The sequence below is a fragment of the Panulirus ornatus genome, chromosome 1 (genome assembly GCF_036320965.1).
Source record: "Panulirus ornatus isolate Po-2019 chromosome 1, ASM3632096v1, whole genome shotgun sequence".
NCBI classification, from domain to species: domain Eukaryota; kingdom Metazoa; phylum Arthropoda; class Malacostraca; order Decapoda; family Palinuridae; genus Panulirus; species Panulirus ornatus.
Window position 1 is genome coordinate 8500783 of NC_092224.1, and position 72089 is coordinate 8572871.

At 41.5% G+C, this 72089-nt stretch overlaps 1 protein-coding gene across 1 annotated transcript; it reads left to right on the forward strand.

Moving 5' to 3' along the window:
• The first annotated feature begins 11050 nt into the window (after positions 1-11050).
• LOC139753068 (protein odr-4 homolog) lies at positions 11051-42913 on the forward strand. Its single transcript, XM_071669569.1, has 4 exons — positions 11051-11209; positions 16219-16398; positions 35943-36145; positions 36559-42913. The coding sequence occupies exons 1-4, from the start codon at positions 11051-11053 to the stop codon at positions 36755-36757; spliced, it is 741 nt and encodes a 246-aa protein (XP_071525670.1). The 3' UTR covers positions 36758-42913.
• Positions 42914-72089: the final 29176 nt, after the last annotated feature.

The window sequence follows — 72089 nt, forward strand, 5'->3', positions numbered from 1 at the left end:
GAGGGGAAAAAGTTCTGGGAACACTGAAGAATGTGGGGAAAGAGAGATCATTATCTGGGAGAGCAAAAATGGCTATATTTAAAGGTATAGTAGTCCCAACATTGTTTTGTAGATGCCAGGCATTGTCTCGATAAGACTGTGCAGAGAAGGGTGGGTATGTTGGAAATGCAGTATTTAAGGATCATGTGTGGTGTGAGGTAGTTTGATTGAATAAGCAATGAAAGGGTAAGAGTGAGGTTTGGTAATATAAAGGATGGTAGAGAGAGAGCTGAAGAGGGTATGGTGAAATGGTTTGGACATAGGGAATGAGTAAAGAAAGGTTGACAGAGAGGATGTATTTGTCAGAAGTAGAGGGAAGAAGGAGAACAGGGAGACCAAATTAGAGATGGAAGGATGGAGTGAAAAAAAAATTAAGCAGTTGGTGCCTGAACTTGCTGGAGGGTGAAAGGTTTGCATGGGATAGAGTGAGTTGGAACAATGTAGCATGCAGGGATCAACTTGTCACTGGACTGAACCAGGGCACATGAAGCATCCATGGTAATGCAGTGAACCCCATAGCTCCCTATCTACATCCAAGCCCTGCAGACCTTCCATGGTTTACCCCAGACACTCACATACCTTGCTTCAGTCCATTAACAGCACATTGACCCTGGTATACCACATCATTCCAGTTCACTCTATTCCTTGCATGCCTCTCACCCTCCTGTATGTTCAGGCCCTTATCATTCAAAAGCTTTTCACTCCATCCTTCCACCTCCAATTTGGTCTCCTGCTTCTCCTTGTTCCCTCCACCTCTCACACATATATCCTGTTTGTCAACCTTTCCTCACTCATTCTCCATATGTCCAAACCATTTCAACACACCCTCTTCTGCTATCTCAGCCACACTTTTTATTTCCACAAATCTCTCTTACCCTTTCATTACATACTTGATCAAACCAACTCACACAACATATTGTCCTCAAACATTTCATTTCCCCACCATCCTCCGTACAACCCTATCTATAGCCCATGCCTTGCACCCATATGATGTTTTTGGAACTACTATTCCTTTAAACATACCCATTTTTGCTCCAAGATAATGTTCTCTACTTCCACACATTCTTCATCGCTACCAAAGCCTTCTCCCCCTGTTGCACCCTGTGACACTTCCATTTCCATGGATCCATTCTCTGCTAAGTCGGCTTCCCAGATATCTAAAACACTTTACTTCCTCGAATTTTTCTCCAATCAAACTTACATCCCAACTAACTTGTATCTCAACCTTAGTGAACCTAATAACCTTGCTCTTATTCACATTTACTCAAAACTTTCTCCTTGACTTTCCCAAACTCAGCCAACGACTTCTCCAGTTTCTCACTCGAATCAGCCACCAGTGCTGTATCATTGGCGACGCCGTTACTCACCAACGTGAGACAAAGGATATTCTATTACATAGTTTTAGAAAAATCCTGGGAGCCTTGAAGAATGTGTGGAAGTCGAGAACATTATCTCGGAAAGCAAAAATGGGTATGTTTGAAGGAATAGTGGTTCAACAATGTTGTAAGGTTGTGAGGCATGGGCTATGGATAGAGTTGTGCACAGGAGGGTGGATGTGCTGGAAATGTTTGAGGACAATATGTGGTTTGATCAAGTAAGTAATGTAAGGGTAAGAGAGATGTGTGGAAATAAAAAGAGTGTGGTTGAGAGAGCAGAAGAGGGTGTTTTGAAATGGTTTGGGCACATGGAGAGAACGAGTGAGGAAAGATTGACCAAGAGGACATATGTGTCGGAGGTAGAGGGAATGAGGAGAAGTGGGAGACCAAATTGGAGGTGGAAAGATGGAGTGAAAAAGATTTTGAGTGATCAGGGCCTGAACATGTAGGAGGGTGAAAGGCGGGCAAGGAATAGAGTGGATTGGATCAATGTGGTATACCGGGGTCGACGTGCTGTCAGTGGATTGAATCAGGGCATGTGAAGCGTCTGCGGTAAACCATGGAAAGTTGTGTGGGGCCTGGATGTGGAAAGGGAGCTGTGGTTTTGGGCATTATTACATGACAGCGAGAGACTGAGTGTGAACGAATGGGGCCTTTGTTGTCTTTTCCTAGCGCTACCTCGCACACATGAGGAGGGAGGGGGTTGTTATTCCATGTGTGGCGAGGTGGCGATGGGAACAAATAAAGGCGGACAGTATGAATTATGTACATGTGTATATATGTATATGTCTGTGTGTGTATATATATGTGTACATTGAGATGTATAGGTATGTATATTTGAGTGTGTGGACGTGTATGTATATACATGTGTATGTGGGTGGGTTGGGCCATTTCTTTTGTCTGTTTCCTTGCACTACCTCGCAAATGCAGGAGACAGCGATAAAGCAAAATAAATAGAATAGATAAATAGTTTTAGAAGTCATTTCCCTTTTAAGGGGTGATCATAGCCTAGCACTAGGGCTCCAGCATGCTACGCATGGGTCCTCTGTATATATTATTTATTTATTTATTATATTTTTTCTCATACATTCTTCAAAGCAAACACCTGATCCACACATCCTCTACCACTTCTGAAACCACACTGCTCTTCCCCAATCTGATGCTCTGTACATGACTTCACCCTCTCAATCAATACCCTCCCATATTATTTACCAGGAATACTCAACAAACTTATACCTCTGTAATTTGAGCACTCACTCTTATCCCCTTTGCCTTTACACAATGGCACTATGCAAGCATTCCGCCAATCCTCAGGCACCTCACCATGAATCATACATACATTAAATAACCTTACCAACCAGAAAAGCAGATGGATTTGTATGTAGCATTTATGGATCTGGAGAAGGCATATGATAGAGTTGATAGAGATGCTCTGTGGAAGGTATTAAAAATATATTGTGTGAGAGGCAATTTGTTAGAAGCAGTGAAAAGTTTTTATCGAGGATGTAAGGCATGTGTACGTGTAGGAAGAGAGGAAAGTGATTGGTTCTCAGTGAATGTAGGTTTGCGGCAGGGGTGTGTGATGTCTCCATGGTTGTTTAATTTATTTATGGATGGGGTTGTTAGGGAGGTGAATGCAAGAGTTTTGGAAAGAGGGGCAATTATGCAATCTGTTGTGGATGAGAGAGCTTGGGAAGTGAGTCAGTTGTTGTTCACTGATGATACAGTGCTTGTGGCTGATTCATGTGAGAAACTGCAGAAGCTGGTGACTGAGTTTAGTAAAGTGTGTGAAAGAAGAAAGGTAGGAGTAAATGTGAATAAGAGCAAGGTTATTAGGTACAGTAGGGTTGAGGTCAAGTCAGTTGGGAGGTAAGTTTGAATGGAGAAAAACTGGAGGAAGTAAAGTGTTTTAGATATCTGGCAGTGGATCTGGCAGCAGATGGAACCATGGAAGCGGAAGTGAATTGTAGGAAGGGGGAGGGGGCGAAAATTCTGGGAGCCCTGAAGAATGTTTGGAAGTTGAGAACATTATCTCGGAAAGCAAAAATGGGTATGTTTGAAGGAATAGTGGTTCCAACAATGTTGTATGGCTGCGAGGTGTGGGCTATGGATAGAGTTGTGTGTAGGAGGGTGGATGTGCTGGAAATGAGATGTTTGAGGACAATATGTGGTGTGAGGTGGTTTGATCAAGTAAGTAATGTAAGGGTAATAGATATGTGTGGAAATAAAAAGAGTGTGGTTGAGAGAGCAGAAGAGGGTGTTTTGAAATGGTTTGGTCACATGGGGAGAATGAGTGAGGAAAGATTGACCAAGAGGATATATGTGTCGGAGGTGGAGGGAACGAGGAGAAGAGGGAGACCAAATTGGAGGTGGAAAGATGGAGTGAAAAAGATTTTGAGTGATTGGGGCCTGAACATGGAGGAGGGTGAAAGGCATGCAAGGAATAGAGTGAATTGGAACAATATGGTATACCGGGGTCGACGTGCTGTCAATGGATTGAACCAGGGCATGTGAAGCGTCTGGGGTAAACCATGGAAAGTTGTGTGGGGCCTGGATGTGGAAAGGGAGCCGTGGTTTTGGTGCATTATTACATGACAGCTAGAGACTGAGTGTGAATGAATGGGGCCTTTGTTGTCTTTTCCTAGTGCTACCTCGCACACATGAGGGGGGAGGGGGTTGTTATTCCATGTGTGGCGAAGGTGGCGATGAGAATAAATAAAGGCAGAAAATATGAATTATGTACATGTGTATATATTTATATGTCTATGTGTGTATATATACGTGTACATTGAGATGTATAGGTATGTATATTTGTGTGTGTGACGTGTATGTATATACATGTGTATGTGGGTGGGTTGGGCCATTCTTTCGTCTGTTTCCTTGCACTACCTCGCTAACACGGGAGACAGTGACAAAGCAAAATGAATAAAAAATAGAATTATTTATTTTATTTATTCATTATACTTTGTCACTGTCTCCTGCTTTAGTGAGGTAATGCAAGGAAAGAGACAAAAGAGTGGCCCAACCCACCCACATACACATGTATATACATACACGCCCAGACACGCACTTACACATACCTATACATTTCATTGTATACATACATATGCATGAACAGACAAATACATTTATACAAATGTACACATTCATACTTGCTGCCCTCAGCCATTCCCGTCGCTACCGTGCCACACATGAAATGGCAACCCCTACCCCCCGCACACATGCGAGATAGCGCTAGGAAAAGACAACAAAGGCCACATTTGTTCACAGTCAGCCTCTAGCTGTCATGTGTAATGCACAGAAACCACAGCTCCCTTTCCACATCTAGGCCCCATAAAACTTTCAATGGTTTACCCCAGACACTTCTTATACCGTGGTTCAATCCATTGACAGGATTTCGACCCTGGTATACCACATCGTTCCAATTCACTCTATTCCTTGCATGCCTTTCACCCTCCTGCATGTTCAGGCCACGATCGCTCAATGTCTTTTTCACTCCATCCTTCCACCTCCAGGTTGGTCTCCCACTTCTCCTTGTTCCCTCCACCTCTAACACATATATCCTCTTTGTCAATCTTTCCTCTCTCATTCTCTCCATGTGACCAAACCATTTCAGTACACCCTCTTCTGCTCTCTCAACCACACTCTTTTTTATTACCACACATCTCTCTTACCCTTTCATTACTTACTCGATCAAACCACCTCATGCCACATATTGTCCTCAGATGTCTCATTTCCAACACATCCACCCTCCTCTGCACAAACATATCTATAACCCACACCTTGCAGCCATATAACATTGTTGGAAACACAGTTCCTTCAAACATACCCATTTTGCTTTCCGAGATAATGTTCTCGCCTTCCACATATTCTTCAATGCTCCCAGAAACTTCACCCCCTCCCCCACCCTGTGACTCACTTCCGCTTCCATGGCTCCATCCGCTGTAAATCCACTTCTAGATATCTAAAACACTTCACTTCCTCCAGATTTTCTCCATTCAAACTTACCTCCCAATTGACTTGTCCCTCAACCCTACTTAACCTAATAACCTTGCTCTTATTCACATTCACTCTCAGCTTTCTTCTTTCACACACTTTACCAAACTCAGTCACCAGCTTCTGCAGTTTCTCACCCGAATGCCACCAGTGCTGTATCATCAGTGAACAGCATCTGATTCACTTCGAAAGCCCTCTCATCTACAACAGACTGCATACTTGCCCCTCTCTCCAAACTCTTCCATTCACCTCCCTAACCCCCAATCCATAAGCAAATTAAACTACCATGGAGACATCACCCACCCCTGCTGCAAACTAGCATTTACTGAAAACCAATCACTTTCCTCTCTTCCTACTAGTACACATGCCTTACATCCCTGATAAAGACTTTTCACTGCTTCCAGCAACTTACGTCCCACACCATATACTCTTAATACCTTCCATAGAGCATCTCTGTCAACTCTATCACATGCCTTCTCCAGATTCATAAATGCTACATACAAATCTATTTGTTTTTCTAAGTATTTCTCACATACATTCTTCAAAGCACACACTTGATCCACTCATCCTATACTACTTCTGAAACCACACTGCTCTTCCCCAGTCTGATGCTCTGTACATGCCTTCACCCTCTCAATCAATACCCTCCCATATAATTTCCTAGGAGTACTCAACAAACTTATACCTCTGTGATTTGAACACTCTCCTTTATCCCCTTTGCCTTTGTACAATGGCACTATGCATGCATTCTGCCAATCCTCAGGTACTTCACCATGCGCCATACATACACTGAATATCCTCACCAACCAGTCAACAACACAGTCACCCCCTTTTTTTTAATAAATAACACTGCAATACCATCCAAACCTGCCACCTTCCTGGCTTTCATCTGCAAAGCTTTCACTACCTCTTCTCTGTTTACCAAACCATTCTCCTAACCCGCTCACTTCGCACACCATCTCGACCAAAACACTCTATATCTGCCACTCTATCATCTAACACCTTCAGCAAACTGTCAAAATACTCACTCCATCTTCTCACATCACCACTACTTGTCATCACTCCCCATTAGCCCCCTTCACCGATGTTCCCATTTGTTCTCTTTTCTTACGCACTTTATTTACCTCCTTCCAAAACATATTTTTATTCTCCCTAAGATTAGATGATACTCTCTCACCCCAACTCTCATTTGCCCTCTTTTTCATCTCTTGCACCTTTCTCTTGACTTCCTGCTGCTTTCTTTTTTACATCTCCCAGTCATTTGCACTATTTCCCTGCAAAGATCATCCAAATGCCTCTCTCTTCTCTTTCACTAATAATCTTTCTGCTTCATTCCACCACTCACTTCCCTTTCTAATCTGCCCACCTCCCACGTTTCTCATGCCACAAGCATCTTTTGCGCAAGCCATCACTGCTTCTCTAAATACATCACATTCCTCCCCCAGTCCCCTTATGTCACTTGCTCTCACCTTTTTCCATTCTGCATTCAGTCTCTCCTGGTACTTCCTCACACAAGTCTCCTTCCCAAGTTCACTTACTCTCAACACTCTCTTCACCCCAACATTCTTCTTTTCTGAACACCTCTACAAATCTTCACCTTTGCCTCCACAAGATAATGATCAGACATCCCTCCAGTTGTCCCTTTCAGCACATTAACATCCAAAAGTCTCTCTCTTCTGCTCTCTCAATCACAGTCTTTTACCACCACACATCTCTCTTACTCTTTCATTACTTACTCGATCAAACCACCTCACACCACATATTGTCCTCAAACATCTCATTTCCAGCACATCCACCCTCCTCCGCACAATTCTGTCTATAGCCCACGTCCCACAACCATATATCATTGTTGGAACCACTATTCCTTCAAACACACCCATTTTTGCTTTCCAAGATAACGTTCTCAACTTCCACACATTCTTCAATGCTCCCAGAACTTTCGCCTCCTCCCCCACCCTATGATTTACTTCTGCTTCCATGGTTCCATCCACTGCCAAATCCACTCCCAGATATCTAAAACACTTCACTTCCTCCCGTTTTTCTCCATTCACACTTACCTCCCAATTGACTTGTCCCTCAACCCTACTGTACCTAATAACCTTGCTCTTATTCACATTTACTCTCATCTTTCTTCTTTCGCACACTTTACCAAACTCAGTCACCAGCTTCCACAGTTTCTCATCCGAATCAGCCACCAGCTCTGTATCATCAGCGAACAACTGGCTCACTTCCCAAGCTCTCTCATCCACAACAGACTGCATACTTGCCCCTCTTTCCAAAACTCTTGCATTCACGTTCCAAACAACCCCATCCATAAACAAATTAAACAATCAGGGAGACATCACACACCCCTGCCGCAAACCAACATTCACTGAGAACCAATCACTTTCCTCTCTTTCTACGCATACACACATGCCTTACATCCTCGATGAAAACTTTTCACTGCTTCTAACAACTTGCCTCCCACACCATATATTCTTAATACCTTCCACAGAGCATCTCTATCAAGTCTATCATATGCCCTCTCCAGATCTATAAATGCTACATACAAATCCATTTGCTTTTCTAAGTATTTCTCACATACATTCTTCAAAGCAAACACTTGATCCACACATCCTCTACCACTTCTGAAACCACACTGCTCTTCCCCAATCTGATGCTCTGTACATGCCTTCACCCTCTCAATCAATACCCTCCCATATAATTTTCCAGGAATACTCAACAAGCGTATACCTCTGTAATTTGAGCACTCACTTTTATCCCCTTTGCCTTTGTACAATGGCACTATGCAAGCATTCCGCCAATCCCCAGGCAGCTCACCTTGAGTCATACATACATTAAATCGTCTTAACAACCGGTCAACAATACAGTCACCCCCTTTTTTAATAAATTTCACTGCAATACCATCCAAACCCACTGCCTTGCCGGTTTCATCTTCCATAAATCTTTTACTACCTCTTCTCTGTTTATCAAATCATTCTCCCTAACCCTCTCACTTTGCACACCACCTTGACCAAAACACCCTATATCTGCCACTCTATCATCAAACACATTCAACAAACCTTCAAAATACTCACTCCATCTCCTTCTCACATTACCGCTACTCGCTATCACCTCCCCATTTGCCCCCTTCACTGATGTTCCTATTTGTTCCCTTGTCTTACGCACTTTATTTACCTCCTTGCAAAACATCTTTTTATTCTCCCTAAAATTGAATGATACTTTCTCACCCCAACTCTCATTTGTCCTCTTTTTTTTTTTTACTTCTTGCCCCTTTCTCTTGACTTCCTGCCTCTCTTTTTTACATCTCCCAGTCATTTGCACTATTTCCCTGGAAAAGCCGTCCAAATGCCTCTCTCTTCTCTTTCACTGATAATTTTACTTCATCTCACTACTCACAACCCTTTTTAATCTGCCCACTTCCCACGCTTCTCATACCAAAGGCATCTTTTGCGCAAGCCATCACTGCTTCCCTAAATACATCCCATTCCTCCCCCAGTCCCCTTATGTCATTTGCTCTCACTTTTTTCCATTCTGCACTCAATCTCTGTTGGTACTTCCTCTCACAAGTCTCCTTTCCAAGCTCACTTACTCTCCCCTCTCTCTTCACCCCAACATTCTCTCATCTTTTCTGAAAACCTTTACATATCTTCACCTTCACCAGATAATGATCAGACATCCCTCCAGTTGCCCCTTTCAGCACATTAACATCCAAACATCTCTCTTTCACGCGCCTATCAATTAACACGTAATCCAATAATGCTCTCTGGCCATCTCTCCTACTTACATGTGTATACTTAAGTATATTTCTCTTTTTAAACCAGGTTTTCCCAATCACCAGTCCTTTTTCAGCGCACAAATCTACAAGCTCTTCACCATTTCCATTTACACCACTGAACACCCCATGTACACCAATTATACCCTCAACTGCCACATTACTCACCTTTGCATTCAAGTCACCCATCACTATAACCCGGTCTCGTGATCAAAGTGTTAACACACTCAATCAGCTGCTCCCAAAACACTTGCCTCTCATGATCTTTCTTCTTATGCCCAGGTGCATAGGCACCAATAATCACCCATCTCTCTCCATCCACTTTCAGTTTTACCCATATCAATCTAGAGTTTACTTTCTTACATTGTATCACATACTCCCACAACTCCACTCCTGTTTCAGGAGTAGTGCTACTCCTTCCTTTGGTCTTGTCCTCTCACCAACCCCTGACTTTACTCCCAAGACACTCCCAAACCACTCTTCCTCTTCACCCTTGAGCTTTATTTCGCTCAAAGCCAAAATATCGAGGTTCCTTTCCTCAAACATACTACCCATCTCTCCTTTTTTCTCATCTTGGTTACATCCACACACATTTATGCACCCCAGTCTGAGCCTTCGAGAAGGATGAGCACTCCCCGTATGACTCCTTCTGTTTCCCCGTTTAGAAAGTTAAGATACAATGAGGGGAGGGTTTTTAGCCCCCCTCCTGTCCCCTTTAGTTGCCTTCTACAACACGCAGGGAATGTGTGGGAAGTATTCTTTCTCCCCTATCCCAAGGGATAACATATCAGTGTATGCATACATATACATACACAGACTTATACATACATACACATGTACATATTCATACTTGCTACCTTCATCCATTCCTGTCGCCGACCCGCCACACCACTCCAGCGAGGTAGTGCCAGGAAAAGACAAAAAAGGCCACATTCATTCACACTCACACTCTAGCTGTCATGTGTAATGCACCAAAACCACAGCTCCCTTTCCACATCTAGGCCCCACAGACTTTCCCATGGTTTACCCTAGACGCTTCACATGCCCTGCTTCAATCCATTGACAGCACCTTGACCCTGGTACACGACATCGTTCCAGTTCACTCTATTCCTTGCACACCTTTCACCCTCCTGTATGTTCAGGCCCCGATTGCTCAAAATCTTTCTCACTCCATCCTCCATCCATCTTCCCTCTACCTCTAACATATATATCCTCTTTGTCAATCTTTCCTCACTCATTCTCTCCATTTGTCCAAACTATTTCAACACACCCTCTTCTGCTCTCTCAACCACTCTCTTTTTATTACCAAACATCTCTCTTACCCTTACATTACTTACTTGATCAAACCATCTCACACCGCATATTGTCCTCAAACATTTCATTTCCAACACATCCACCCTCCTCCACACAACCCAATATATATCCCATGCCTCACAACCATATAACATTATTGGAACCACTATTCCTTCAAACATACCTTATATACCTTATATTCTCATTACTAATCAACGTATTAACTCACTTAAGTACTTCTTGTACTGGGAATCATTTTTATACTTCTGAGGCTCTTGTAGCACTCGGGAAGCTGGCCAAGTCTACTGGTCATGACCACAGGCCATAAAGTGTTATGATGGTGTGTGCCAATGTGCAGAGTGTGGGCAATTGAATAGTAAGTGCTTAGTGTCCTCTTCATGGTAGTTGCATCAGGGGCATGAAGGGTCTTCTGATATGTTGAAATAGTGTTTGTAGAGATGGTTGGTGTCCAGAACATAAGTGGGAGAGTTTGATTTTGATTTGTCTAGGGAGTATGGTTTCTGATAGGTGTATGTTATTTCCCTTAAAGAGGATTCATAGGAAGGCAAGTATGGTGCCAGCAGATGTAGCAATTCCAGATTCAGTAGTGTACGTTAAAGTTGTTGCCATTAAAAAGCTTTATGGTGGATTTCAGTTCTGGACTGACAGGTCACCACCTGTTACCTACTGTCATGCTTCAGACAGCCACACTGTTGGCTTGTATGGATGGGTTTGGTTTAAGATTGAGTCAGGTGGTTGGCTGTTTAATGCTTGTTGGGTTATTTAGTATGTACACATGTATTTTTTAGTTTTATATTTGTTGGTGGTTGGTGATCTGTGAGTAGAGGTTACTGAAATGTGAGGCAGGGGGTAATCTTTTTTATTTCTCCTTGGGGATTGGTGGTTAGTTATAAAGTAGTTTACATTGGAGGGGTCTAGTGCTGTTGCATGGACTTGATTGCCAAGCATGTTTTGGTGGGACTGTATTGGGGGGTCTTTGCTTCATTGTGAAGATGTTTAGTGCTTGTGGTTGGCAGACAGCCAGTGATTGCTCTGAGTGCTCTACTTTGTATGGAAGACCAAGCAGGTGATTCATAGTTTAAAGTGGAGTGGATGAATTGTTTTTATAGATGTTAAAGGATTCATTTTCTTGTTCCAATCTGGTGCCATTTAGTGAGGGCATTTATTTTGTGTATTGCTTTTGTGTTGTTATGGGTATGGAAAATGAGTGCATTTTTGTGTCATGTGATGCCTAAAGTGATTGGTGTTTAGTGGAGTGGGAAAGGCTCTTCACTGAAAGTGACTGGAAGGGCATCTTTGGTTTAAAGAATGATTGAAAACATCTGTGGAGATACAGACATTCCTTTCTGGTTGCATAGGAAGAGGTTAAAGAGAGAGAAAAACCTGCTCCTTGTGAACTTTGTTGCAGAGTTCAAGTGTTTTAGAGATGAAGCCATTGTGGGTGACTGGCATGGTAGCCAGCTATGAGATAGGCCAACAACTTTTTGTCAGTATCATGAAGAGTATGTGAGAATGTGTTATGAGACATTGTCAAATGATTTTTTAATGTTTATTGCCATTAGTACTGTGCAGGAGGGTGGTTGTGTTTGGGTCTGAAGCCATGCTGTGTGTGAAAGTGGGATGTTTTGTTTGCTTCTGTTGTGGATCAGTTTTCACCGAGCATGGATTCTGAGATGGAAGTGATATAATGCAGGATATATGTGTAATAACAATAAATAGTAACAGTTTCATTCAGTGAATCTGGGTCATAAAGTTCAACCCCTTCCCACACTGCCTCCACCTGAAAGATTATGTTTTACCTTTGGATTATTTCCTTCATAAACTATTCCTTCATAAACCTTAATAAAAGTCTTTATTGAATTCGCATCCAAGCTCTCCCTCCCCACTTTTCCTCTGCCCTTTCCTTGCCACCTCTCACCAGAGGCTCTATGCATTAACTTTAGCTCTATGCTGTGAACATATAAGTAGTGTAGGTTTTTCTGTAACATGTATTTCTTTCATTCTATAATGGGAAATGGAAAATTTGAGTACTTTTTTCATCCATGTCTTGAGCAATTTAATTTTTAGTTATCCAATATTTAAGGGTTAAGGTAATTCAACAGAACTATTGAAACCTCATTGAATTTGTTACAGCAGGCAAAACTTACCTCATAATCAGGCGGTGTTGTGTGGATGAGTGTGGAGATATCCTTTCATGGAGCATAGCAGGCTGGCTGCTTTGTGGGAGCAACACAGCCATCATATTATTACAGTTTTGTGCATCACTTCTTCATACATGTATAGAACGAGCATGCTGTTATTTGAAGAATATCATGCTTATTTTTAACCTTGAGGTGTTCATAATAAGACATGTATGTATCTCAATAGGCATTTCCCCAAACCCCCATTTTCAAAGGCCTTGTACCTGTTCAACCACTGTGTGGTCACAGGAATGTGAACCATTGGTTGGTAAGGGAAATCTGTACTGATTCCTGTTGTGTTGCATCACACATTCAGTTATGCAGTGGAATCCATTTGTGTCTTTAGAATTTACAAGAAAGCTTGCAGATGGCAGCCATAACAAAAATTCAGTTTTCAAGTACAGATACATCACTGAATTTCTGGCAACTGATGGTTCAGCACCTCCTTTAGTACAGACAAAATTTTGTGAGGGAACTTGAAATTGCCGCTACCACCAGACTAGTTTACTGGGTGGTCACAGATGACGTTGATTGTAGGGTGCGCTTATTTACATTCTTTGCACTGCACTTGTCGGTGGTGATACCTCAATTCTGTGAGATTCTTAGCTTATTTTGCTTAAACTTAACCCTAGCTATGGCTTCTAAGACATATGAGAGTGTTCATCGTGGTGTCAAACGTAAACACCAGTCCATATCGATCCAAGATAAAGTAGAACTGTTAAAAGAAAATGGACCGTGGTGTTTCGGTGCGTAAGCTGTGTGACATCTACAGTATCAGTTCATCAACTGTTTATGATATAAAGAAGCAAAGGGTGAAAATATTGAAATTCTTTGCAGACAGCAATCCCAAGAAGCAAATGACGATTAGAAAAGCTGTGAAAGATGGTAAGAGAACAGAGAAGCGTCATGGAATGTCCATGAATAAAGTGTGTGGAGAAAGCAGTCTGCTAACCACAAAGGAGCTGCCTAGTATATGGACGAATTTGCGAAACTCGTAGCTGACGAGCACCTCAGTCCTGAGCATGTGTATAATGCAGATGAAACTGCATTATTCTGGTAATGCACACCTAGGAAAACACTAACAACAGAAAACGAAGAAGACCCCACAGGATTCAAACAATCTAAGGACAGACTTACCATCTTAGGGTGCTGAAACATTTAATATTTGTTTAATTTAGATTTCTAGCAGTCCAAGGTATGCTATAGACACATGGGAGATGTATAATTAGTGGGTTAGAGATGTGTTGATGAATTATTATTGCGGTTGGTCTGGCAAAATGGTTAATCCGGTAAGGCTTTGGAACCAAGAGTACCAGAAAATCGGTGGTGAACCTGTAATGTCAGAAATAAGATGCATTTTTCCTGCTGAGTTCATGTGATATTTTCCTAGATACTGTTGATATTTTACATGTGTCTCACAAATAGTTGCATTAGTTATCCTCCCATTTTCCGATGATGTAACTCTCACCACTGTCACTGTAGAATGAAATATACAGGTTGAATATCCCATATCTGAGATGCCTCAGAGCAGAAATGTTTAGGATTTTAGATTTATTGAATTTTGGAATAGTTGTATATGCATGATGAGATTTCTTAGGGTTGAGACTGAAGTCTAAACACAAAATCCATTTATGTTTTATATACACCTTATACATATAGCTTGAAGGTAATTTATGCAATGTTTTTAATAATTTTGCACATGAAACAAAGTTTGTGTAACACTGAACCATCAGAAAGCTAAGGTGTCAACCTCAGCCACCCATGTGTACAATCTGTGGTTGTTTGGCATCACCTTCATTCCTGACTTTGAATTTATATGCTGCTGATAAGCAGTCGTTTTCTTACACTGAGTCACTCATAAGTACTTAATAGTAAAAGATATAAAATACCATTGATACAGTGGAAAAACATTGTGTTTAGGTGTGGAACTTTCCACTTGTTTGGTCTCATTGCTAGTCAAAAAGTTTTGGATTTTTTAACATTCCAGATTTCAGATTTTCAGATTAGGGATGCTCAACCTGTACTCCAAATTATGCTTGCCAACTTATATTCAGTTTTCTGTTGCATTTTTGTGGTTCATTATGAAACTAGTCTTGATAGCCCATGGTTTAAGAGAAAAGTAGTGAGTTACAGTGAAGTATCTTTGCATAAGATCTGCTTCTTATAGCCTGTGAAAATTACTAGAGATATTGAGGGGAACACCCTTTGATAGCCAGAAATTCAAAAGCCTTACACAGTAGGAGATATTTCTGCTTGGGACTAAGTGACGCATTATTGTGAGCCTTTTTAGCCTGTACCAACATGACAGAAACCATAAGTCTGGGAAGTTAGCCTCCTTTGTTGGCCTATGAGATTCTTTGCCTGGTGAAGTTCATCAGGGAGATCTTTGGTTTTTACTGTGAGATGTATGTCTATGATATTTTATTGTATGTGTGAAGGATTTTTATGGTGTGCCTTGGGGTTGCTACCGTCAGACCAGAAGGACCCTAGTGTAAAAAAATTACTCATAAGTTAGTATTCTTGCTATAAATGGCCTTTCTATGAAGGTTTCTCCAACCCTCCTTATGCTTTCATGGCTTGTGGAACAAACTGAGTGGAGAAAAATATGTTTTGAAGCACAGATTGCACCTCTTTAATCTGGCAACCTTGGGACCTGGCTGTTACCGGACCACGGAAAGTGCCGCAAATCAGAAACTGACCCCTTTAAAGGCCCTCGGGTGAACAGTCTTACCAATTACCGTCAGCTCGGTTTTATGTGTTCTCGCAGCATTTCTGTAGCCAAGAATTTGTATCCTATCTTTGGAATCCTTACCCCCAGATGGAGACTCCTTATTATCTTGGGAAAGGGTTTTTCATGGCATACAACGCCAGTACATTGCAGATTCATCAGCATTATGTACTTGTTTTAGGGCTATAAGAAATTAACAGGACATAATTAGCTTGGCTGCAGTGTTGATGGATTTTGGCACCTTAACGCTGCCTTAGTGGCAGATTCAAAATGTGCTGGACCATGGGAGTTTCCATATAACAGAGTCCCAGATTAGAGAGATACAACCTTTATGAAAACCTCTTTCACTCAGGAGCATTGTCCTGCAAGCATTTTTGCAGTTGTGTTTCCGGCCCTTCTTTCTTGTCTCTTTTGAAAAACCTTTCTCCAACTGACAGTGACCACCAGTTGACATCTGTTATCTGATTAGAGGTCTCTCAACTAACAACCTTAGGAATGATAATATCTTATGTTTTGGGGTTGTTGATTGGTTATAGGTTAGGTTTAGGCATGCTATAAACTATTGAACAAATGATTTTTGAAGAATGAGAGGCATATACATCCAAGTGAAATAGAGGGTTAACCCCCAAAGGTCTCTGAGATAGCTCTCATGGCTTATGGTACTCTACACTCTTATATGTGTAGACAAACACTTCCAAATAGATAATGACATTTTCAGATAAGAAGATTGATAGTTTGTGAAGGATAACTTTATACCTCCTTATTGCAGTACTAATATATTCTGTGTTGAAAGCATAATTACTCTTCCAGAGTGCTAAAGAACGTGACTTCATCATCCACTTGGCCCCAACGCCAATTCCAGATGAAGGAGATTTGAGTTCTGAAGATGAAGAGGCTCTGCCAAGCACCAAATCAGAGCAGACAAAGCCAAAACATCCTGACTCCATCCCTAAGGTTGTAGATGCCACTATATCTCAACACACTAGGCAAGTGAGTAGATTACATTACATTTTTGTAGCTTTATGTGTTGGTTACAGATGCTGAAGATTTTGGTCTAATGCAGTTTTAAAATCTTACAATTTTACTCATTTATGGTTGATTCTTTTTTCATTAATGGAATTTATTACAAGTGTAGGGTTGATAGTTGTGTAAAACAGACTAGTTGAATACTTTTATTCCTCACTATTTGTTGGAGTTATTTTTTTTTTTTTTTTTTTTTTTTTTTTTTTTTATACTTTGTCGCTGTCTCCCGCATTTGCGAGGTAGCGCAAGGAAACAGACGAAAGAAATGGCCCAACCCCCCCCCATACACATGTACATACACATGTCCACACACGCAAATATACATACCTACACAGCTTTCCATGGTTTACCCCAGACGCTTCACATGCCTTGATTCAATCCACTGACAGCACGTCAACCCCTGTATACCACATCGCTCCAATTCACTCTATTCCTTGCCCTCCTTTCACCCTCCTGCATGTTCAGGCCCCGATCACACAAAATCTTTTTCACTCCATCTTTCCACCTCCAATTTGGTCTCCCTCTTCTCCTCGTTCCCTCCACCTCCGACACATATATCCTCTTGGTCAATCTTTCCTCACTCATTCTCTCCATGTGCCCAAACCATTTCAAAACACCCTCTTCTGCTATCTCAACCACGCTCTTTTTATTTCCACACATCTCTCTTACCCTTACGTTACTTACTCGATCAAACCACCTCACACCACACATTTTCCTCAAACATCTCATTTCCAGCACATCCATCCTCCTGCGCACATCTCTATCCATAGCCCACGCCTCGCAACCATACAACATTGTTGGAACCACTATTCCTTCAAACATACCCATTTTTGCTTTCCGAGATAATGTTCTCGACTTCCACACATTTTTCAAGGCTCCCAAAATTTTCGTCCCCTCCCCCACCCTATGATCCACTTCCGCTTCCATGGTTCCATCCGCTGACAGATCCACTCCCTGATATCTAAAACACTTCACTTCCTCCAGTTTTTCTCCATTCAAACTCACCTCCCAATTAACTTGACCCTCACCCCTACTGTACCTAATAACCTTGCTCTTATTCACATTTACTCTTAACTTTCTTCTTCCACACACTTTACCAAACTCAGTCACCAGCTTCTGCAGTTTCTCACATGAATCAGCCACCAGCGCTGTATCATCAGCGAACAACAACTGACTCACTTCCCAAGCTCTCTCATCCCCAACAGACTTCATACTTGCCCCTCTTTCCAGGACTCTTGCATTTACCTCCCTAACAACCCCATCCATAAACAAATTAAACAACCATGGAGACATCACACACCCCTGCCGCAAACCTACATTCACTGAGAACCAATCACTTTCCTCTCTTCCTACACGTACACATGCCTTACATCCTCGATAAAAACTTTTCACTGCTTCTAACAACTTGCCTCCCACACCATATATTCTTAATACCTTCCACAGAGCATCTCTATCAACTCTATCATATGCCTTCTCCAGATCCATAAATGCTACATACAAATCCATTTGCTTTTCTAAGTATTTCTCACATACATTCTTCAAAGCAAACACCTGATCCACACATCCTCTACCACTTCTGAAACCGCACTGCTCTTCCCCAATCTGATGCTCTGTACATGCCTTCACCCTCTCAATCAATACCCTCCCATATAATTTACCAGGAATACTCAACAAACTTATACCTCTTTAATTTGAGCACTCACTCTGTTGGAGTTATATTCTAGGAAAATGCCATGAATACCAAAGCTGCAATTACAGTATTAATACTAATGAATTACTGGAAAAATAGGTTTAGGTTCCTGGAATTTCAGGGACTCCCATAATAAATTTTGTTGATTTCTCAACAACTAAAATGTTTCTTTAAGTCTTATCTTTTACAGCACAGTAGTTTTATGATTATGTTACACAAGCACTTCAGAAATGTAGGCAATACACCAAGGATGTAGATTTTGCTGGCAGGAAGTGTGGTAGTATAGTAAACAGACATACAAGTAAACAAACATTTAATTCTGTGGGTGAAATTTGGGGTTGGTAGTAGTGTCAGGGCCAAGCATTAGAGGTTCACCATCATATCCTTTCACCCATCCTCACTCTCCAGGCACAAGGTACCTGACTGTGTGGGAGATGTTCATGGGAAATGTCATCAGTTGTACCACATTTTGGGTAAAATGTATTAATATACTGTAAAGATTGTAATTCTCTTTCAGTAAGAAAGACCAAAATGTAATGGAAAAATCTAAATAGTCATTTCTGGAAACCTCCATTGATTATGAATGAATTTTGATAACCATGTTTTCTACTGATGCTGAATACACCACATCTGTAGTTGATATGAAATGAGACAGTAATCTTTAGCACAAAAAGGTTGATGACTGTTTGAATAGTGTTGGAGGGTCCACTATCTTGTACCTTCCCTTGATCCCCAGACACAAGGCACCTCACTCCCTAGGAGGGTTCATGTGGGGCATCATCGACTGTATCACATTTTGAGCAGTATGTATTAATTTATTGTAAGACTTAATATTCTCATTCTTTACAAATGCAACAGAAAAGTAATTAGATATATAACAGTTTTTCCTGGAAACTCTCCATTGTATGTTGAATGAACTTGATGTTATGTTTTCTACCAATACTGAATACACCACATCTGTAGTTAACTAAAATGATACAGTAATCATCTGTACAAGGACTGGCCTGTCGCATGAGTGAAGTTGGAGGGGAAAGTAGTGGTGGTGCTGCTGGTGGCAGTGGTGGCACAAACAACTTTCTTCCTTGACTCGTTCATTTGATCTCTCTCCACCACTGTTCTTAACTGCTTTTAAGATAGGTTGTAACAGTGTATATGTCTTCCCTTCTTTATCTTATGTTCAGTATTTGCATAGTACATCCTGTATTGTTACTTTTCACCACATATGTTATAGAATTGACATTAGTAATGAAGATGCTAGGTATTACTGTAACATCTAACTTGTCACAGAAACCTTACGTTATGGATATAGCTAAGTCTGTTTCTAAGAAATTAGAAGGCCTGCAAATAACAACTGAATCACTTCCCAGGCCCTCTCATTCCTTCAGAGACTGCATAATTGCCTCTCTCCAAGAGTCTTGCATTTACCTCTCTCACTACCCATCCATAAACAAATTAAACAACCGTGGTGACGTCTCACACCCGTGCCACCGACCAACCTTCTTTTGAAACCGTTCACTCTCCTCTCTTCCTACTTTTATACACACCTAACACCCATGATAAAATCCTCACTGCTTCTAGCAGCTTACATCCCATCCATATATTCTTAAGGCTTTCCACAAAGCATCTATATCAATGGTATCATATGCCTTCTTTAGTCTCATAAATGCCACATACAGATCCATCTGTTTTTCTAGATATTTCTCTCGCATTCTTTAAAGCAAACACCTGATCTACATATCCTCTACCACATCTGAAACCACACTGCTCCTCCCCAAACTGATTCTCTGTACATGCCATCACCTCTCAGTTTATACCCTCCCATACAACTTACCAGGTATACTAAACAAAATTTATATCTCTGTAGTTTGAACTATCTGTCTGTCTATATCTCTTGATGCCCATTCCCTCTAGGAACTCCCGTCAGGGGGTGGCCACAGCAAATGATTCTCCATTTATCCCTGTTCTTACATGCCTCCCTCACCTATACCATTCCATGCATTCTTCCACTATTTTCTCCCTCAAGTATTCCTCCACCCTTTTTGCCCATGTCACAAGTGGTCTTCCACTCACACCAACCCCTTTAATTGTATTATCAAACACTCTCTTTGTAAACTCCTATTATTGCATTCTTCCCAGATGCCCAAACCTCCTTAAAGTGTTGTTTCACCCAGTCTACCACTCCACAATTCACTCCGTTTGCATTCCCTGCCATATCACATCTCTCATACACCCTTTATTTCTTTCTTCATTCCGTCTAGTCACACCACGTGCTCTTCTCAAATAGCTCTTTCCATAGCCTTGATTCGTGACCTCTGTCACTTTCAATATCCATGTTTTGGCTGCATAGGTCAGAGTGGGGAGGACTGTGCTGTCCGTAATACTTTCTTCACTTCAGTACTTACGCCTCTACCCTTCATTATTCTACTAAGGGACCCACTGACTCCTCTATCCTGTACTGCTGTTTCCCTCATCTCCCCATCCATATCACCACACTTACTCAAGACAGCTCCTAGATACTTAAATTCTTTTACTTCTTCTAGTCTTTTTTTCCCCCATGTCCAAAGCATAATTAGGTAAACTTTCTTCTCTCATTCTATATGATTTTACAAAGTCTATACCTTCACTCTCTTTTCTTTCAAACACGCATACAGCCCTCTGCAACTCCCCTTCACTTTAAGCAAACAACACAGTATCATCCACTAACAGGGTTGACAAAAGCCACCATATCTCACTGCCACACTCCATCTGTGCCCCCCATTTCCCTAGTCAAGCTTTCATCTCTCTTATCACTCCATGTGAGAAACTGCAGAAGCTGGTGACTGAGTTTGATAAAGTGTGTGAAAGAAGAAAGTTGAGAGTAAATGTGAATAAGAGCAAGGTTATTAGGTACAGTAGGGTTGAGAGTCAAGTCAATTGGGAGGTAAGTTTGAATGGAGAAAAACTGGAGGAAGTGAGGTGTTTTAGATATCTGGGAGTGGATTTTGCAACACATGGAACCATGGAAGCGAAAATGAATCATAGAGTGGGGGAGGGGGCGAAAATTCTGGGAGCCTTGAAAAATGTGTGGAAGTCGAGAACATTGTCTCGGAAAGCAAAAATGGGTATGTTTGAAGGAATAGTGGTTCCAACAATGCTGTATGGTTGCGAGGCATGGGCTATGGATAGAGTTGTGCAGAGGAGGGTGGATGTGCTGGAAATGAGATGTTTGAGGACAATATGTGGTGTGAGGTCCTGTCAATTAACACGTAATCCAGTAACGCTCTCTGGCCATCTCTCCTACTTACATAAGTATACTTATGTATATCTCGCTTTTTAAACCAGGTATTCCCAATCATCAGTCCTTTTTCAGCACATAAATCTACAAGCTCTTCACCATTTCCATTTACAACACTGAACACCCCATGTATACCAATTATTCCCTCAACTGCCACATTACTCACCTTTGCATTCAAATCACCCATCACTATAACCCGGTCTCGTGCATCAAAACCACTAACACACTCATTCAGCTGCTCCCAAAACACTTGCCTCTCTTGATCTTTCTTCTCATGCCCAGGTGCATATGCACCAATAATCACCCACCTCTCTCCATCAACTTTCAGTTTTACCCATATTAATCGAGAATTTACTTTCTTACACTCTATCACATACTCCCACAACTCCTGTTTATTGATACAATGGTTAAATTGATGAGAACTGCTATTGACGTTTGTGTAAATAAATTATACATTTCCTTTTTTTCCATAGCCAGAGGTTGAACCATTATGTGACATTCATTTTTTTCATTCATTTCAAGCTAGAAGTTTCAGTTTTCTAAATTGTTTCTTACATTTTTCATATGTATATATATGTATGTGTGTGTGTGTGTATATGTGCGTATGTATGTGTATGTGTGTGTATGTGTATATGTATATATATATGTATATTATCCCTGGGGATAGGGGTGAAAGAATACTTCCCACGTATTCCTCGCGTGTCGTAGAAAGCGACTAGAGGGGACGGGAGCGGGGGGCCAGAAATCCTCCCCTCCTTGTATTAACTTTCTAAAATGGGAAACAGAAGAAGGAGTCACGCAGGGAGTGCTCATCCTCCTCGAAGGCTCAGAGTGGGGTGCCTAAATGTGTGTGGATGTAACCAAGATGTGAAAAAAGGAGAGATAGGTAGTATGTTTGAGGAAAGGAACCTGGATGTTTTGGCTCTGAGTGAAACGAAGCTCAAGGGTAAAGGGGAAGAGTGGTTTGGGAATGTCTTGGGAGTAAAGTCAGGGGTTAGTGAGAGGACAAGAGCAAGGGAAGGAGTAGCAATATATATATATATATATATATATATATATATATATATATATATATATATATATATATATATATATATATATATATATATTATCCCTGGGGATAGGGGATTGAGAATACTTCCCACATATTCCCTGCGTCTCGTAGAAGGCGACTAAAAGGGGAGGGAGCGGGGGGCTGGAAATCCTCCCCTCTCGTTTTTTTTTTTAATTTTCCAAAAGAAGGAACAGAGGGGGCCAGGTGAGGATATTCCAAAAAAGGCCCAGTCCTCTGTTCTTAACGCTACCTCGCTAACGCGGGAAATGGCGAATAGTTTGAAAAAAAATATATATATATATATATATATATATATATATATATATATATATTTTTTTTTTTTTTTTTTTTTTTTCAAACTATTCGCCATTTCCCGCGTTAGCGAGGTAGCGTTAAGAACAGAGAACTGGGCCACTGAGGGAATATCCTCACCTGGCCCCCTTCTCTGTTCCTTCTTTTGGAAAATTAGAAAAAAAAAGAAAAGAAAAAAAAGAAAAAAAAAATTGAGAGGGGAGGATTTCCAGCCCCCCGCTCCCTCCCCTTTTAGTCGCCTTCTACGACACGCAGGGAATACGTGGGAAGTATTCTTTCTCCCCTATCCCCTATATATATATATATATATATATATATATATATGGTTGTTTAATTTGTTTATGGATGGGGTTGTTAGGGAGGTAAATGCAAGAGTTTTGGAAAGAGGGGCAAGTATGAAGTCTGTTGGGGATGAGAGAGCTTGGGAAGTGAGTCAGTTGTTGTTCGCTGATGATACAGCGCTGGTGGCTGATTCATGTGAAAAACTGCAGAAGCTGGTGACTGAGTTTGGTAAAGTGTGTGGAAGAAGAAAGTTAAGAGTAAATGTGAATAAGAGCAAGGTTATTAGGTACAGTAGGGTTGAGGGTCAAGTCAATTGGGAGGTGAGTTTGAATGGAGAAAAACTGGAGGAAGTGAAGTGTTTTAGATATCTGGGAGTGGATCTGGCAGCGGATGGAACCATGGAAGCGGAAGTGGATCATAGGGTGGGGGAGGGGGCGAAAATTCTGGGGGCCTTGAAGAATGTGTGGAAGTCGAGAACATTATCTCGGAAAGCAAAAATGGGTAAAGGAATAGTGGTTCCAACAATGTTGTATGGTTGCGAGGCGTGGGCTATGGATAGAGTTGTGCGCAGGAGGATGGATGTGCTGGAAATGAGATGTTTGAGGACAATGTGTGGTGTGAGGTGGTTTGATCGAGTGAGTAACGTAAGGGTAAGAGAGATGTGTGGAAATAAAAAGAGCGTGGTTGAGAGAGCAGAAGAGGGTGTTTTGAAGTGGTTTGGGCACATGGAGAGAATGAGTGAGGAAAGATTGACCAAGAGGATATATGTGTCAGAGGTGGAGGGAACGAGGAGAAGAGGGAGACCAAATTGGAGGTGGAAAGATGGAGTGAAAAAGATTTTGTGTGATCGGGGCCTGAACATGCAGGAGGGTGAAAGGAGGGCAAGGAATAGAGTGAATTGGAGCGATGTGGTATACCGGGGTTGACGTGCTGTCAGTGGATTGAATCAAGGCATGTGAAGCGTCTGGGGAAAACCATGGAAAGCTGTGTAGGTATGTATATTTGTGTGTGTGGACGTATGTATATACATGTGTATGGGGGGGGGTTGGGCCATTTCTTTCGTCTGTTTCCTTGCGCTACCTCGCAAACGCGGGAGACAGCGACAAAGTATAAAAAAAAAAAAAAAATATATATATATATATATATGCAAGAGTTTTGGAAAGAGGGGCAAGTATGCAGTCTGTTGTGGATGAGAGAGCTTGTGAAGTGAGTCAGTTGTTGTTCGATGACGATACAGCGCTAGTGGCTGATTCGGATGAGAAACTGCAGAAGCTGGTGACTGAGTTTTGTAAAGTGTATGAAAGAAGAAAGCTGAGAGTAAATATGAATAAGAGCAAGGTTATTAGGTACAAGTCAATTGGAAAGTGAGTTTGAGTGGAGAAAAACTGGAGGAAGTAAAATGTTTTAGATATCTGGGAGTGGATTTGGCAGCGGATGGAACCATGGAAGCGGAAGTGAATCATAGTGTGTGGGAGGGGGTGAAAGTTCTGGGAGCATTGAAAAATATGTGGAAGTCGAGAACCTTATCTTGAAAATCAAAAATGGGTATGTTTGAAGGAATAGTAGTTCCAACAATGTTATATGGTTGCGAGGCGTGGGTTATAGATAGAGTTGTGCGGAGGAGGGTGGATGTGCTGGAAATGAGATGCTTTAGGACGATATGTGGTGTGAGGTGGTTTGATCTAGTAAGCAGTGAAAGGGTAAGAGAGATGTGTGGTAATAAAAAGAGTATGGTTGAAAGAGCAGAAGAGGGTGTTTTGAAATGGTCTGATCAGATGGAGAGAATGAGCGAGGAAAGATTGACCAAGAGGATATATGTGTCGGAGGTGGAGGGAACGAGGAGAAGTGGGAGACCAAATTGGAGGTGGAAAGATGGAGTGAAAAAGATTTTGTGTGATCGGGGCCTGAACATGCAGGAGGGTGAAAGGCATGCGAGGAATAGAGTGAATAGGAACGATGTGGTACACCGGGGTCAAGGTGCTGTCAATGGATTGAACCAGGGCATGTGAAACATCTGGGTTAAACCATGTAAAGTTCTGTGGGGCTTGGATGTGGAAAGGAAGCTGTGGTTTTGGTGCATTATTACATGACAGCTAGAGACTGAGTGTGAACGAATGGGGCCTTTGTTGTCTTTTCCTATCGCTACCTCACGCACATGCGGGGGAAGGGGGTTGTCATTTCATGTGTAGCGAGGTGGTGACGGGAATGAATAAGGACAGACAGTATGTATTATGTGCATGTGTATATATGTGTATGTCTTTGTGTATATATATATATATATGTCTACATTGAGATGTATAGGTATGTATATGTGCGTGTGTGGACGTGTATGTATATACATGTGTATGTGGGTAGGTTGGGCCATTCTTTCGTCTGTTTCCTTGCGCTACCTCGCTAACATGTGAGACAGCGACAAAATGTAATAATAAAGAAATATATATATATATATATATATATATATATATATATATATAAGCCGACTCGACAAAACTTAGTTGATAATAGAACTACGATTCTGTGACTAATGATTCGTGGGACATTAAGGCGTCGCCTACGTCTACATGAGAGGATGTAGCAGGCTGCCGCAACGTCTTCAGCAACCCGGAATTATTCCCTGAAACAACGCTTGGAAGGAGGCAGAAGTGATATTGTGACAGTGATTGTGTCAGCGTCGCGTCGCCTCGCCGCAGTGTATCGAGACAGACTTCCCCAGAACTTTTTAAAGGGGAAGTAAATGTTTACAGTTGTGTTACTGGAGTGATAGTTTTCATGCATGGTGTTTTGACAAGAAAATAGTGAAGTTGGAGAAAAAGGTAGCTTAGACATTGAAGCTTATTGATTCAGTGGTGAAATTGATGAGAACTGCTATTGACGTTTGTGTGAATAAATTGTACATTTCCTTTTCCATAGCCAGAGGTTGAACCATTATGTGACGTTCATTTTTTCATTCATTTCAAGCTAAAAGTTTGTTTTCTAAATTGTTTCTTACATTTTTCATATGTATATATATGTATGTGTGTGTGTGTGTGTGCGTGTGTGTGTGTGTGTGTGTGTGTATATATATATATGTATATTATCCCTGGGGATAGGGGTGAAAGAATACTTCCCACGTATTCCTCGCGTGTCGTAGAAAGCGACTAGAGGGGACGGGAGCGGGGGGCCGGAAATCCTCCCCTCCTTGTATTAACTTTCTAAAATGGGAAACAGAAGAAGGAGTCACGCGGGGAGTGCTCATCCTCCTCGAAGGCTCAGAGTGGGGTGCCTAAATGTGTGTGGATGTAACCAAGATGTGAAAAAAGGAGAGATAGGTAGTATGTTTGAGGAAAGGAACCTGGATGTTTTGGCTCTGAGTGAAACGAAGCTCAAGGGTAAAGGGGAAGAGTGGTTTGGAAATGTCTGGGGAGTGAAGTCAGGGGTTAGTGAGAGGACAAGAGCAAGGGAAGGAGTAGCAATACTCCTGAAACAGGAGTTGTGGGAGTATGTGATAGAATGTAAGAAAGTAAATTCTTGATTAATATGGGTAAAATTGAAAGTTGATGGAGAGAGGTGGGTGATTATTGGTGCATATGCACCTGGGCATGAGAAGAAAGATCATGAGAGGCAAGTGTTTTGGGAGCAGCTAAATGAGTGTGTTAGCGGTTTTGATGCACGAGACCGGGTTATAGTGATGGGTGATTTGAATGCAAAGGTGAGTAATGTGGCAGTTGAGGGAATAATTGGTATGCATGGGGTGTTCAGTGTTGTAAATGGAAATGGTGAAGAGCTTGTAGATTTATGTGCTGAAAAAGGACTGATGATTGGGAATACCTGGTTTAAAAAGCGAGATATACATAAGTATACTTATGTAAGTAGGAGAGATGGCCAGAGAGCGTTATTGGATTACATGTTAATGGACAGGCGTGCGAAAGAGAGACTTTTGGATGTCAATGTGCTGAGAGGTGCAACTGGAGGGATGTCTGATCATTATCTTGTGGAGGCTAAGGTGAAGATTAGTATGGGTTTTCAGAAAAGAAGAGTGAGTGTTGGGGTGAAGAAGGTGGTGAGAGTAAGTGAGCTTGGGAAGGAGACCTGTGTGAAGAAGTATCAGGAGAGACTGTGTACAGAATGGAAAAAGGTGAGAACAATGGAAGTAAGGGGAGTGGGGGAGGAATGGGATGTATTTAGGGAATCAGTGATGAATTGCGCAAAAGATGCTTGTGGCATGAGAAGAGTGGGAGGTGGGCTGTTTAGAAAGGGTAGTGAGTGGTGGGATGAAGAAGTAAGAGTATTAGTGAAAGAGAAGAGAGAGGCATTTGGACGATTTTTGCAAGGAAAAAATGCAATTGAGTGGGAGAAGTATAAAAGAAAGAGACAGGAGGTCAAGAGAAAGGTGCAAGAGGTGAAAAAAAGGGCAAATGAGAGTTGGGGTGAGAGACTATCAGTAAATTTTAGGGAGAATAAAAAGATGTTCTGGAAGGAGGTAAATAGGGTGCGTAAGACAAGGGAGCAAATGGGAACTTCAGTGAAGGGCGTAAATGGGGAGGTGATAACAAGTAGTGGTGATGTGAGAAGGAGATGGAATGAGTATTTTGAAGGTTTGTTGAATGTGTCTGATGACAGAGTGGCAGATATAGGGTGTTTGGGTCGAGGTGGTGTGCAAAGTGAGAGGGTTAGGGAAAATGATTTGGTAAACAGAGAAGAGGTAGTAAAAGCTTTGCGGAAGATGAAAGCCGGCAAGGCAGCAGGTTTGGATGGTATTGCAGTGGAATTTATTAAAAAAGGGGGTGACTGTATTGTTGACTGGTTGGTAAGGTTATTTAATGTATGTATGACTCATGGTGAGGTGCCTGAGGATTGGCGGAATGCGTGCATAGTGCCATTGTACAAAGGCAAAGGGGATAAGAGTGAGTGCTCAAATTACAGAGGTATAAGTTTGTTGAGTATTCCTGGTAAATTATATGGGAGGGTATTGATTGAGAGGGTGAAGGCATGTACAGAGCATCAGATTGGGGAAGAGCAGTGTGGTTTCAGAAGTGGTAGAGGATGTGTGGATCAGGTGTTTGCTTTGAAGAATGTATGTGAGAAATACTTAGAAAAGCAAATGGATTTGTATGTAGCATTTATGGATCTGGAGAAGGCATATGATAGAGTTGATAGAGATGCTCTGTGGAAGGTATTAAGAATATATGGTGTGGGAGGCAAGTTGTTAGAAGCAGTGAAAAGTTTTTATCGAGGATGTAAGGCATGTGTACGTGTAGGAAGAGAGGAAAGTGATTGGTTCTCAGTGAATGTAGGTTTGCGGCAGGGGTGTGTGATGTCTCCATGGTTGTTTAATTTGTTTATGGATGGGGTTGTTAGGGAGGTAAATGCAAGAGTCCTGGAAAGAGGGGCAAGTATGAAGTCTGTTGGGGATGAGAGAGCTTGGGAAGTGAGTCAGTTGTTGTTCGCTGATGATACAGCGCTGGTGGCTGATTCATGTGAAAAACTGCAGAAGCTGGTGACTGAGTTTGGTAAAGTGTGTGGAAGAAGAAAGTTAAGAGTAAATGTGAATAAGAGCAAGGTTATTAGGTACAGTAGGGTTGAGGGTCAAGTCAATTGGGAGGTGAGTTTGAATGGAGAAAAACTGGAGGAAGTGAAGTGTTTTAGATATCTGGGAGTGGATCTGTCAGCGGATGGAACCATGGAAGCGGAAGTGGATCATAGGGTGGGGGAGGGGGCGAAAATTTTGGGAGCCTTGAAAAATGTGTGGAAGTCGAGAACATTATCTCGGAAAGCAAAAATGGGTATGTTTGAAGGAATAGTGGTTCCAACAATGCTGTATGGTTGCGAGGCGTGGGCTATGGATAGAGTTGTGCGCAGGAGGATGGATGTGCTGGAAATGAGATGTTTGAGGACAATGTGTGGTGTGAGGTGGTTTGATCGAGTAAGTAACGTAAGGGTAAGAGAGATGTGTGGAAATAAAAAGAGCGTGGTTGAGAGAGCAGAAGAGGGTGTTTTGAAATGGTTTGGGCACATGGAGAGAATGAGTGAGGAAAGATTGACCAAGAGGATATACGTGTCGGAGGTGGAGGGAACGAGGAGAAGAGGGAGACCAAATTGGAGGTGGAAAGATGGAGTGAAAAAGATTTTGTGTGATCGGGGCCTGAACATGCAGGAGGGTGAAAGGAGGGCAAGGAATAGAGTGAATTGGAGCGATGTGGTATACAGGGGTTGACGTGCTGTCAGTGGATTGAATCAAGGCATGTGAAGCATCTGGGGTAAACCATGGAAAGCTGTGTAGGTATGTATATTTGCGTGTGTGGACGTGTGTATGTACATGTGTATGGGGGGGGGGGTTGGGCCATTTCTTTCGTCTGTTTCCTTGCGCTACCTCGCAAATGCGGGAGACAGCGACAAAGTATAAAAAAAAAAAAAAAAAAAAAATATATATATATATATATATATATATATATATATCTTTCTTTCTTTCAAACTATTCGCCATTTCCCGCATTAGCGAGGTAGCGTTAAGAACAGAGGACTGGGCCTTTGAGGGAATACCCTCACCTGGCCCAATTCTCTGTTCCTTCTTTTGGAAAATTAAAAAAAAACCGAGAGGGGAGGATTTCCAGCCCCCCGCTCCCTCCCCTTTTAGTCGCCTTCTACGACACGCAGGGAATACGTGGGAAGTACTCTTAATCCCCTATCCCCAGGGATAATATATATATATATATATATATATATATATATATATATATATATCTTTCTTTCTTTCAAACTTTTCGCCATTTCCCGCATTAGCGAGGTAGCGTTAAGAACAGAGGAGTGGGCCTTTGAGGGAATACCCTCACCTGGCCCAATTCTCTGTTCCTTCTTTTGGAAAATTAAAAAAAAACGAGAGGGGAGGATTTCCAGCCCCCCCGCTCCCATATATTCATTTGCAAATATAATAATCGAAAGGTAACGAATATTAAGTTACCATAAATAATAAGAAATCAAAAAGAATAAGGATCTTCATCTGACTTGTCCCTGTTCGTTCTCATGGGATGTAATAAAGGTTGGGAATATTTCCAGTCTCCCACTCCCGCCCAACGTATCTACTTTCTTTGACATGTAGGAGGTATGTGTGCAGCATTCTTTCTCCCCTGAATCCAGAGATAGTACTTACATTTATCTGTATATATATTTACATCAGAATTACTCCCAGAAAAATGGTAGTCTCTGGAATAAGCACCTATAGTGATCAAGAGACACTTAGTATTGGAAGTTGTTCAAAGTAAGCCTAGCCAATGCTAGTGTTCATGCAATAACTTCCAGCACTTGCTATGCAAATCATAGTATGGCGATTCCCAGCATAAGGGTTAGAACATACATTAAAACAAACATTATCATAGTTATCATGAGAAAGATTAGATGCATGAGAAAAGCAGGACAAAGTATGAACATTTCACAGATATATCTATGTAATGTTAATCATAAAATCTAGTTGCTGTTAGTTGCTGTATGAAAATAATGCTTAAGAACTCATAAATTGTGAAGATGTAAAAGAATGATTCACTTTCCCAGAAGTAGTAAAAATTACAAACATTTTCATCTCTAGTTAAAGAAAAAAAATTAATGAGCTTGTTCTAAGCCTTTGATAAATGCATGGAACTAATGTAGTAAAAAATGAAAATGATTAAGACAAACCAAGAGGAAAGAACAATAATGCAAAATGTAAACCGATGTAAATGGGGTGGGATTGAAATGTTGAAAGCTACGGCCCTGCATTTACTCATATATATACTTTGTAAATTATTACTTCTAGCAATGAACATGGAGTGAGAACCTAAGGCATTTACAAGGTATGACTGTACAACATGGACAGATTTATCTACTTACTGAGATATCACTGAAACCTTATATCTACTAAATCTGCAATACTATTAATCACATCCACTATTCATTTTCATATTATATGATGAATGATACTGTCCATCAAAAAATTTATCATTTTAACAAATATACAAAATTAAAAATAAAATTCAAATATAATGTGGTAAATCCAGCCATACTTAAATACTGATGTAATCATAAATTGATGATTTGTATAAATTTCAGGGATACAAAATACTGTTGGAACATACGTAGGAAGTATCATAATACTGTATTTTATTAATGATATACTGCATTGGTATTTGGTTTTTATACTCTTCATGTACTGTATCAATGGAGACAATGATGCAGTATGTAACTGGTATATTTTGATACTTTATAAAACTTACAATAATAATATCAATGATAATTGATAGAATTATTGGTTATCTTTACTATTATTACCATGATTATCATCACTAATGTATCAAAATCAACACCACTTTTCTTTAGTCAAATTGATATTAGACATTCCACTCTTCCTTCCTTTCATAAAACAAATAATACTGGATGTCTTTGCTTATGATGTGTATTCTGTCTGGGTATCTGTTTCTCCTTACAAATTATTCCAAAATATATATATATATATATATATATATATATATTTTTTTTTTTTTTTTTTTTTTTCTTTTTTATACTTTGTCGCTGTCTCCCGCGTTTGCGAGGTAGCGCAAGGAAACAGACGAAAGAAATGGCCCAACCCCCCCCCCCATACACATGTACATACACACGTCCACACACGCAAATATACATACCTACACAGCTTTCCATGGTTTACCCCAGACGCTTCACATGCCCTGATTCAATCCACTGACAGCACGTCAAACCCTGTATACCACATCGCTCCAATTCACTCTATTCCTTGCCCTCCTTTCACCCTCCTGCATGTTCAGGCCCCGATCACACAAAATCCTTTTCACTCCATCTTTCCACCTCCAATTTGGTCTCCCTCTTCTCCTCGTTCCCTCCACCTCCGACACATATATCCTCTTGGTCAATCTTTCCTCACTCATTCTCTCCATGTGCCCAAACCATTTCAAAACACCCTCTTCTGCTCTCTCAACCACGCTCTTTTTATTTCCACACATCTCTCTTACCCTTACGTTACTTACTCGATCAAACCACCTCACACCACACATTGTCCTCAAACATCTCATTTCCAGCACATCCATCCTCCTGCGCACAACTCTATCCATAGCCCACGCCTCGCAACCATACAACATTGTTGGAACCACTATTCCTTCAAACAAACCCATTTTTGCTTTCCGAGATAATGTTCTCGACTTCCACACATTTTTCAAGGCTCCCAAAATATATATATATATATATATACCTTTTTTTTTTTTGCCGCCGTCTCCCGCGCCTGCGAGGCAGCGCAAGGAAACAGACGAAAGAAATGGCCCAACCCACCCCCATACACATGCATATACACACGTCCACACACGCAAATATACATACCTACACAGCTTTCCATGGTTTACCCCAGATGCTTCACATGCCCTGATTCAATCCACTGACAGCACGTCAACCCCGGTATACCACATCGATCCAATTCACTCTATTCCTTGCCCTCCTTTCACCCTCCTGCATGTTCAGGCCCCGATCACACAAAATCTTTTTCACTCCATCTTTCCACCTCCAATTTGGTCTCCCACTTCTCCTCGTTCCCTCCACCTCCGACACATATATCCTCTTGGTCAATCTTTCATTACTCATTCTCTCCATGTGCCCAAACCATTTCAAAACACCCTCTTCTGCTATCTCAACCACGCTCTTTTTATTTCCACACATCTCTCTTACCTTTACGTTACTTACTCGATCAAACCACCTCACACCACACATTGTCCTCAAACATCTCATTTCCAGCACATCCATCCTCCTGCGCACAACTCTATCCATAGCCCATGCCTCGCAACCATACAACATTGTTGGAACCACTATTCCTTCAAACATACCCATTTTTGCTTTCCGAGATAATGTTCTCGACTTCCACACATTCTTCAAGCCTCCCAGGATTTTTGCCTCCTCCCCCACCCTATGATCCACTTCCGCTTCCATGGTTCCATCCGCTGCCAGATCCACTCCCAGATATCTAAAACACTTTACTTCCTCCAGTTTTTCTCCATTCAAACTTACCTCCCAATTGACTTGACCCTCAACCCTACTGTGCCTAATAACCTTGCTCTTATTCACATTTACTCTTAACTTTCTTCTTTCACACACTTTACCAAACTCATTCACCAGCTTCTGCAGTTTCTCACATGAATCAGCCACCAGCGCTGTATCATCAGCGAACAACAACTGACTCACTTCCCAAGCTCTCCCACCCACAACAGACTTCATACTTGCCCCTCTTTCCAAAACTCTTGCATTCACCTCCCTAACAACCCCATCCATAAACAAATTAAACAACCATGGAGACATCACACACCCCTGCCGCAAACCTACATTCACTGAGAACCAATCACTTTCCTCTCTTCCTACACTTACACATGCCTTACATCCTCGATAAAAACTTTTCACTGCTTCTAACAACTTGCCTCCCACACCATATATTCTTAATACCTTCCACAGAGCATCTCTATCAACTCTATCATATGCCTTCTCCAGATCCATAGATGCTACATACAAATCCATTTGCTTTTCTAAGTATTTCTCACATACATTCTTCAAAGCAAACACCTGATCCACACATCCTCTACCACTTCTGAAACCACACTGCTCTTCCCCAATCTGATGCTCTGTACATGCCTTCATCCTCTCAATCAATACCCTCCCATATAATTTACCAGGAATACTCAACAAACTTATACCTCTGTAATTTGAGCACTCACTCTTATCCCCTTTGCCTTTGTACAATGTTACTGTGCACGCATTCCGCCAATCCTCAGGCACCTCACCATGAGTCATACATACATTAAATAACCTTACCAACCAGTCAATAATACAGTCACCCCCTTTTTTAATAAATTCCACTGCAATACCATCCAAACCTGCTGCCTTGCCGGCTTTCATCTTCCGCAAAGCTTTTACTACCTCTTCTCTGTTTACCAAATCATTTTCCCTAACCCTCTCACTTTGCACACCACCTCGACCAAAACACCCTATATCTGCCACTCTATCATGAAACACATTCAACAAACCTTCAAAACACTCACTCCATCTCCTTCTCACATCACCACTACTTGTTATCACCTCCCCATTTGTGCCCTTCACTGAAATTCCCATTTGCTCCCCTGTCTTACGCACTTTATTTACCTCCTTCCAGAACATCTTTTTATTCTCCCTAAAATTTAATGATACTCTCTCACCCCAACTCTCATTTGCCCTCTTTTTCACCTCTTGCAACTTTCTCTTGACCTCCTGTCTCTTTCTTTTAAACATCTCCCACTCAATTGCATTTTTTCCCTGCAAAAATCGTCCAAATGCCTCTCTCTTCTCTTTCACTAATAATCTTACTTCTTCATCCCACCACTCACTACCCTTTCTAATCAACCCACCTCCCACTCTTCTCATGCCACAAGCATCTTTTGTGCAATCCATCACTGATTCCTTAAATACATCCAATTCCTCCCCCACTCCCCTTACTTCCATTGTTCTCACCTTTTTCCATTCTGTACTCAGTCTCTCCTGGTACTTCCTCACAGAAGTCTCCTTCCCAAGCTCACTTACTCTCACCACCCTCTTCACCCCAACATTCACTATTGTTTTCTGAAAACCCATACAAATCTTCACCTTAGCCTCCACAAGATAATGATCAGACATCCCTCCAGTTGCACCTCTCAGCACATTAACATCCAAAAGTCTCTCTCGCGCGCCTGTCAATTAACACGTAATCCAATAACGCTCTCTGGCCATCTCTCCTACTTAAATACGTATACTTATGTATATCTTGCTTTTTAAACCAGGTATTCCCAATCACCAGTCCTTTTTCAGCATATAAATGTACAAGCTCTTCACCATTTCCATTTACAACACTGAACACCCCATGTATGCCAATTATTCCCTCAACTGCCACATTACTCACCTTTGCATTCAAATCACCCCTCACTATAACCGGGCCGCGTGCATCAAAACCACTAACACACTCATTCAGCTGCTCCCAAAACACTAGCCTCTCATATATACGTGTGTGTGTGTGTGTGTGTGTGAGCGTGTGTTGACCCTCCTCCTCACAGCTCTATCCGTAGCCCACATCTCTCAACCATATAGCATTGTTGGAACCACTATTCCTTCAAATATACCCATTTAGCTTTCCGAGATAATGTTCTCGACTTCCACACATTCTTCAACGCTCCCAGAACTTTCAGCCCCTCCCCCACCCTATGATTCATTTCCACTTCCATGGTTCCATCCGCTGCCAAATCCACTCCCAGATATCTAAAACACTTCACTTCCTTCAGTTTTCTTCATTCAAACTTATCTCCCAATTGACTTGTCCCTCTACCCTACTGTACTTAATAACCTTGCTGTTATTCACATTTACTCTCAGCTTTCTTCTTTCACACACTTTACCAAACTCAGTCACCAGCTTCTGCAGTTTCTCACATGAATCAGCCACCAGCGTTCTATCATCAGCGAACAACACCTGACTCACTTCCCAAGCTCTTTCATCTACAACAGACTGCATACTTGCCCCTTTTTCCAAAACTCTTGCATTCACCTCCCTAACAACCCCATCCATAAACAAATTAAACAACCATGGAGACATCACACACCCCTGCTGCTCACCAGCATTCACTAAGAACTAATCACTTTCCTCTCTTCCTTCACGTACACAAGCCTTACATCCTCGATAGAAACCTTTCTCTGCTTGTGTGTGCGTATGTGGGCATTTATGTATATACCTGTGTATGTAGGTGTGTTGGGCCATACCTTGTCTGTTTCCTTGTGCTACCTCACTGATGCGGGAGACAGAGGTTAAATATAATGATGATAATAAATACACATGTTATGGTTTAGTACTTTATATTTCAGGATTTTTTTCTCTTAAAGATTTAGAAATACTCATGAGAGAACAATCATCAGGTTATACGCATGCTGCCAGGGGGTTTAGATGTTATTGGAGTGTATGTGGTGACACCTCAAGCAGAGTTTAATTCTTCAGTAAGCCAGTCTAAGCTCCGTTCTGTCCTAGCCGTGGCTCACAAGACAGCATCTAAACTTCTGTTAGACACAGCAGAAGTTAGAACAGAGAAGATTATTCTCCATGTGTGCACACAAACATTCAAGTAAGTTTTTTTTTATATTACTGAATATTTGTAACATATCTGCTTAAAACTGAGCAGATGTCTTTTGATTGATTGATTGATTTATATTTGCCACAGGACCCTTCTCGTGCAAGGGTCCTATTTATACTCCAGGTGCACTTGCAGCTTTTTGAATGGCTAACCTGCTTCCATTAGCAAGGAAATTATGGACTCCTTTGGAGTGAGAAGCTCTTTGATGAGCCAGTATTCCCTTTCTTTAACAGACAGTGATAAAACCTCATTGAAGATGACTTTTCACTCATGGTGTAGATACAGGCAAGCAGAGTCCTGTAACATATGTTTTCTGATTTATATAAATAATCATGCAGTAGATTTAGTTTAGGAGTATTCCCTTTTTTATGATTAGAATGAAATACCATAATATTCTCTTTTAGGATTATGTGCAAAATTGTGGATGTAGCTCCAAGTGCTCCCAGTCTGCAGTCTAATGCAGAACTCAAATTCCAGCGGGGAGGTATAAAATGGCAACAGCTAAGTTACTCTTACAACATTAACCTTAACTTCTGGCTTCCAAAGGACAAGTCGTCTCAGTCTTTATATAAGACAATAATTGTAAGGCCATACATATTTTAAATCATAAGATTACTTTTCCTCTCAGTTTATACCTGTGAGTGTAGATGAGACAGTTTAGAGCAGACTTTTGATAATAAGCTTAAATTGAAAGTATGATTTGCCTAACATAGAATTAATATTTAAGGAAATGCATGCTGATATTTATTCACTAGAGTGCACAAAAGCACAGATGATCCAAAACTCTCATTTATCTGTCTTTTCTCTATCTAGGAAACTTAATATTGTCATTTTTACCAGTGGAACATTGTCTCGGGGGGGGGTGGAAATCCTCCTCTCTCTCATTTTTGATTTTCCAAAAGAAGGAACATAGAAGGGGCGGAGTGAGGATATTCCCTCAAAGGCTCAGTCCTCTGTTCTCAACGCTACCTCGCTAATGCGGGAAATGGCGAACAGTATGAAAAGAAAAAAAAATGTAGTAATATATATCCCTGGGGATAGGGGAGAAAGAATGCTTCCCACGTATTCCCTGCGTGTCGTAGAAGGTGACTAAAAGGGGAGGGAGCGGGTGGCTGTAAATCCTCCCTTCTTTTTTTTTAGTTTTCCAAAAGAAGGAACAAAGAAGGCCAGGTGAGGATATTCCCTCAAAGGCCCAGTCCTTTGTTGTTAACGCTACCTCACTGACGCAGGAAATGGCGAATAGTATGAAAGAAAAAAATATATGAATGGAGTGGTTAGGGAGTTGAATGCAAGTGTTTTGGAGAGAAGGGCAAGTATGTAGTCTGTTTGGGTTGAGAGGGCCTGGGAAATGAGTCAGTTGCTATTTGCTGATGATACAGCACTGGTGGCTGATTCAAAAGAGAAACTGCAGAAGGTGGTGACTAAGTTTGGGAAAAGTATGTGAAAAGTGAAAGTTGAGAGTAAATGTGAATAAGAGCAAGGGTTGAGAAACAAGTTAATTGGGATGTAAGTTTGAAGGGAGAAAAATTGGAGGAAAAGAAGTGTTTTAGATATCTGGGAGTGGACTTATTAGCGAATGGAACCTTGGAAGAGGAAATGAGTCACAGGGTGGGGGAGGGGGTGAAGGTTCTGGGAGCAATGAAGAATGTGTGGAAAGAGAGAACATTGTCTCAAGAGAGCAAAAATGGGTATGTTTGAAGGAATAGTAGCTCGAACAATGTTATATGGTTGCGAGGCATGGGCTATAGATAGGGTTGTACAGAGGAGGGTGGATGTGTTGGAAATGAAATGTATGAGGACAATATGTGGTGTGAGGTGGTTTGATCGAGTAAGTAATGTAAGGGTAAGAGAGATGTGTGGAAATTAAAAATGTGTGGTTGAGAGAGCAGAAGAGGGTGTGTTGAAATGGTTTGGGCATATGGAGAGAATGAGTGAGGAAAGGTTGACAAAGAGGATGTATTTTTCAGAGGTGGAGGAACAAGAAGTGGGAAACCATGTTGGAGGTGGAAGGATGGAGTGAAAACGATTTTGAGTGATTGGGGCCTGAACATACAAGAGGGTGAGAGGTGTGCAAGGAATAGAGTGAATTGGAACAATGTGGTATACCTGGGTCGACGTACTGTCACTGGGCTGAACCAGGGCATGTGAAATGTCTAGGGTAAACCATGGAAAGGTCTGTGGGGCCTGGATATGGATAGGGAGCTGTGGTTTCAGTGTATTACACATGACAGCTAGAGACTGAGTGTGAACAAATGTGGCCATTTTTGTCTGTTTTCATTGTGCTACCCTACTGAAGCAGGGGGTAGTGATACTGTTTCCTGTAGGATGGGGTAATGCCAGGAATGAATGAAGGCAAGAAAGTGTGTATGTGTATATATATACATGTATATATGTTGATATGTATATCTATGTATATGTGCGTGTATGGGCGTTTATGTATATATATATGTGTGTATATGGGTGGATGGACTGTTCTTCATGTGTTTCCTGGTGCTGCCTCACTGACGTGGGAACAGTGATTAAGTTTGATAATGATATAGTAATAATAATGATAATGATATCCCTGGGGATAGGGGAGAAAGAATACTTGCCATGCATTCCTCACGTGTCGTAGAAGGCGATTAAGGGGACAGGAGCGAGGGGCTGGAAACCCTCCCCTCCTTGTATTTTAACTTTCTGAAGGGGGAAACAGAAGAAGAAGTCACGCGGGGAGTGCTCATCCTCCTCGAAGGCTCAGATTGCGGTGTCTAAATGTGTGTGGATGTAACTAAGATGAGAAAAAAGAAGAGATAGATTGTATGTTTGAGGAAAGGAACCTGGATGTTTTGGCTCTGAGTGAAACGAAGCTCAAGGGTAAAGGAGAAGAGTGGTTTGGGAATGTCTTGGGAGTAAAGTCAGGGGTTAGTGAGAGGACAAGAGCAAGGGAAGGAGTAGCACTACTCCTGAAACAGGAGTGGTGGGAGTATGTGATAGAGTGTAAGAAAGTAAACTCTTGATTGATATGGGTAAAACTGAAAGTGGATGGAGAGAGATGGGTGATTATTGGTGCATATGCACCTGGGCATGAGAAGAAAGATCATGAGAGGCAAGTGTTTTGGGAGCAGCTGAGTGACTGTGTTAGTAGTTTTGATTGATGCATGAGACCGAGTTATAGTGATGGGTGATTTGAATGCAAAGGTGAGTAATGTGGCAGTTGAGGGAATAATTGGTGTACATGGGGTGTTCAGTGTTGTAAATGGAAATGGTGAGGAGCTTGTAGATTTATGTGCTGAAAAAGGACTGGTGATTGGGAATACCTGGTTTAAAAAGAGAGATATACATAAGTATACGTATGTAAGCATTATTGGATTACGTGTTAATTGATAGGCACAAAATAAAATAATAAATAAGATAAATAATATGACAATAATATTTATTTATTATTATATATATTTTTTTATAATAATATATATAATATTTATTATATACTTATTTAATTTGCTTTGTCGCTGTCTCCCGCGTTAGCGAGGTAGCGCAAGGAAACAGACGAAAGAATGGCCCAACCCACCCACTTACACATGTATATACATACACATCCACACAAGCACATATACATACCTATACATCTCAATGTATACATATATATACACACACAGACATATACATATATACACATGTACATAATTTATACTGTCTGCCTTTATTCATTCCCATCGCCACCTTGCTACACATGAATGACAACCCCTTCCCCCCTCATGTGCGCGAGGTAGCGCTAGCAAAAGACAACAAAGGCTACATTTGTTCATACTCAGTCTCTAGCTGTCATGTAATAATGCACCAAAACCACAGTTCCCTTTCCACATCCAGGCCCCCTCAGAACTTTCCATTACCCCAGACACTTCACATGCCCTGGTTTAATCCATTGACAGCACATTGGCCCCAGTATACCACATCATTCCAATTCACTCTATTCCTTGCACGCGTTTCACCCTCCTGCATGTTCAAGTCCTAATCACTCAAAATCTTTTTCATTTCATCTTTCCACCTTCAGTTTGGTCTCCCACTTCTCCTCGTTCCCTCCACCTCTGGCACATATATCCTCTTGGTCAATCTTTCCTCACTCATTCTCTCCATGTGACCAAACCATTTCAAAACACCCTCATCTGCTCTCTCAACCACACTCTTTATTACCACTCATCTCTCTTACCCTATAATTACTTACTCGATCAAACCACCTCACACCACATATTGTCCTCAAACATCTCATTTCCAGCACATCCACCCTCCTCCGCACAACTCTAGTCATAGCCAACGCCTCACAACCATATAACATTGTTAGAACCACTATTCTTTCAAACATACCCATTTTTGCTTTCCGGGAGTGTGTTCTCGACTTCCACACATTCTTCAACGCCCCCAGAACTTTCGCCCCCTCCCCCACCCTATGATTCACTTCCACTTCCATGGTTCTATCCGCTGCCAAATCCACTCCCAGATATCTGAAACACTTCACTTCCTCCAGTTTTTCTCCATTCAAACTTTCCTCCCAGTTGACTTGTCCCTCAACCCTACTGTACCAAATAACCTTGCTCTTATTCACATTTACTCTCAGCTTTCTTCTTTCACACACTTTACCAAACTCAGTCACCAGCCTCTGCAGTTTCTCACACGAATCAGCCACCAGCGCTGTATCATCAGCGAACAACAACTGACTCACTTCCCAAGCTCTCTCATCCACAACAAACTGCATACTTGCTCCTCTTTCCAAAACTCTTGCATTCACCTCCCTAACAACGCCATCCATAAACAAATTAAACAACCATGGAGACATCACGAACCCCTGCCACAAACCTACATTCACTGAGAACCAATCACTTTCCTCTCTTCCTACACATACACATGCCTTACATCCTTGATAATAAAAGCTTTTCACTGCTTCTAACAACTTGCCTCCCGCACCATATATTCTTAATACCTTCCAAAGAGCATCTCTATCAACTCTATCATATGCCTTCTCCAGATCCATGAATGATACATACAAATCCATTTGCTTTTCTAAGTATTTCTCACATACATTCCTCAAAGCAAACACCTGATCCACACATCCTCTACCACTTCTGAAACCACACTGCTCTTCCCCAATCTGATGCTCTGTATATGCCTTCACCCTCTCAATCAATACCCTCCCATATAATTTCCCAGGAATACTCAACAAACTTATACCTCTGTAATTTGAGCACTCACTTTTATCCCCTTTGCCTTTGTACAATGGCACTATGCAAGCATTCCGCCAATCCTCAGGCACCTCACCATGAGACATACATACATTAAATAACCTTACCAACCAGTCAACAATACAGTCACCCCCTTTTTTAATAGATTCCACTGCAATACCATCCAAACCCACTGCCTTGCCGGCTTTCATCTTCTGCAGAGCTTTTACTATCTCTTCTCTGTTTACCAAATCATTTTCCGTAACCCTCTCACTTTGCACACCACCTTGATCAAAACACCCTATACCTGCCACTCTGTCATCAAACACATTCAACAAACCTTCAAAATACTCACTCCACCTCCTCACATCACCACTACTTGTTATCACCTCCCCATTTACCCCCTTCACTGAAGTTCCCATTCGTTCCCTTTTTTTACGCACTTTATTTACCTTCTTCCAAAACATCTTTTTATTCTCCCTAAAATTTAATGATACTCTCTCACCCCAACTCTCATTTGCCCTCTATTTCACCTCTTGCACCTTTCTCTTGACCTCCTGCCTCTTTCTTTTATACATCTCCCTCTCATTTGCATTATTTCCCTGCAAAAATCATCCAAATGCCTCTCTCTTCTCGTTCACTAATGATATTACTTCTTCATCCCACCACTCACTACCCTTTCTAACCTGCCCCCCTCCCACGCTTCTCATGTCACAAGCATCTTTTGCGCAAGCCATCACTGCTTCCCTAAATACATCCCATTCCTCCCCCACTCCCCTTACCTCCTTTGTTCTCACCTTTTTCCATTCTGTATTCAGTCTCTCCTGGTACTTCCTCACACAAGTCTCCTTCCCAAGCTCACTTACTCTCACCACGCTTTTCACCCCAACATTCTCTCTTCTTTTCTGAAAACCTCTACAAATCTTCACCTTCGCCTCCACAAGATAATGATCAGACATCCCTCCAGTTGCACCTCTCAGCACATTAACATCCAAAAGTCTCTCTTTCGCGCGCCTGTCAATTAACACATAATCCAATAATGCTCTCTGGCCATCTCTCCTACTTACATAAGTATACTTATGTATATCTCTCTTTTTAAACCAGGTATCCCCAATCACCAGGTCTTTTTCAGCACATAAATCTACAAGCTCTTCACCATTTCCATTTACAACACTGAACACCCCATGTATACCAATTATTCCCTCAACTGCCACATTACTCACCTTTGCATTCAAATCACCCATCACTATAACCCGGTCTTGTGCATCAAAACTACTAACACAGTCACTCAGCTGCTCCCAAAACATTTGCCTCTCATGATCTTTCTTCTCATACCCAGGTGCATATGCACCAATAATCATCCATCTCTCTCCATTCACTTTCAGTTTTACCCACATCAATCTGGAGTTTACTTTCTTACACTCTATCACATACTCCCACCACTCCTGTTTCAGGAGTACGAGCTACTCCTTCCCTTGCTCTTGTCCTCTCAGTAACTCCTGACTTTACTCCCAAGACATTCCCAAACCATTCTTCCCCTTTACCCTTAAGCTTCATTTCACTCAGAGCCAAAACATGCAGGTTCCTTTCCTCAAACATACTATCTATCTCTCCTTTTTTCTCATCTTGGTTACATCCACCCACATTTAGACACACCAATCTGAGCCTTCGAGGAGGATGAGCACTTCCCGCGTGACTCCTTCTTCTGTTTCCCCTTTTAGAAAGTTAGAATACAAGGAGGGGAGGGTTTCCAGCCCCCTGCTCCCATTCCCTTTAGTTGCCTTCTACAACATGTGAGGAATGCGTGGAAAGTATTCTTTCTCCCCTATCCCCATAATAATGATAATGATAATAGTGTGTCAGAGGAAGACGGAACAAGGAGAAGCAGGAAAGCAAATTGGAGGTGGAAAGATGGAGTGAAAAGGATTTTGAGCGATTGGGGCCTGAACATACAGGATAAATTGGAATGATGTGGTATACCGGGGACGACGTGCTGTCAATGAATTGAACCAAGGTATGTGAAGCGTCTGGGGTAAACCATGGAAAGTTTTGCAGGGCCTGGATGTGGAAAGGGATCTGTGGTTTCGGTGTATTACACATGACAGCTAGAGACTGAGTGTGAACAAATTTGTCCTTTTTTGTCTTTTCCTAGTGCTGCCTTGTGGGGGTGGGGAGTGCTATTTTATATGTGGCGGGGTGGCAACGGGAATGGATGAAGGCAGCAAGTATGAATATGTATATGTGTATATGTATATGTCTGTGTATGTATATGTATGTATACATTGAAATGTATAGGTATGTATGTGTGCATGTGTGGGCGTCTATGAATATACATGTGTTTGTGGGTGGGTTGGGCCTTTCTTTCGTTTGTTTCCTTGCACTACCTCACTAACGCGGGAGATGGCAATTAAGTATAATAAAAAAGGGATTATGATAATGATGATGATAATAATGATAATAATAATAATGATAATGATAGTATACCTTCTCAGGACTTAATACTTGTTGTATGATTATATGTGAAGCATGTTTTCTCTTCATTAAGACTGAAACTTAGGGATATACTGCTCTTTCTGGGTGCCATTATATAATTGAACAAGATGGGTGTGACTCAGTTATACATTAAACCAGTTGTATATTGTCATGTTACCATGAACTGTATATGAATTTCTTTTACCATTGCAATTACACATCTGATCGTAGGAGTAAGCTCAGCATCAGGACATTGTACACATTATAATTATTAAGGTTTTGAATTTATGTTTACATAGAGCAGTTGAGGTTTAAGTTATCATAAGTGAAACTATAAAAGATTGGAAAAGAAATGCAAGTTAACCCATGGATGCATAACAGGGTCAAATTGACCCCAGTAACACCAAAACATTCATTATTTTTCATTTGGGTGCCTGAAACAGACTTGCACCTTGTGACTTTTCATAATTTGTCATTCTCTTTCAGTGAATGCCTTTGTAACTCTCAACAATTTTGATTTGGCATATTATGGAACAGTTTACCATCAATGCATGACTGGGGTCTAATTGACCCCAAATATGAGTAGTACAAAATATATGATTTTTTTAATTTTTTTTTTTTTTTTTTTTATACTTTGTCGCTGTCTCCCGCGTTTGCGAGGTAGCGCAAGGAAACAGACGAAAGAAATGGCCCAACCCCCCCCCATACACATGTACATACACACGTCCACACACGCAAATATACATACCTACACATCTTTCCATGGTTTACCCCGGACGCTTCACATGCCTTGATTCAATCCACTGACAGCACGTCAACCCCTGTATACCACATCGCTCCAATTCACTCTATTCCTTGCCCTCCTTTCACCCTCCTGCATGTTCAGGCCCCGATCACACAAAATCTTTTTCACTCCATCTTTCCACCTCCAATTTGGTCTCCCTCTTCTCCTCGTTCCCTCCACCTCCGACACATATATCCTCTTGGTCAATCTTTCCTCACTCATTCTCTCCATGTGCCCAAACCATTTCAAAACACCCTCTTCTGCTCTCTCAACCACGCTCTTTTTATTTCCACACATCTCTCTTACCCTTACGTTACTTACTCGATCAAACCACCTCACACCACACATTGTCCTCAAACATCTCATTTCCAGCACATCCATCCTCCTGCGCACAACTCTATCCATAGCCCACGCCTCGCAACCATACAACATTGTTGGAACCACTATTCCTTCAAACATACCCATTTTTGCTTTCCGGGATAATGTTCTCGACTTCCACACATTTTTCAAGGCTCCCAAAATTTTCGCCCCCTCCCCCACCCTATGATCCACTTCCGCTTCCATGCAGGATTATATTATTTTATTAGAAATGCTTTAATGAACAAAACATTGATGTATGCAATAAGTAAGTGTTTTATTTCAGAACATTACTCGTATCAAATATCCAGAACAGTACATTTATCGAACACATTCGATAAGCAAGTGCTTAGGTCTCACTGCAAGGGTTTTGTTGGTACCACAGTAACTTCTGGCAGGTTCATGTCACGTTGCTGTACCTCTAACATGTCTCATGAGAAAAATTTGAACAATGAACAAATTAGGAATCTCATAGCAACTAGCAACATAGACAAAGAATTGGATGATATAAGTGGTGAATTTATACCTCCTCCTGGCGACATTTCTCTTGACAGTTCTGATACAGATGATGGTATTACTGTTGACAATTATCAAACAGATGTTACTGCTATGATCTCACGTGCTGCCAGAAGAGATGACGAGTTTATTTATGCACCGTCAGGTGACAAGTGGTGTTTGACAGCTCCAGCTGCACTAGGTTATATGGCTTCATTGGATGTTTTGACAACATGCACTGGAATTACTTCATATACTGCTAGTAGAATAACTCAAGACCCATCTTCTGCTTTTGAACTTATCTTTACCAACAGTACGATGACTACTGTTATGAATGAAACAAACAGGCAAGGATAAAGGATGTATGTATTGACAGTTGATGAACTTCATGCTTGTGTAGGCTTGTGTATTCTAAAAGGAGTCTACAAAAGCAAAAATCAAGCAGAGACAGTTGTGGAATCCCTCATTTGGCCCTCCTATACTTTTCAAAACCATAGCAGTCAACAGATTTGAAGAGATTCGCAGAGCATTACATTTTGATAACCCAGCTACATGAAACAGTAGACAGTCTCGGGATAAACTCATTGCTATTCATTAGCTGTTGAGTGGAATTGTAAAAAATTTGCAATGATGCTACCAATGTAGTGAGTGTATTACTGTTGATGAGCGATTGTATCTGCATAAGGGATGGGACATTGTAGGTACATTCAGTGCATGTCATCAAAACCTGCCAAGTATGGTCTAGAATTCTGGGTTCTGATGGATGCTGACACATTTTATGTATCAAATATTGAAATGTATACAGGTAAAGATGAAGAGAGAACTCATGAATTAGGAATGCATGTTGTACTGAAGCTCACAACTCACTTGCATGGAACGGGAAGAAATGTTACATGTGAAAATTTGATCACCAGCTTGAAATTAACAAGAGAGCTTGCATCACAAAAATGTCATTAGTACAAACTTTTCATGGTAACAAAAGGGAAGTGCTGAAGGAACTGCAGGGGATAGAGCAGCAGAAATTGTTTGAAAGTGTTTTCGCCTATAATGAAGAAGGGGTACAGATAATGTCGTACAAGGCCAAGAAGAATGTGAATGTGTTTTTACTGTCGAGCTGGCACAAAGATAAGAAATTGAGGGATTGTAACAAAAAGAAACTGGAAGTGATACTATATTATAACTAAAGGAGGTGTTGACTATGTAGATGAGAGAGTTAGTGCATACAGTGTCAAATACATGAGTAAGAGCTGGTATATTTCCGTTTGGTTAACTTGGTTGATCTGGCATGCTACAGTCCATTTGTTCTCGACTCATGCATATCTCTGGATCATTACAAAGGCAAGAGCCACAAGAGATGACTTTTTCATTCTGAACTGGGCATGGTTTTGAGTCACAAGTACAGGGAAGCCAGGAATGCTGGTGCTGCTTCATGCAGTTCAGGACAGGACCTAGTTGCTGCATCAGTATCTTCTGAGAAACATTCAAGATGCTCATTGTGCCTAACACATTGCAAGCCGTGTTGTGAATTTGTATGCCCTGATCTTTATTTTGTAACATATCACTCATGTGGTTAAGTAGACCTCACAGTGGCATTTCATGATTTAAAGGAGACAAGTGTCCATTTATAAGTTGCTGTTTTTTGTAAAATTTTTATTGATTTGTTTCTAAATTATTTTAGTTTTTGCATCATTTATCAGATATTATGTATGATATAGTATAGTTGCAGCCAGTACACTTAGTTTATGTTATTCCTTCAAATATTATACTGAAAGATATTGGATGGCATCAAATTGACCCGTCATGCAGTGATGTAGCCCTGAAATGTCATGCATCCATGGGTTAAGGTGTAAGAAATTAACCTGCCACATCTGGAAGGCATTTCTGTTGTTGGTTTCATTTCTTTGATTACATGCTAGCTTAGTTTACCAAGCCTGAGATACATAATACAGTTTATGAGAGTGGCCAAAATAATACTTGTAGAACAGAGAGAGATAGAACCAATAATACAGCATTTGATGAACAGTGATTTAAAACAAGTAATTGCAGAGGAGGTAATGAAGCCGGAAGCTTTTGATTGCACTGTAGCTAAAAGAAAAAAGAACTATCCCAGTCATGCAAACAACACTCCATATTTGGGTAAATGAGACCTCTACAGATATGAAATATCTGCTCAGGGAGTTTACACTACATGCACAAAACTTCCAGCATTTGGGAAGCAGATTTTTTTTGTAACATTCATGATGTGGAGTTTCTTGGATGTAGTGGAGAATTTGCTTTTGCCTGATGTTTGTTGTAGCAAGGTTGAATTACAAGAGAGGATAGAGAACAAGGTAACTAAATCATAATGTTTTGATATATGATAGTAGGAAACAAGTGATATTCAGAGAAAATTTAATCATTATTTTTATTATACTTATCACCATTTCCAGCGTGAGCAAGGTAGCCCCTTGAAAGAGACGAAGAAAAACACATCCACTCATTTTCACATATATATACAAAGATGTACATATACTTTAATATACATACATATACATTTGTGTGCTGAAAAAGGACTGGTGATTGGGAATACCTGGTTTAAAAAGAGAGAGATATACAGAAGAATACATATGTGAGTAGGAGAGATGGTCATAGGGCGTTATTGCATTACGTGTTAATTGATAGGCATGTAAAAGAGAGACTTTCGGATGTTGTGCTGAGAGGGGCAGCTGAAGGGATGTCTGATCACTATCCTGTGGAGGCAAAGGTGAAGACTTGTAGAGGTTTTCAGCAAGGAAGAATGTTGGGGAGAAGAGAGTGGTGAGAGTAAGTGAGCTTGGAAAGGAGACTTGTGTGAGTAAGTACCTGGAGAGATTGAGTGTAGAATGGCAAAAGGTGAGAGCAAATGAAGTGAGAGGAGTAGGGTAGGAATGGGATGTATTTAGGGAAGCAGTGATGAGTTGCACAAAAGATGCATGTGGCATGAGAAAGGTGGGAGGTGGGCAGATTAGAAAGGGTACTGAGTGGTGGGATGAAGAAGTAAGATTGTTAGTGAAAGAGAAAAGAGAGGTGTTTGGATGATCTTTTGCTTGGAAGTAGTGCAAATGACTGGGAGATGTATAAAAGTGGCAGGAGGTCAAGAGGAACATGCAAGAGGTGAAAAAGAGGGCAAGTGAGAGTTGGGGAGAGAGAGAGTATCATTAAATTTTAGGGAGGATAAAAAGATGTTTTGGAAGGAGATAGATAATGTGCATAAGACAAGAGAACTATTGGGAACATTGGTGAAGGGGGCTAATGGGGAGGTAATAACAAGTAGTGACAAAGTGAGGAGATGGAGTGAGTATTTTGAAGGTTTGTTGAATGTGTTTGATGATGGAGTGGCAGATATAGGGTGTTTTGGTTGGGGTGGTGTGCGAAGTGAGAGGGTCAGAGAGAATGGTTTGATAAACAGAGAAGAGGTAGTGAAAGCATTGTGGAAGATAAAAGCCGGCAAGCCGGTGGGTTTGGATGGTATTGCACTGGAATTTATGAAAAAAAGGGGTGACTGTGTTTTTGATTGGTTGGCAAGGTTGTTCATTGTATGTATGGATCATGGTGAAGTGCCTGAGGATTGGCGGAACGCATGCATAGTGCCATTGTAAAGGCAAAAGGGATAAAGGTGTGTTCAAATTACAGAGGCATAAATTTGTTGAGTATTCCTGGGAAATTGTATGGGAGGGTATTGATTTAGAAGGTAAAGGCATGCACAGAGCATCTGATTAGGGAAGAGCAGTGTGATTTCAGAAGTGGTGGAGGATGTGTGGATCAGGTGTTTGTTTTGAAGAGTTTATTTGAGAAATACGTAGAAAAACAAATGGATTTGTATGTAGCATTTATGGATTTGGAGATGGCATATGATAAGAGTTGATGGAGATGCTTTGTGGAAGATTTTAAGAGTATATGTTGTGGGAGGCAAGTTGCTAGAAGCAGTGAAAAGTTTTTACCAAGGATGTAAGGCATGTGTACGAGTAGGAAGAGAAGAAAGTGATTGGTTCCCTGTGAATGTCAGTTTGTGGCAGGTGTGTCTCTGTGGCTGTTTAATTTGTTTGTGGATGGGGTGGTTAAGGAGGAGAATGCAAGAGTTTTGGAGAGAGGGGCAAGTATGCAGTCTGTTTTGGATGAGAGTGCTTGAGAAGTGAGTCAGTTGTTGTTTGCTGATGACACAGCGCTGGTGGCTGATTCGGGTGAGAAACTGCAGAGGTTGGTGACAGAGTTTGGTAAAGCGTGTGAAAGAAGAAAGTTGACAGTAAATGTGAATAAGATCAAGGTTATTAGGTTCAGTAGGTTTGAGGGACAAGTTAATTGGGAGGTAAGTTTGAATGGAAAAAACTGGAGGAAGTGAAGTTTTTAGATATCATGGAGTGGACTTAGCAGTTGATGGAACCATGAAAGTGGAAGTGAGTCACAGGGTGGGGGAGGGGGCGAAGGTTCTGGGAGCATTGAAGAATGCGTGGAAACGAGAACGTTATCTCGGAGAGCAAAAATAGGTATGTCTGAAGGAATAGTGGTTCCATCAATGTTATATGGTGGCAAGGCATGGGCTATAAATAGGGTGGATGTGTTGGAAATGAAATGTTTGAGGACAGTATGTGGTGTGAGGAGGTTTGATCGAGTAAGTAATGTAAGGGTAAGAGAGATGTGTGGAAATAAAAAGAGTGTGGTTGAGAGAGCAGAAGAGGGTGTGTTGAAATGGTTTGGAGACAAAGAGAGATTGAGATAAGATTGACAAAGAAGATATATGTGTTAGAGGTGGAGGGAATAAGGAAAAGCAGGAAACCAAATTGGAGGTGGGAAATGGAGTGAAAAAGATTTTGAGCGATCGGGGCCTGAATATACAGGAGGGTGAAAGGCGTGCAAGGAATAGAGTGAATTGGAACGATTTGGTATACTGGGGTCAACGTGCTGTCAATGGATTGAACCAGGGCATGTGAAGTGTCTGGGGTAAACCATGGAAGGGTCTGTGGGGCCTGGATGTGGAAAGGGAGCTATGGTTTTGGTGCATTACAAATGACAGCTAGCGACTGAGTGTGAATGAATGTGGCCTTTTTGTCTTTTCCTGGCACTACCTCGCTGGAGGTGTGTAGGAGGGGGTGCTGTTTCCTGTGTGGTGGGGTGGCAATGGGAATGGATGAAGGCAGCAAGTATGATTATGTACATGGGTATATATATATATGTGTCTGTGTATGTATATGTATGTATACATGGAAATGTATATATATGTATATGTGCATGTATGGGCATTTATGTATTTATATACATATGTATATGAATGGTTGGGTTAGGGTTAGGGAGAATGATTTGGTAAACAGAGAAGAGGTAGTAAAAGCTATGTGGAAGATGAGAGCCGGCAAGGCAGCGGGTTTGGGTGGTGTTACAGTGGAGTTTATTAAGAAAGGAGGTGACTTATTGTTGATTGGTTGGTAAGGTTATTTAATGTATGTTTGATTCCTGGTAAGGTGCCTGAGGATTGGCTGAATGCTTGCATAGTGCCATTTTACAAAGGCAAAGGGGATAAAAGTGAGTGCTCAAATTACAGAGATATAAATTTGTTGAGTATTTCTGGGAAATTATGTGGGAAGGTATTGATTGAGAGGTTGAAGGCATGTGCACATCATCAGATTTGGGAAGAGCAGTGTGGTTTCAGAAGTGGTAGAGGATGTGTGGATCAGGTGTTTGCTTTGAGGAATGTATGTGAGAAATACTTAGAAAAGCAATTGGATTTGTATGTAGCATTTATGGATCTGGAGAAGGCATATGATAGAGTTGATAGAGATGCTCTGTGGAAGGTATTAAGAATATATGGTGTGAGAGGCAAGTTGTTAGAAGCAGTGAAAAGTTTTTAACAAGGATGTAAGGCATGTGTACGAATAGGAAGAGAGGAAAGTGATTGGTTCTCAGTGAATGTTGGTTTGCAGCAGGGGTGTGTGATGTCTCCATGGTTGTTTAATTTGTTTATTGATGGGGTTGTTAGGGAGGTGTATGGAAGAGTTTTGGAAAGAGGGGCAAGTATTCAGTCTGTTGTGGATGAGAGACCTTGGGAAGTGAGTCAGTTTTTGTTCGCTGATGATACGGCGCTGGTGGCTGAATTGGTTGAGAAACTGCAGAAGCTGGTGACTGAGTTTGGTAAAGTGTGTGAAAGAAGAAAGCTGAGAGTAAATGTGAATAAGAGCAAGGTTATTAGGTACAGTAGGGTTGAGGGACAAGTGAATTGGGAGGTAAGTTTGAATAGAGAGAAACTGGAGGAAGTGAAGTGTTTTAGATATCTGGGAGTGGATTTGGCAGCGGATAGAACCATGGAAGTGGAAGTGAATCATAGGGTAGGGGAGGGGGCGAAAGTTCTGGTAGCATTGAAAAATATGTGGAAGGTGAGAACGTTATCTTGGAAAGCAAAAATGGGTATGTTTGAAGGAATAGTGGTTCCAACAATGTTACATGGTTGCGAGGCGTGGACTATAGATAGAGTTGTGCGCAGGAGGGTGGATGTGCTGGAAATGAGATGTTTGAGTACAATATGTGGTGTGAGGTGGTTTGATCGAGTAAGTAATGAAAGGGTAAGAGAGATGTGTGGTAATAAAAAGAGTGTGGTTGAGAGAGCAGAAGAGGGTGTTTTGAAATGGTTTGGTCATATAGAGAGAATGAATGAGGAAAGATTGACCAAGAGGATATATGTGTCAGAGGTGGAGAAGTGGCAGGCCAAATTGGAGCTGGAAAGATGGAGTGAAAAAGATTTTGTGTGATCGGGGCCTAAACATGCAGGAGGGTGAAATGCGTGCAAGGAATAGAGTGAATTGGAACGATGTGGTATAGTGGGGTTGACGTGCTGTCAGTGGATTGAACTAGGGCATGTGAAGCGTCTGGGGTAAACCATGGAAAGTTTTGTGGGGCCTAGATGTAGAAAGGGAACTGTGATTTTGGTGCATTATACATGACAGCTAGAGACTGAGTGTGAACGAATGTGGCCTTTGTTGTCTTTTCCTAGCGCTATCTCACGCACATGCAGGGGAAGTGGCTGTCATTTCATGTGTGGTGGGGTGGTGATGGGAATGAATGAGGGCAGACAGTATGAATTATGTACATATGTATATATGTATATGTCTGTGTATATATATATATATATATATATATATATATATATATATATATATATATATATTAGATATCTGGGAGTGGATCTGGCAGTGGATGGAACCATGGAAGCGGAAGTGGATCATAGGGTGGGGGACGGGGCGAAAATTCTGGGGGCCTTGAAGAATGTGTGGAAGTCGAGAACATTATCTCGGAAAGCAAAAATGGGTATGTTTGAAGGAATAGTGATTCCAACAATGTTGTATGGTTGCGAGGCGTGGGCTATGGATAGAGTTGTGCGCAGGAGGATGGATGTGCTGGAAATGAGATGTTTGAGGACAATGTGTGGTGTGAGGTGGTTTGATCGAGTGAGTAACGTAAGGGTAAGAGAGATGTGTGGAAATAAAAAGAGCGTGGTTGAGAGAGCAGAAGAGGGTGTTTTGAAATGGTTTGGGCACATGGAGAGAATGAGTGAGGAAAGATTGACCAAGAGGATATATGTGTCGGAGGTGGAGGGAACGAGGAGAAGAGGGAGACCAAATTGGAGGTGGAAAGATGGAGTGAAAAAGATTTTGTGTGATCGGGGCCTGAATATGCAGGAGGGTGAAAGGAGGGCAAGGAATAGAGTGAATTGGAGCGATGTGGTATACCGGGGTTGACGTGCTGTCAGTGGATTGAATCAAGGCATGTGAAGCGTCTGGGGTAAACCATGGAAAGCTGTGTAGGTATGTATATTTGCGTGTGTGGACGTATGTATATACATGTGTATGGGGGGGGTTGGGCCATTTCTTTCGTCTGTTTCCTTGTGCTACCTCGCAAACGCGGGAGACAGCGACAAAGTATAATAAATAAATATAAAATATATATATATATATATATATATATATATATATATATATATATATATATATATATTTTTTTTTTTTTTTGGAGGAAAATAAAGTGCGTAAGACAAGGGAGCAAATGGGAACTTCAGTGAAGGGCGCAAATGGGGAGGTGAAAACAAGTAGTGGTGATGTGAGAAGGAGATGGAGTGAGTATTTTGAAGGTTTGTTGAATGTGTTTGATGATAGAGTGGCAGATATAGGGTGTTTTGGTCGAGGTGGTGTGCAAAGTGAGAGGGTTAGGGAAAATGATTTGGTAAACAGAGAAGAGGTAGTGAAAGCTTTGCGGAAGATGAAAGCCGGCAAGGCAGCAGGTTTGGATGGTATTGCAGTGGAATTTATTAAAAAAGGGGGTGACTGTATTGTTGACTGGTTGGTAAGGTTATTTAATGTATGTATGACTCATGGTGAGGTGCCTGAGGATTGGCGGAATGCGTGCATAGTGCCATTGTACAAAGGCAAAGGGGATAAGAGTGAGTGCTCAAATTACAGAGGTATAAGTTTGTTGAGTATTCCTGGTAAATTATATGGGAGGGTATTGATTGAGAGGGTGAAGGCATGTACAGAGCATCAGATTGGGGAAGAGCAGTGTGGTTTCAGAAGTGGTAGAGGATGTGTGGATCAGGTGTTTGCTTTGAAGAATGTATGTGAGAAATACTTAGAAAAGCAAATGGATTTGTATGTAGCATTTATGGATCTGGAGAAGGCATATGATAGAGTTGATAGAGATGCTCTTTGGAAGGTATTAAGAATATATGGTGTGGGAGGAAAGTTGTTAGAAGCAGTGAAAAGTTTTTATCGAGGATGTAAGGCATGTGTACGTGTAGGAAGAGAGGAAAGTGATTGGTTCTCAGTGAATGTAGGTTTGCGGCAGGGGTGTGTGATGTCTCCATGGTTGTTTAATTTGTTTATGGATGGGGTTGTTAGGGAGGTAAATGCAAGAGTTTTGGAGAGAGGGGCAAGTATGAAGTCTGTTGGGGATGAGAGAGCTTGGGAAGTGAGTCAGTTGTTGTTCGCTGATGATACAGCGCTGGTGGCTGATTCATGTGAGAAACTGCAGAAGCTGGTGACTGAGTTTGGAAAAGTGTGTGGAAGAAGAAAGTTAAGAGTAAATGTGAATAAGAGCAAGGTTATTAGGTACAGTAGGGTTGAGGGTCAAGTCAATTGGGAGGTGAGTTTGAATGGAGAAAAACTGGAGGAAGTGAAGTGTTTTAGATATCTGGGAGTGGATCTGGCAGCGGATGGAACCATGGAAGCGGAAGTGGATCATAGGGTGGGGGAGGGGGCGAAAATCCTGGGGGCCTTGAAGAATGTGTGGAAGTCGAGAACATTATCTCGGAAAGCAAAAATGGGTATGTTTGAAGGAATAGTGGTTCCAACAATGTTGTATGGTTGCGAGGCGTGGGCTATGGATAGAGTTGTGCGCAGGAGGATGGATGTGCTGGAAATGAGATGTTTGAGGACAATGTGTGGTGTGAGGTGGTTCGATCGAGTGAGTAACGTAAGGGTAAGAGAGATGTGTGGTAATAAAAAGAGCGTGGTTGAGAGAGCAGAAGAGGGTGTTTTGAAGTGGTTTGGTCACATGGAGAGGATGAGTGAGGAGAGATTGACCAAGAAGATATATGTGTCGGAGGTGGAGGGAACAAGGAGAAGAGGGAGACCAAATTGGAGGTGGAAGGATGGAGTGAAAAGGATTTTGTGTGATCGGGGCCTGAACATGCAGGAGGGTGAAAGGAGGGCAAGGAATAGAGTGAATTGGAGCGGTGTGGTATACCGGGGTTGACGTGCTGTCAGTGGATTGAATCGGGGCATGTGAAGCGTCTGGGGTAAACCATGGAAAGCTGTGTAGGTATGTATATTTGCGTGTGTGGACGTATGTATATACATGTGTATGGGGGGGGGTTGGGCCATTTCTTTCGTCTGTTTCCTTGCGCTACCTCGCAAACGCGGGAGACAGCGACAAAGTATAATAAAAAAAATAATAAAACACAGCTTTCCATGGTTTACCCCAGACGCTTCACATGCCCTGATTCAATCCACTGACAGCACGTCAACCCCGGTATATCACATCGATCCAATTCACTCTATTCCTTGCCCTCCTTTCACCCTCCTGCATGTTCAGGCCCCGATCTTACAAAATCTTTTTCACTCCATCTTTCCACCTCCAATTTGGTCTCCCACTTCTCCTCGTTCCCTCCACCTCCGACACATATATCCTCTTGGTCAATCTTTCCTCACTCATTCTCTCCATGTGCCCAAACCATTTCAAAACACCCTCTTCTGCTCTCTCAACCACAGTCTTTTTATTTCCACACATCTCTCTTACCCTTACATTACTTACTCGATCAAACCACCCCACACCACACATTGTCCTCAAACATCTCATTTCCAGCACATCCATCCTCCTGCGCACAACTCTATCCATAGCCCATGCCTTGCAACCATACAGCATTGTTGGAACCACTATTCCTTCAAACATACCCATTTTTGCTTTCCGAGATAATGTTCTCGACTTCCACACATTCTTCAAGGCTCCCAGGATTTTCGCCCCCTCCCTCACCCTATGATTCACTTCCACTTCCATGGTTCCATCCGTTGCCAGATCCACTCCCAGATATCTAAAACACTTTACTTCCTCCAGTTTTTCTCCATTCAAACTTACCTCCCAATTGACTTGACCCTCAACCTTCTGTACCTAATAACTCACATTTACTCTTAACTTTCTTCTTTCACACACTTTACCAAACTCAGTCACCAGCTTCTGCAGTTTCTCACATGAATCAGCCACCAGCGCTGTATCATCAGCGAACAACAACTGACTCACTTCCCAAGCTCTCTCATCCACAACAGACTTCATACTTGCCCCTCTTTCCAAAACTCTTGCATTCACCTCCCTAACAACCCCATCCATAAACAAATTAAACAACCATGGAGACATCACACACCCCTGCCGCAAACCTACATTCACTGAGAACCAATCACTTTCCTCTCTTCCTACACGTACACATGTCTTACATCCTCAATAAAAACTTTTCACTGCTTCTAACAACTTGCCTCCCACACCATATATTCTTAATACCTTCCACAGAGCATCTCTATCAACTCTATCATATGCCTTCTCCAGATCCATAAATGCTACATACAAATCCATTTGCTTTTCTAAGTATTTCTCACATACATTCCTCAAAACAAACACCTGATCCACACATCCTCTACCACTTCTGAAACCACACTGCTCTTCCCCAGTCTGATGCTCTGTACATGCCTTCACCCTCTCAATCAATACCCTCCCTTATAATTTGCCAGGAATACTCAGCAAACTTATACCTCTGTAATTTGAGCACTCACTCTTATCCCCTTTGCCGTTGTACAATGGCACTATGCACGCATTCTGCCAATCCTCAGGCACCTCACCATGAGTCATACATACATTAAATAACCTTACCAACCAGTCAACAATACAGTCACCCCCTTTTTTAATACATTCCACTGCAATACCATCCAAACCTGCTGCCTTGCCGGCTTTCATCTTCCGCAAAGGTTTTACTACCTCTCCTCTGTTTACGAAATCATTTTCCCTAACCCTCTCACTTTACACACCACCTCGACCAAAACACCCTATATCTGCCAATCTATCATCAAACACATTCAACAAACCTTGAAAATACTCACTCCATCTCCTTCTCACATCACCGCTACTTGTTATCACCTCCCCATTAGTGCCCTTCACTGAAGATCCCATTTGCTTCCTTGTCTTACGCTCTTTATTTACCTCCTTCCAGAACATCTTTTTATTCTCCCTAAAATTTAATGATACTCTCTCACCCCAACTCTCATTTGCCCTCTTTTTCACCTCTTGCACCTTTCTCTTGACCTCCTGTCTCTTTCTTTTATACATCTCCCACTCAATTGCATTTTTTCCCTGCAAAAATTGTCCAAATGCCTCTCTCTTCTCTTTCACTAATAATCTTACTTCTTCATCCCATCACTCACTACCCTTTCTAATCAACCCACCTCCCACTCTTCTCATGCCACAAGCATCTTTTGCGCAATCCATCACTGATTCCCTAAATACATCCCATTCCTCCCCCACTCCCCGTATGTGTATATATATATGGTTTGATCGAGTAAGTAACGTAAGGGAAGAGAGATGTGTGGAAATAAAAAGAGCGTGGTTGAGAGAGCAGAAGAGGGTGTTTTGAAATGGTTTGGGCACATGGAGAGAATGAGTGAGGAAAGATTGACCAAGAGGATATATGTGTCGGAGGTGGAGGGAACGAGGAGAAGAGGGAGACCAAATTGGAGGTGGAAAGATGGAGTGAAAAAGATTTTGTGTGATCGGGGCCTGAACTTGCAGGAGGGTGAAAGGAGGGCAAGGAATAGAGTGAATTGGAGCAATGTGGTATACCGGGGTTGACGTGCTGTCAGTGGATTGAATCAAGACATGTGAAGCGTCTGGGGTAAACCATGGAAAGCTGTGTAGGTATGTATATTTGCGTGTGTGGACGTATGTATATACATGTGTATGGGGGGAGGTTGGGCCATTTCTTTCGTCTGTTTCCTTGCGCTGCCTCGCAAACGCGGGAGACAGCGACAAAGTATAAAAAAAAAAAAAAAAAAAAAAAAATATATATATATATATATATATATATATATATATGCAAGAGTTTTGGAAAGAGGGGCAAGTATGAAGTCTGTTGGGGATGAGAGAGCTTGGGAAGTGAGTCAGTTGTTGTTCGCTGATGATACAGCGCTGGTGGCTGATTCATGTGAGAAACTGCAGAAGCTGGTGACTGAGTTTGGTAAAGTGTGTGAAAGAAGAAAGTTAAGAGTAAATGTGAATAAGAGCAAGGTTATTAGGTACAGTAGGGTTGAGGGTCAAGTCAATTGGGAGGTAAGTTTGAATGGAGAAAAACTGGAGGAAGTAAAGTTTTTTGGATATCTGGGAGTGGATCTGGCAGCGGATGGAACCATGGAAGCGGAAGTGGATCATAGGGTGGGGGAGGGGGCGAAAAACCTGGGAGCCTTGAAGAATGTGTGGAAGTCGAGAGCATTATCTCGGAAAGCAAAAATGGGTATGTTTGAAGGAATAGTTGTTCCAACAACGTTGTATGGTTGCGAGGCATGGGCTATGGATAGAGTTGTGCACAGGAGGATGGATGTGCTGGAAATGAGATGTTTGAGGACAATGTGTGGTGTGAGGTGGTTTGATCAAGTAAGTAACGTAAGGGTAAGAGAGATGTGTGGAAATAAAAAGAGCGTGGTTGAGAGAGCAGAAGAGGGTGTTTTTAAATGGTTTGGGCACATGGAGAGAATGAGTGAGGAAAGATTGACCAAGAGGATATATGTGTCAGAGGTGGAGGGAACGAGGAGAAGTGGGAGACCAAATTGGAGGTGGAAAGATGGAGTGAACAAGATTTTGTGTGATCGGGGCCTGAACATGCAGGAGGGTGAAAGGAGGGCAAGGAATAGAGTGAATTGGATTGATGTGGTATATATATATACATTAACGCCCATACATGCATATATATATACATAAACACCCATACACGCACATATACATACATTTACATACATATACATATCAATGTATTCACATATACACACATATACATACACAGACATATATACACATTCCTATGAGTCTACTGGGAAAATGAAACATGATAAGTTCCCAAGTGCACTTTCGTTTGGTAATCACATCATCAGGGGAGACACAAGAGAGAAATATAACAGTCAGTTGATATACAACGAAGAGAGGTAGCTAGGACGCCATTTGGTAAACATGTGATTGTCCAAGACAGACAACGAGCATATCATAAACTTATTATGTGGACAAGAAGGTGAATTGTTTACAAATTTTATCAACAGTAAAGTTATCCAATTTGTGTAGACCTTCACTGATATTAAGATTATAATTCTTTGCGTATTTGATAATAGAAGATTCAATGATATTTCTCATGGTACTGGAGTTAGAGTTAATAACTGAGATGGCATTACTCCAGTCAGTACAATGATCATAGTTTTTAACGTGATTAAAGAAGGCACTTGATTCTTGTCCTGTTCTTATACTATATTTATGTTGCTTAAGTCTAACAGAAAGATCCTTACCAGCCTGCCCAACTTAAAACTCATCACAATTTCTACAAGGCACTCTATAGATGTACCCAGGAGAATTTTCTGGTGAGTTCCAGATTAAGATGCTCTTTATTGTATTATTGTTGCTGAAGGCAACACTTACATTAAAGGATTTAAGCAACAAAGGGAAGTAAAGTGAAATTATTAAAAGGGAATCTTTTAGTTTTATGCATGTTGTATATAGCATTAATTGGATGGCCTTGATTAATTGATTAGGGCCTCAGCTGCCTGTGCTGTCTCAGCTAGCCTTCAGAAAAAAGTGACAAATGGAGATATTGTAACATTGTGATGAAGTGAGGGGATGGAATGAGTATTTTAAAGGATTGTTAAATGTGTTTGATGACTGGGTAACAGATGTAGGATGTTTGTGTCTGGAAGGTGTATAAAGTGAGAGTCATAGAAAGTGGTTTGGTAAAAAGAGATGAGGTAATGAAAGCATTGCATAAGATGGAATGTTGCATGGCATCTGAATTGGGTAGCATTCATTGCAGGTGAATTTCTTAAGAAATGGGTCTGACTGTTATTGATTGATTAGTTAGGAATTTCGGTGGAAGTTTGGATCAGGCTGAGGTGCCTGAGGATTAGTTGAATGCATGTATAGTGCCATAGTATAAAGGCAAGGAGGACAAAGTTGAATGTGTAAATTACAGGGTTATAAGTCTGTTGATTGTTCCTGTAGGTATTTGTGTTGGAGAGTGTTGATTGAGAGGGCAAAGACATGTACAGAGCATGAGATTGAGAAGGAACCATGTGGTTTCATGAGTAGTATAGTATGTGTGGATCAGGTGTTTTCCGTAAAGAATATGTGTCAGAAATACATGAACACAATTTGTTGTACTTATGGACCCAGAGGAAGGATATGTTAGGGTTGATAGAGACGCCATATGGAAGGTCTTGCAAATATATGGTGTGGAAGGAAACCTACGAGAAGCAGTGAGCAGTTTCTATCAAGAGTGTAAGGTGTATGTACAAGTAGGAAGAGAGGAGAGTGAGTGGTTCCAAGTGGGAGTTGGTCTGTAGCAGGGGTATCTGTTATTTTCACAGCTGTTTGATTTATTTGTGAATGGGATGGTGAGGAAGGTGAATAGAAGTCTTGGAGAGAGGGAAGAGTATGCAGTCAGTAGAGGGTGAAAGAGTCTGGGAGGTGAATCAGTTGTTTCGTGATGACATATCAGTGGTGGCAGATTCAAGTGAGAAAATGCAGAAGTTGGTGATTGAGTTTGGGAGAATGTTTGAAAGGAGGAAGTTGAGAGAAAAGTAAACAAAAATGAGGCTATTGGATTTAGCAGGGCAAAGGACAAGTAGGTTGGGATGTAAGTTTGAATGGAGAAAACTTGGAAGAAGTGAAGTTTTAAGATACCTGGTACAGGACATGGCAGTGAATGGAACCATGGAAGGAGAAATGAGTCATAGGTTGGGTAAGGGAGCATTAAGGAATGTATAGAAAGAGAGGTAATTATCTGGAAGAGTAAAAATGGACATGTTTGAAGGTATAATTGTCTCAAAGTTATTGTATGGGTGCAAGCCTTGGGCTGTAGATGAGGATATACAGAGGAGGGTGGGTGTGTTGAAGATTAAAAGTTTGAGGATGATATGTAGTGTGAGGTGTTTAAAAGAGTAAGAGAGAGATTTGGTATTAAGAAAAGTGTGGTTTACATGAGTTTACACAAGAAAGACAGACAACAGGAGGCCTGATTGGCCCATGACTGGGTTCTCTGGTAAAAGAAATGAAGTTTAACCTGACCAGAAAATGTAAATTCGCTCAGTAGTTTTTTGAGCTATCACGGACTCCCTGCTGCTGCACATTAACCCTCTGGTGTCCATGTTACCGTTGTCCTTACAGTTTATTTCTCATGTTTTTCTCAGAATATACCTGAATTTATAAGATATTTGTCGAAACAACTTTTGAAGATATTTACAGATAGTTAACATCAAGCATTCAATATGTTTGATGGTAACTTATTCCAGTGCTCAACTCACCAATGGAAAAAAGCTTTTTTTCCTCAACTATACTACATCTTTTAGCTTTGAGTTTTATTCCAATTGTATTTTCTTGTATTTCAAAAAGATGTACATGATTTATTTTTTTGAACTTGTTCAGAATATTGAACTCTTGGATTAAGTCATCATGAAGTCTATGTTTTTGAAGGGAGAAGAGATCCGATCATTTCAGGCTCTCTTTGTATGCCAGATTTCTAAGGGATGGGATCAGTTTTGTCACACATCTTTGTACTTGCTCTAATTTTTCTCATCTTTTTGTATACTTTGGGGACCAAAACTGGACTGCATATCCAAGGTGTGGTCTTACCAGAGAATTATAGTGTGAGAATTGTTTCTGGTGTCTTATTATCTATGTTCCTGGCTATGAAACCTAACATTTGGTTGCCTTTTTTACTTGCTGCTTGACACTTTAATGTACTTCAGATTGTTGCTAATGACAACTCCAAGGTCCTTTTTTCTTCATTTACTTTAATTAGTTTCCGAATAGTTTGTAGTTGTAACATATATTCTTGTCTCCAAAGTGCATAACATTACACTTGTCTACATTAAACTTCATTTGCCATCTGTCTGACCACTCTGCTAGTAAGGTAAGATCTCTTTGAATCATTTTGCAGTCCTGCTTGTATATAGGTCTACCTCCTACTTAAGTATCATCAGCAAATGTGGAGATCATGGATATGAGACCGAGTTCTTGGTCATTAATGCGTATTATGAAAAGAATTGGACCTAGGACCAACCCCTGTGGCACACCATTTGTTATGTTTAGTCAATCTGAAGCTTCGCCATTTGATACTACGTGCTGCTTTCTTCACCAATTCTGTGTGTTCAGAGTTTATGTAAAAGTCGCTTGTGAGGTACTTAATCAAAAACCTTTTGGAAATCTAAATATTCTACATCAGACAGTACTTTTACATCTCAGTTTTGGTCACATTAAGAAATTCCAGCAAATGTGTCTGGCAGGAGCTTCGATTGTGGAAACTGTGTTGGCTGTCCGATATAATTTTGTGATCTCAAAACATAACAGTTTTATCTCTTATTATTTTTCCATCATTTTACATAACACTGATGTAAGGCTGATTGGGCAGTAGTTCATGGCACACTTTTTGTCTCCTTTTTCATATATAGAAGTAACATTTGCTAGATTCCAGTCATTTGGCACCAGACCATCTGATAGAGATTTGTTGAATATTTTTGATGTGGGGTATATCAGTTAAGACATATCCTGACCTCTTTTAAAAAAGATTGGAGCTAAGTTGTGTGGGGCATTGGATTTGTTAGAATTTGATTAGTTCAGATATTTAAGTACTTCAGAGTCTTTATTTCTCTGACCTTCAACTCTTCATCAGATCCTCGAAACATTTTCGTCGGTTGTGTTATTCGAGATATTTCTTCAGTTGCGAATACTGAGTTAAAGGAATAATTTAGTATGGTAGCCATTTCCTTGTTGTCAATAGTAAGTGTGTCATGTTTATTTCATAATGCTCCAATTCCTTCTTTTGCTGTCTTCCTTTGTCTCATACATTTGAAGAATTCCCTAGAATTATTCTTAGCTTTCAAGGAAATTCTTTTTTCTTTCTCACATTTACTCTTTCTTGTGATCTTCTTACACTCTCTTTGGATTTTGATTAGCTCCTGGCAATTTTCATAGGTTCCCATTGATTTGAATTTATAATATGTTTTCTTCTTATGGCAAAGGAGTCCTTCTATTCTCCTATTCATCCATGATGGTTTTGAAATATTGCAAGTTCTTGTAATTCATGGAATATGTTTATTTTCCATCTCAAGTAGTGTGCGTTTAGAATTATTCCATATTTCTCTACTGTGTGAACATCAAGAAGTTTTGTCCGGTTGGTACTGCAGATTACGTGTCTGATGTTTGAAAAATTTGCTTACCTGTTATCTGAGATCAAGAGTTTGTTGTCATTTATTTCATAATCTGAATTTACCTCTCATCTAATCAAACTGTGATCGCTGTTTGACAAACTCTCCCCTACTTTGCAAGAGCTGATAGGTGAGGACAAGATCAAGAATGTTTTTACCTCTTGTTTGTATTTTGATTAACTGCTCTAGAAAAGAGTCATGAATCAGTTCCATTTGTCTTGTTCCCTCTCGGTCCCCTGTTCACGTGTCCCAGTTTATGTTTACTATTGAAGTCTCCTGCTATTATAACCTATTTACTGTTTACTATAGTTTTGATTTAATTGTATAGCATCCTATCATCGTCTTCTTTTGCTTATGAAGTCTGTAAATAACGCTGAGATGTAGTTTATTTTTTAACTTCTCTGTAATGTCAATATAAAGAGAGTCGTAAGTGTGTATGTGTCTCCTTTGCTTATCATAATGGTTGATTGTTATCAATGTAGATCAGAACTCCTCCACCTACCCTGTATAAGCGATCTTTTGTAAGTAATTTGTATCTGGGTGTTGCTAACTCAGCAATTAAGTTTATTCTCAGAGTTTACTCACATTCCTGAGATTGCAATGTTCAGTTTTTCAGGAACTGCATAGGGTATAAATTCATCTTTTTCAAAATGATGCTCTGGACATTTGTGTATATCAAACCTATTTTCCTTGGGAGCCTATTTTTCTGGGAGCCTTGAAGAATGTGTGGAAGTTGAGAACATTATCTCGGAAAGCAAAAATGGGTATGTTTGAAGGAATAGTGGTTCCAACAATGTTGTATGGTTGCGAGGCGTGGGCTATGGATAGAGTTGTGCGCAGGAAGATGGATGTGCTGGAAATGAGATGTTTGAGGACAATGTGTGGTGTGAGGTGGTTTGATCGAGTAAGTAACGTAAGGGTGAGAGAGATGTGTGGAAATAAAAAGAGCGTGGTTGAGAGAGCAGAAGAGGGTGTTTTGAAATGGTTTGGGCACATGGAGAGAATGAGTGAGGAAAGATTGACCAAGAGGATATATGTGTCGGAGGTGGAGGGAACGAGGAGAAGAGGGAGACCAAATTGGAGGTGGAAAGATGGAGTGAAAAAGATTTTGTGTGATCGGGGCCTGAACATGCAGGAGGGTGAAAGGAGGGCAAGAAATAGAGTGAATTGGAGCGATGTGGTATACCGGGGGTGACGTGCTGTCAGTGGATTGAATCAAGGCATGTGAAGCGTCTGGGGTAAACCATGGAAAGCTGTGTAGGTATGTATATTTGTGTGTGTGGACGTATGTATATACATGTGTATGGGGGTGGGTTGGGCCATTTCTTTCGTCTGTTTCCTTGCGCTACCTCGCAAACGCGGGAGACAGCGACAAAGCAAAAAAAAAAAAAAAAAAAATTTCCTTGGAGTTGATTTCTGGATTGAATTTGTCCTTTTTTTTTTTTCTGTTGGTATGCATGTTTGTATTATCACTGTTAATGTCTGCATGTGCAGCAGTGGGAGAGAGATGGTTCTTCATCTGTTTTGGGTTTGCCACCTTACTCTGACCCTTTCTGCACTGGACTCGACCAGCCTTGGTCCTAAAGGTTACCTGAGAGTTGACCTGTAGCTGTGCTGACCCACTACTCATACTGCCTGAGTTGTCCCCAACTGACCCTACTTGACCTTTCTTTGCTAATTAATTCCTCTGCTTGTGGGATTACTGTTACTCACCAAGGTCCCATCCATCCTCTACCGCTCCCTTATATTGGTCAAACTGGACGCCTTATCCCTCAGATCCCTTTCACATTCAGATTCCTCCCACACAAACCCATCTCCCTCAGCTTCCCCCTCACCCTCCCCAACTCTTCTTGTTCCTTCGTTAGCTTGACCATGATTTTCTCTCCTGAGTAGTTTATCTCTATTGAAAAAAGGCCTAATGTTCTCATCCAATGCTCTGTCAAGGTTGAGAGGAAGAGGACATGCTGAAATAGTTTGAACATATGGTGAGAATGAGTGAGGAGAGATTGAGAAAGAGGACATGTGTGTTAGAAGTGGAGGGGAAATGGAGAAGGGAGAGACCAAACTGGGGATGGATGGATAGAGCGAAAAATATTTCCATTGGTCAGGGCCTGAAAGGTGAAAAGTCTGCACAAGATAAAGTAAATTCGATTGATGTGGTATACAAGGGATGACCTGCTGTCAGTGGACTGAACAAGGGCATGTGAGATGGATGGGCAAAACTATGGAATGGTCTATGGGACCTAAATATGTATAGGGGGCTGTGGTTTCAGTGTATTATTTGTGACAGCTAGAGGATTGATATGAGCATATGCAGCCTTTGTTCATTTGTTCATGGGGCTTCCTTGGTAAAATGGGAAACAGCAGACAAGTATGAAAACAAATGATGATACAGAATTTATTTGCATGAGCATGCACACACACACACACACACACACACACACACACACACACACACAGATACACAGATATTAGACATGATTTCATAGATGTATATATATTACACATTTATTCATATGATAATTACCCCACATGCAAAGTGAAATGTTACTACATTTATGTATAAATATATAAATATATTTAAAAAATTTGGGGGTGGGGTGGTGGGGGGTGGGGGTGGGGGTGGGGTGGGGTGGGGGGGGTGTGGGGGGGGTGGGTTGGGGGGGGGGGGGGTGGTGGGGGGGTGGGGTGGTGGGGGGTGGGGGGTGTGGGGGGTGGGGGGGGAGGGGGGGGGTGGGGGGGGGGGGGGGTGGGGGTGGGGTGGGGGGGGGGTGGTGGGGGGGGGGGGTGGGGGGGGTGTGGGGGTGGGGGGGGTGGGTTGGGGGGGGGGGGGGAATTAAATAAAAACCATTATTTGACATTCATTTTTTCATTTCATTTTCAAGCTAGAAGTTTCAGTTTTCTAAATTATTTCTTACATTTTTCATATGTATATATATATATATATATATATATATATATATATATATATTTTTTTTTTTTTTTTTTATACTTTGTCGCTGTCTCCCGCGTTTGCGAGGTAGCGCAAGGAAACAGACGAAAGAAATGGCCCAACCCACCCCCATACACATGTATATACATACGTCCACACACGCAAATGTATATACCTACACAGCTTTCCATGGTTTACCCCAGACGCTTCCCATGCCCTGATTCAATCCACTGACAGCACATCAACCCTGGTATACCACATCGATCCAATTCACTCTATTCCTTGCCCTCCTTTCACCCTCCTGCATGTTCAGGCCCCGATCACACAAAATCTTTTTCACTTCATCTTTCCACCTCCAATTTGGTCTCCCACTTCTCCTCGTTCCCTCCACCTCCGACACATATATCCTCTTGGTCAATCTTTCCTCACTCATTCTCTCCATGTGCCCAAACCATTTAAAAACACCCTATTCTGCTCTCTCAACCACGCTCTTTTTATTTCCACACATCTCTCTCACCCTTACGTTACTTACTCGATCAAACCACCTCACACCACACATTGTCCTCAAACATCTCATTTCCAGCACATCCATCCTCCTGCGCACAACTCTATCCATAGCCCACGCCTCGCAACCATACAACATTGTTGGAACCACTATTCCTTCAAACATACCCATTTTTGCTTTCCGAGATAATGCTCTCGACTTCCACACATTCTTCAAGGCTCCCAGGTTTTTCGCCCCCTCCCCCACCCTATGATCCACTTCCGCTTCCATGGTTCCATCCGCTGCCAGATCCACTCCCAGATATCTAAAACACTTTACTTCCTCCAGTTTTGCTCCATTCAAACTTACCTCCCAATTGACTTGACCCTCAACCCTACTGTACCTAATAACCTTGCTCTTATTCACATTTACTCTTAACTTTCTTCTTTCACACACTTTACCAAACTCAGTCACCAGCTTCTGCAGTTTCTCACATGAATCAGCCACCAGCGCTGTATCATCAGCGAACAACAACTGACTCACTTCCCAAGCTCTCTCATCCACAACAGACTTCATACTTGCCCCTCTTTCCAAAACTCTTGCATTTACCTCCCTAACAACCCCATCCATAAACAAATTAAACAACCATGGAGACATCACACACCCCTGCCGCAAACCTACATTCACTGAGAACCAATCACTTTCCTCTCTTCCTACACGTACACATGCCTTACATCCTCGATAAAAACTTTTCACTGCTTCTAACAACTTGCCTCCCACACCATATATTCTTAATAACTTCCACAGAGCATCTCTATCAACTCTATCATATGCCTTCTCCAGATCCATAAATGCTACATACAAATCCATTTTGCTTTTCTAAGTATTTCTCACATACATTCTTCAAAGCAAACACCTGATTCACTCAGCCTCTACCACTTCTGAAACCACACTGCTCTTCCCCAATCTGATGCTCTGTACATGCCTTCACCCTCTCAATCAATACCCTCCCATATAATTTACCAGGAATACTCAACAAACATATACCTCTGTAATTTGAGCACTCATTGTTATCCCCTTTGCCTTTGTACAATGGCACTATGCAAGCATTTCGCCAATCCCAGGGACCTCATCATGAGTCAACATACATTAGATAACCTTGCCACCCAGTCAATAATACAGTCACCCCCTTTTTTGATAAATTCCACTGCAATACCATCCAAACCTGTTGCCTTGCCGGCTTTCATCTTCCGCAAAGCTTTTACTACCTCTTCTCTGTTTACCAAATCATTTTCCCTAACCCTCTCACTTTGCACACCACCTCGACCAAAACACCCTATATCTGCCACTCTATCATCAAACACATTCAACAAACCTTCAAAATACTCACTCCATCTCCTTCTCACATCACCACTACTTGTTATCACCTCCCCATTAGCGCCCTTACTGAAATTCCCATTTGCTCCCTTGTCTTATGCACTTTATTTACCTCCTTCCAGAAACATCTTTTTATTCTCCCTAAAATTTAATGATACTCTCTCACCCCAACTCTCATTTGCCCTCTTTTTCACCTCTTGCTCTTGCACCTTTCTCTTGACCTCTTGCCTCTTTTATACACCTCCACTCATTTGCATTATTTCCCTGCAAAAATCGTCCAATGCCTCTCTCTTCTCTTTCACTAATAATCGTACTTCATCCCACCACTCACTACCCTTTCTAATCAACCCCTCCCTATCTTCTCTTGCCACAAGCATCTTTTTGCGCAAGCCATCACTGATTCCCTAAATACAGGAACCATGGAAGCGGAAGTGGATCATAGGGTGGGGGAGGGGGCGAAAAACCTGGGAGCCTTGAAGAATGTGTGGAAGTTGAGAACATTATCTCGGAAAGCAAAAATGGGTATGTTTGAAGGAATAGTGGTTCCAACAATGTTGTATGGTTGCGAGGACGTGGGCTATGGATAGAGTTGTGCGCAGGAGGATGGATGTGCTGGAAATGAGATGTTTGAGGACAATGTGTGGTGTGAGGTGGTTTGATCGAGTAAGTAACGTAAGGGTGAGAGAGATGTGTGGAAATAAAAAGAGCGTGGTTGAGAGAGCAGAAGAGGGTGTTTTGAAATGGTTTGGGCACATGGAGAGAATGAGTGAGGAAAGATTGACCAAGAGGATATATGTGTCGGAGGTGGAGGGAACGAGGAGAAGAGGGAGACCAAATTGGAGGTGGAAAGATGGAGTGAAAAAGATTTTGTGTGATCGGGGCCTGAACATGCAGGAGGGTGAAAGGAGGGCAAGGAATAGAGTGAATTGGAGCGATGTGGTATACCGGGGTGACGTGCTGTCAGTGGATTGAATCAAGGCATGTGAAGCGTCGGGTAAACCATGGGAAAGCAGTGTAGGTATGTATATTTGTGTGTGTGGACGTATGTATATACATGTGTATGGGGGTGGGTTGGGGGGGGGTGGGGGGTGGTGGGGGGGGTGGGGTGGTGGGGGGTGGGGGTGGGTGGGGGTGGGGGGTGGTGGGGGGGGGGTGTGGGGGGGGGGGGGGGGGGGGGGGGGGGGGTGGTGGGGGGGGGTGGGGGGTTGGGGGGGTGGGGGGTGGGGGGGGGTGGGGGTTGGGGGGGGGTGGGGGTGGTGGGGGGTGGGGGGTGGGGGGGGGGGGGGAATTAAATAAAAACCATTATTTGACATTCATTTTTTCATTTCATTTTCAAGCTAGAAGTTTCAGTTTTCTAAATTATTTCTTACATTTTTCATATGTATATATATATATATATATATATATATATATATATATTTTTTTTTTATACTTTGTCGCTGTCTCCCGCGTTTGCGAGGTAGCACAAGGAAACAGCCGAAAGAATGGCCCAACCCACCCACATATGCATGCATATACATAAACCCCCACACATGCACATAAACATACCTATACATTTCATCATATACATAAATATACATACACAGACATATACATATATACACATGTACATATTCATACTTGTTTAAAAGAAAGAGGCAGGAGGTCAAGAGAAAGGTGCAAGAGGTGAAAAAGAGGGCAGGTGGAAGTTGGGGTGAGAGACTATCGTTGAATTTTAGGGAGAATAAAAATATGGAAAATATGGAAAGCAAAAAGGTGTTTTTCATGAATGTACTGGAAAAGTTGAGGTCCAGATAAACTTTTGGTCTGTCAAGGCATTATTATGGTGGATGACAAAATACCTACCCTCATGTATCCAAGATATGGTTGTACTTTGTGAAATGAAGACAATTGAGAAACATCATAAGCCAATAATCCAGTTTCATGATAAGAGAAGTGGACCAGGCAGTATGATACAGTGGTTAAATTGATGAAAACTACTATTGACGTTTGTGTAAATAAATTATACATTTCCCTTTTCCATATTCAGCGGTTGAACCATTATTTGACATTCATTTTTTCATTTCATTTCAAGCTAGAAGTTTCAGTTTTCTAAATTATTTCTTACATTTTTCATATGTATATATATATATATATATTTTTTTTTCCTTTGTCGCTGTCTCCCGCGTTTGCGAGGTAGCGCAAGGAAACAGACGAAAGAAATGGCCCAACCCACCCCCATACACATGTATATACATACGTCCGCACACGCAAATATACATACCTACACAGCTTTCCATGGTTTACTCCAGACGCTCCACATGCCCTGATTCAATCCACTGACAGCACGTCAACCCCGGTATACCACATCGATCCAATTCACTCTATTCCTTGCCCTCCTTTCACCCTCCTGCATGTTCAGGCCCCGATCACACAAAATCTTTTTCACTCCATCTTTCCACCTCCAATTTGGTCTCCCACTTCTCCTCGTTCCCTCCACCTCCGACACATATATCCTCTTGGTCAATCTTTCCTCACTCATTCTCTCCATGTGCCCAAACCATTTAAAACACCCTCTTCTGCTCTCTCAACCACGCTCTTTTTATTTCCACACATCTCTTTTACCCTTACGTTACTTACTCGATCAAACCACCTCACACCACACATTGTCCTCAACATCTCATTTCAAGCACATCCATCCTCCTGCGCACAACTCTATCCATAGCCCATGCCTCGCAACCATACAACATTGTTGGAACCACTATTCCTTCAAACATACCCATTTTTTCTTTCCGAGATAATGTTCTCGACTTCCACACATTCTTCAAGGCTCCCAGAATTTCCCCCCCTCCCCCATCCTATGATCCACTTCCGCTTCCATGGTTCCATCCGCTGCCAGATCCACTCCCAGATATCTAAAACACTTTACTTCCTCCAGTTTTTCTCCATTCAAACTTACCTCCCAATTAACTTGACCCTCAACCCTACTGTACATAATAACCTTGCTCTTATTTACATTTACTCTTAACTTTCTTCTTTCACACACTTTACCAAACTCAGTCACCAGCTTCTGCAGTTTCTCACATGAATCATCCACCAGCGCTGTATCATCAACGAACAACAACTGACTCACTTCCCAAGCTCTCTCATCCCCAACAGACTTCATACTTGCCCCTCTTTCCAAAACTCTTGCATTTACCTCCCTAACAACCCCATCCATAAACAAATTAAACAACCATGGAGACATCACACACCCCTGCCGCAAACCTACATTCACTGAGAACCAATTACTTTCCTCTCTTCCTACACGTACACATGTCTTACATCCTCGATAAAACCTTTTCACTGCTTCTAACAACTTGCCTCCCACACCATATATTCTTAATACCTTCCACAGAGCATCTGTATCAACTGTATCATATGCCTTCTCCAGATCCATAAATGCTACATACAAATCCATTTGCTTTTCTAAGTATTTCTCACATACATTCTTCAAAGCAAACTCCTGATCCACACATCCTCTACCACTTCTGAAACCACACTGCTCTTCCCCAATCTGATGCTCTGTACATGCCTTCACCCTCTCAATCAATACCCTCCCATATAATTTACCAGGAATACTCAACAAACATATACCTCTGTAATTTGAGCACTCATTGTTATCCCCTTTGCCTTTGTACAATGGGAATATGCACGCATTCCGCCAATCCTCAGGGACCCCACCATGAGTCATACATACATTAGATAACCTTGCCAACCAGTCAATAATACAGTCACCCCCTTTTTTAATAAGTTCCACTGCAATACCATCCAAACCTGCTGCCTTGCCGGCTTTCATCTTCCGCAAAGCTTTTACTACCTCTTCTCTGTTTACCAAAT

What these genes read in the sequence shown, in the direction of transcription:
- LOC139753068 (XM_071669569.1), top strand. Translation starts at nt 11,051, where the DNA reads ATGGTGCCAGCAGATGTAGCAATTCCAGATTCAGTAGTGTACGTTAAA. An exon ending in TATCTCAACACACTAGGCAA is followed by an intron (nt 16,399 to 35,942) that starts GTGAGTAGATTA and finishes AACAATCATCAG; the next exon opens with GTTATACGCATGCTGCCAGG. An exon ending in GTGTGCACACAAACATTCAA is followed by an intron (nt 36,146 to 36,558) that starts GTAAGTTTTTTT and finishes ATTCTCTTTTAG; the next exon opens with GATTATGTGCAAAATTGTGG.